This window comes from Lolium rigidum, chromosome 1, assembly GCF_022539505.1.
Source record: "Lolium rigidum isolate FL_2022 chromosome 1, APGP_CSIRO_Lrig_0.1, whole genome shotgun sequence".
Taxonomy (NCBI): Eukaryota; Viridiplantae; Streptophyta; class Magnoliopsida; order Poales; family Poaceae; genus Lolium; species Lolium rigidum.
Genome location: NC_061508.1, coordinates 340,368,175 through 340,440,263, shown reverse-complemented (window position 1 = coordinate 340,440,263; position 72,089 = coordinate 340,368,175). Strand labels below are relative to the sequence as shown.

At 42.7% G+C, this 72,089-nt stretch overlaps 3 protein-coding genes across 3 annotated transcripts; 2 read left to right on the top strand and 1 right to left on the bottom strand.

Moving 5' to 3' along the window:
- Positions 1 to 8,542: 8,542 nt before the first annotated feature.
- LOC124684469 (transcription factor MYB26-like) lies at positions 8,543 to 10,105 on the top strand. The gene is made up of 3 exons (XM_047218776.1): positions 8,543 to 8,672; positions 8,780 to 8,909; positions 9,017 to 10,105. The coding sequence occupies exons 1-3, from the start codon at positions 8,543 to 8,545 to the stop codon at positions 9,915 to 9,917; spliced, it is 1,161 nt and encodes a 386-aa protein (XP_047074732.1). The 3' UTR covers positions 9,918 to 10,105.
- Positions 10,106 to 51,095: 40,990 nt separating this feature from the next.
- Positions 51,096 to 52,220, top strand: LOC124684468 (BTB/POZ and MATH domain-containing protein 1-like). The gene has a single exon (XM_047218775.1). The coding sequence runs from the start codon at positions 51,096 to 51,098 to the stop codon at positions 52,218 to 52,220; it is 1,125 nt and encodes a 374-aa protein (XP_047074731.1).
- Positions 52,221 to 57,824: 5,604 nt separating this feature from the next.
- LOC124700898 (peptide-N(4)-(N-acetyl-beta-glucosaminyl)asparagine amidase) lies at positions 57,825 to 66,450 on the bottom strand. The gene is made up of 16 exons (XM_047232958.1): positions 66,283 to 66,450; positions 66,039 to 66,203; positions 64,730 to 64,831; positions 64,550 to 64,636; positions 64,183 to 64,265; positions 63,434 to 63,547; positions 62,353 to 62,407; positions 62,182 to 62,268; positions 60,893 to 60,948; positions 60,756 to 60,815; positions 60,557 to 60,644; positions 59,711 to 60,448; positions 59,563 to 59,623; positions 58,947 to 59,049; positions 58,157 to 58,288; positions 57,825 to 58,069 (listed from the first exon to the last, which is right to left on the bottom strand). The coding sequence occupies exons 1-16, from the start codon at positions 66,418 to 66,420 to the stop codon at positions 57,985 to 57,987; spliced, it is 2,154 nt and encodes a 717-aa protein (XP_047088914.1). The 5' UTR covers positions 66,421 to 66,450; the 3' UTR covers positions 57,825 to 57,984.
- Positions 66,451 to 72,089: the final 5,639 nt, after the last annotated feature.

Sequence of the window (72,089 nt, the reverse complement as noted above, 5' to 3'; positions counted from 1 at the left end):
AGTGGGGCCACGAGGGGCCGCCACTATAGGGCGGCGCGGCCTAGGTCTTGGCCGCGCCGACCCGTAGTGTGGGGCCCTCGTGTGGCCCCCCACGTTGCCCTTCCGCCTACTTAAAGCCTCCGTCGCGAAACCCCCGATGCGAAAAACCACGATACGGAAAACCTTGCCGAGACGCCACCGCCGCCGATCCCATCTCGGGGATTCCGGAGATCTCCTCCGGCACCCTGCCGGAGAGGGGATTCATCTCCCGGAGGACTCTACACCGCCATGGTCGCCTCCGGAGTGATGAGTGAGTAGTTCACCCCTGGACTATGGGTCCATAGCAGTAGCTAGATGGTTGTCTTCTCCTCATTGTGCTTCATTGTCGGATCTTGTGAGCTGCCTAACATGATCAAGATCATCTATCCGTAATTCTATATGTTGTGTTTGTCGGGATCCGATGGATAGAGAATACCATGTCATGTTAATTATCAAGTTATTACATATGTGTTGTTTATGATCTTGCATGCTCTCCGTTACTAGTAGAGGCTCTGGCCAAGTTTTTACTTTTAACTCCAAGAGGGAGTATTTATGCTCGATAGTGGGTTCATGCTCGCATTGACACCGGGACGAGTGACGAAAGTTCTAAGGTTGTGTTGTGTTGTTGCCACTAGGGATAAAACATTGGCGCTATGTCCGAGGATGTAGTTGTTGATTACATTACGCACCATACTTAATGCAATTGTCTGTTGCTTTGCAACTTAATACTGGAGGGGGTTCGGATGATAACCTGAAGGTGGACTTTTTAGGCATAGATGCGGTTGGATGGCGGTCTATGTACTTTGTCCTAATGCCCAATTAAATCTCACTATACTTATCATGTCATGTATGTGCATTGTTATGCCCTCTCTATTTGTCAATTGCCCGACTGTAATTTGTTCACCCAACATGCTTTTATCTTATGGGAGAGACACCTCTAGTGAACTCGTGGACCCCGGTCCATTCTTTAATACTGAAATACAAATCTGCTGCAATACTTGTTTCTACTGTTTTCTCTGCAAACAATCATCTTCCACACAATACGGTTAATCCTTTGTTACAGACAAGCCGGTGAGATTGACAACCTCACTGTTTCGTTGGGGCAAAGTACTTTGGTTGTGTTGTGCAGGTTCCACGTTGGCGCCGGAATCTCCGGTGTTGCGCCGCACTACATCCCGCCGCCATCAACCTTCAACGTGCTTCTTGGCTCCTCCTGGTTCGATAAACCTTGGTTTCTTTCTGAGGGAAAACTTGCTGTTGTGCGCATCATACCTTCCTCTTGGGGTTGCCCAACGAACGTGTGAAATACACGCCATCAAGGGCGCAGTTCCCCAACGATGTCGACAACACCGACGCGTTCTTTGCTAACCTTAGGGCACAACGCAGGTCCAACAGGCGCCACCGTCGGGCCGTCGCCGCCTTCGAGCTCGAGAACCCGAATACAACTTGGACCGAAAACGACCCTCGATGGGATGACATTTGGACGGAGACAACCTCCGACGACGAGTAGAGACTAGACTAGTAATTTATCTATTTTATTGTAATTTCAATAAAGTCGTTGTCGGTTCTATTAGTTTAAATTTAGTTTATAAAGTCGTTGTCGGTTGTTTTTGTTCAATAAAGTGGTTGACACGAAATTTATTACGATTGAACTGAAATTAAAGTACGAGTTCAACTGAAAAATAAGATACATGGCCGGATTCGAATGTTGGAGCCATTCAATCATAGTCGTGCCTAGCCCTATAATAGTCGCCACCGTAGTCATCATAGTCGCCGACGTCATCGTCGCTACCATCGGGGTCGCGGTTGTCGAACCTCGGCGGATGACCACGCGTGGGCTGGGATTGAGGGTAGCGCAGGCGGGGGCCGCGATAGGCCATGACGCTCTGGAGAGTCCGGCCGCGCCACCACATCCGACGGCCGGCCTCGTTGAAGTTCGAAGGAGGCGGGCCGTCCTCCTCGTACCTGGCAACCGCCCTCTCACGCCGATTGATGAAGAAGTTGTCCCATGTCGGGCTGTAGTCGGGATGCCACTGGGGATTCCTCCGCTGCTCAGGCGTGAGCTCGAAATAGTAGTGGTTCGTGATGGCCATCTCGCGTGGCACACCTAGAGGGATAGGAGGGACCGGTACGCCTCCGACGCTCAGCAACCAGCCGGTCGGGACGCGGTAGCCGGGTGGGCAGGGGTAGTTCGAGGCGCAAAGCGCCTCCGCCTCCCGGGGTGTTAGACATACGATGGAAGCCATGGGAGAGAGTGATGAGGTTCGTAGATATGAGTCCAAGCCTACATATATATAGTGGAAAAATGGCGGGAATGCGGGAAGAAAATAGGCGGGAACGAAGTGGCGCGCGAAACTTTCATCCCGGGTGGAGGCTCAAACCGGGACAAAAGACGGGGGGAGGCTTATCTAGGAGGGCCTTATCTGGGGGGATGATGTGCGGGTAACCTTTTGTCACGGTTGGTGGCTGCAACCGGGACTAAAGCTGTCGGCAGGATAAGGATGTGTCGGTAACCTTTTGTCACGGTTGGTGGCTGCAACCGGTACTAAAGCTGTCGGCAGGATAAGGACGCGTGGGTGGACGCACTGCTCGATGAGATAAAGCATGTAGCGCACGACCCCTATCGAAGTAACAAGACAAAGTAGAAGCGGTGCCGTGCCTATAAAAGGAGCATCGATACGCCTTGCCAAGCAGATCAACAAGCCAAGCACAGTTTCATTCCCATGGATGAAGGAAAGGGTTGGGAAATCTCCCGTGGCGCAGCTTCTCGAAGATGTCGTTGGTGCACACGCGCTACGGCATCTTCGGAAGCTGCTCCTCGGAAAAATTTCCCTGCAAGCCCGTGAAAGACTCCGTCTCCTCTAACAGTGTTGGGGAAAGGGTTCTCATTATTACAAAAATGTAGAGATTGTCTTGGGAACTATATATGAAGAATACATTATTACATCGCCATCTAGTGTTGTGATCTTCTACGCCGTAGCCATGGAGAATGTTCATCATTTAGTAAGATGATTGGGTCAATTTTCACCGTGAAGGGCGGAATTTCTTTAAACTTATTATAATCTTCTGACATGTCTGTCTTGTCATCCACTCCCACGATGTTTCTTTTCCCCGAAAGAACTATGTGGCGCTTTGGCTCCTTGGTTGATGTATTCTTTTGTTGATTTCTTTTTCTTGATTTGCTAGACATGTCCTTCACGTAGAAAACTTGAGCCACCTCGCTGGCTAGGACAAATGGCTCGTCCAGGTACGCAAGATTGTTGGGATCCACTGTTATCATACCGTACTTATCGTCAATATGTATACCGCTGAGCTTCACCCATTTGCACCGAAACAAAGGGACCTTAAAAGTGGGACCATAGTCAAGTTCCCATATCTCCTCTATGTGGTGGGAACAACAACTCGAAGCTGACAAGACATTCGACCACATCTTCCTGTAATCCTGACAAAGTTTCTGGATCCATTACCTTCTGAGAAATTGCGTTGAGGAATGCACATATCTTCACAATGGCTAGTCGAACATTTTCTGGTAGAAGTCCCCTCAATGCAACCGGAAGCACTTGTGTCATAAGCACGTGACAGTCATGGGACTTCAGGTTCTGGAATTTTTTCTCCTTCATATTTACTATCCTCTTTATATTCAACGAGAAACCAGATGGAACCTTGATACTGAATAGCGCTTCAAAAAAGATCTCCTTCTCTTGTTTGGTAAGAGCGTAGCTGGCAGGCCCTACAAACTGCCCTGGATGATTGCCGTTTCGTCCTTTATGACTTTCCTGGTCCTCCCGTGCTTCTGGTGTATCTTTTGTCTTTCCATACACGCCCAGAAAACCTAGAATATTCACACAAAGATTCTTGGTCAGGTGCATCACGTCGATTGCAGGGCGGACTTCCAGGACTTTCCAATATTCTAGCTCCCAAAAAATAGATTTCTTCTTCCACATGGGCGCGTGTCCGTCATCGTCTTTCGGAACAGGTCGACTGCCTGGACCCTTTCCAAAGATAACATTTAAATCCTTGACCATGTCAAATATATCAAGCACCACTACGGGGACAGGCTTCGGACGGCGGTCAGCCTCGCCATCGAAATGCTTGCCTTTTTTCCTTAAGGGATGCTTGCGCGGAAGGAAACGACGATTGAACGGGTACACAACTTTTCTGCTTTTTCCCAAATATTTACTTTCGAGTCTCATCTAAACAAGTGTGTGCATGCATTGTATCCTTTGTTCGTACTGTCCTGAAATGTTACTAAGAGCAGGCCAATTATTGATGGTTACGAATAGCAACGCTCGTAGGTCAAATTCTTGCTCGGTGTGCTCATCCCACACACGTACACCTGGTTTGGCCCACAACTCCAAAAGTTCATCGACTAATGGCCTTAGGTACACATCAATGTCGTTGTCTGGTTGCTTTGGGCCTTGGATAAGCACTGGCATCATAATGAACTTCCGCTTCATGCACAACCAAGGAGGAAGGTTGTAGATACATAGAGTCACGGGCCAGGTGTTGTGACTGCAGCTCTGCTCCCCAAAAGGATTCATGCCATCTGTACTTAGACCAAAGTATAAGTTCCTTGCCTCACCTGCAAAATCCGGGAACTCTCTCCCGATGTTTCTCCACTGCCGACCATCAGCGGGGTGCCTCAACATCGCGTCTTTCTTACGTTCTTCCATGTGCCATCGCAACAACTTGGCATGCTCTTTGTTTCTGAACAAACGTTTCAATCGTGGTATTATGGGAGCATACCACATCACCTTCGCAGGAACCCTCTTCTCGGGTGGCTCGCCCTCAACATCACCAGGGTCATCTTTTCCGATCTTATACCGCAATGCACCGCATATCGGGCATTTATTCAAATTCTCGTACTTCTCACCGCGGTAGAGGATACGATCATTAATGCATGCATGTATCTTCTTGCACATCTAATCCTAGAGGGCAGACAAGCTTCTTTGCTTCATATGTACTGACGGGCAATTCGTTATTTCTTGGAAACAGCTTCTTTAATATTATCATCAATTTCTCAAATCCCGAGTCAGTCACACCGACCTCTGCCTTCCATTTCAGCAATTCCAATATGCTACCCAGTTTTCTATGTCCATCTTCACAACCTGGGTACAACAATTTGTGGTGGTCCTCTAACATCTTGTCGAACTGCAACCTCTCCTTATCCGTGGCACAGTCTCTTCTTGCATCAGAAATGGCCCGACGAAGATCATCATCAACATGATCATCTGATGCCTGTTCTTCACCTCCTTCTTCTTCATTGTCGTCCATTGCGGTATCATCGCATTCAGAGAACATAGATCGGTACTGGTCATCGTTATCTTTTTCTTCATCGCCGTCTTCCATCATAACCCCTTCTTCTCCGTGCTTGGTCCAAACATTATAGCTGGACATGAATCCAAACCGAAGCAGGTGGCTCTTAATGTCTCTTGAGCAAGAGTAATCCTTCTCATTCTTACATTTCAGACATGGACAACACATAAAACCTTGCTTCGACTTGTTGGCCTCGGCCACAAGCAGGAAAGAATTCACGCCCTCTCTCGAAAGCGGGAGCACATCGGTTACCGTACATCCATGGATGACTCATCTGCATCATAAGTGTATCAGACGCAATCACCTTGCTAAAATTAGTATTGTACGGACTATGTATATACGAGAAAATAGTTGCTAACCTTTTAGGATCAAAAAGAGGAGAAATCTTATCAAATAAAATCAAGTGGATCCCTCACAAGCATTCCATCAAACACCTCTTGTGCACATGAAGAAAAAATAAGCTAGCATACACCTCCACCTTTCACCACCAAGGAAAAAAATGTGGGGAGGGGGGGGGGGGGGGGCTGGCTGCGTGTATATATAGGCATGGCCCTTTTGTCGCGGGTCGTGGTGCTGGCAGGAGGCGCCAGAGCTCAGACCCCTTTTGTCGCGGGTTGTGATTCGGCCCGCGACAAAAGGGCGCGATAAAAGGCCCGGCTCGCTCCAAATGGTTTCGGGGCGACGTGGCCAGGCCATTTGTCGCGGGTGCAGGCGCGCCCGCGACAAAAGGCTCACACGAAAGCCCTGTTTTCTACTAGTGTGTTTGGATAAAGTCCGACTCCACACCCTCCTAGTCCTATGATAGGGAATTTGGACTACATTCTAAATCAGACTCGGGTCACACACTGCACCCAAACAAAGTTAAACAGATGATGTATAAACAGGACACGCATAACAGATGCCCTATAAATTATACATCACCAAAAACTACAATATAGGTTATGTGTAGTTTTTTCCTGTACAAGATGGTACAAGATAGGGCACATCCACCACTGCCAACCCTTCTTCGACACTTCAAATTTGGAGTTCAACAATTCAAACTTCCATTTCAACACGTCTAAATCCGTTTCGACAGTTTGATACATTCAAACTCGACTCTGACAATACATAGAATGACTCCGACAATTCATAGTTTGACTGATGCAGAGGCGGCATGCATGGATCGATGCAGAGGCCAGTGCTATGTCTCCTTTTTTTTTTAAAAAAGGTTCAACCAAACTACCTTGAGTCTGATGCACTACATGGCCTATCTAGAGATCAACCCAATCGTCGTCTTCATCGGAGGCACTGAGGACATTCCAGAAGTACGAGTCCAACTCATCAGAGTCAGACTAGAAGATGGTAGTCAAGGGGCCGGCCTCCGACTCCGCAGCTTTTGTCTTCTTCGCTCCGTTTTTCGCAACGTAGTACTCCATCTCCAATTGCACAAGCTCCGGGTTCTCACTGCACAACCTCGCCATGGCCACCTCGTCGGACTTGTGGGCCGAAGCTGCAGGAAGGCCTGACGATTCTCCATGTCCTTCTTGCGGGCGACCATGCACACCTCCGGCGCTAGGAACTCGACTTTTACGAGGTGGACAGAAATTCAACTCCAACCACGGTTGGCCGAACCTCCACGTTGTCGTGTCGTCGCGTGCGCAACGATTTCTGGCGATGCAAAGGTGTCGAGCCACCAGCGCGTCTATCGACTGTATCTCGGCGGTGTATCGGCTGGATTACCGCAACCAAAAGCCACGGAAACCCGTGGAGCTCTTGGGGTGGCGACACAACGACACCCCAAACAGTGCAACATGATTCGGTCGCGATTCGCCCTAATTCTGCGGGTAACAACTAGCGAGACAGGGCTCGACAGCGGCGATCCGGTGGCATTTTGGTGGGACAGCTACAGAAATGCGAGGAATCGAAGAAGACACTGGAGGCGTTCAACATGGCGGTTCGGCTGCTCGGGGGAGAGGGATTTGTTTTACGTCAACCCAGTGAAGATGTATATTTACATCATATGGTGGAAAAATATACATTACATGCAAAAAAATATACATCATAATATAGCTATAGGTCACCTGTTAGAGCAGGTTTTTTTTTGTTGCCCCAGGTGATGCACAAGCTAGTTTTCACATCACCACCTCTATTTTAGCTTATTGATCTTCCTGTTGTTTAAAACGACATCTTCGAGAAAATGATGGTAGTATTAACTAACAAGTAAACATGATCAATTAACGAACCAAATGGTGCATACCCTACAATAGTGACTGTGCGGAGAGGATCACTATCGATGTCTGCACCGAAGGATAGGGAGCTGACGTGGCACGGGATGCGGTTAGAGATCTACATACACGAGCCACATGCGGGCCGGACTTCATGATGACACTTCCTCTTTTTGTTACTAGGCCTTTGTGTGTGGTGTTGTTACTATAGCTTTTTCTTAGCGTCCCTGTATCTATGAGTACATGATCCATGAGGGGTCGAGAAGGGTTTTGTAAAACTTATGTATGGCGATGATGTGATGGCTTTATATATAAAGGTGGACAAAGGGCCTTATGTTAAAGAAAAGCCGGTGAGAGTATTAACTAATAAGTAAACGTGATCGATTACAACTAATTGAATGGTGCATACCCTGCAATAGTGACCGTGCAGAGAGTATCACCATCGATGTCTGCACCGACAGAGAGGGCATGCGTGCGTTTCCATATAGGGCAATCGATCTCTCTTGTTCTTCAAGAGTCCCGGCCAGCAGGCAGCAGCTGCCTTCCATGTAAAGAATCCTTCTCACGGCAGCTAGCCTAGCTTCACAAGTTTTAGCAAGAAACACGTACATCCAGTTGATGATTAACAAAGTTGATTTCTGCTGGGCGTTCACTGTTTGCTGCTACTCATATCACTACGTATCAATCACCTGGTGAATTGAAACTTCCTCCTCCAACGTACAAGCCACCTTTTGCGATGGATGCGACAATGGACAAACTTTATTTGGTGTTCCCTTCCTCCACACACAGCGGCATAAAGCTCAATTGACTCGGACAAACGGCCGGGCAGCGCCGTGCCTTGCCTGAGTCTCTGCGTGCGTGTGTGTCCGCGTGAGAGTCTGAGAGAGAGAGAGAGAGGAGGAGGAGGAGGAGGAGGAGGAGGAGGAGGAGGAGGAGGAGGAGGAGGAGGAGGAGGAGGAGGAGGAGAAGGGCGAGTAGGCTAGCTAGGTCAGGCTCAGGCGGCTATGGGGCACCACTGCTGCAGCAAGCAGAAGGTCAAGCGGGGGCTCTGGTCGCCGGAGGAGGACGAGAAGCTCCTCAGGTACATCACGGCCAACGGACACAGCTGCTGGAGCGCCGTCCCCAAGAACGCCGGTACGTCGTCCGTGAACCTTGATTACCCAGCTTCGTCCTTCCATCTATCTCGATCGCGGAGATCTGACGAATCGACGCTTCTTCTCCTGACGGTCGTGGCGGTTCAGGGCTGCAGCGGTGCGGCAAGAGCTGCCGGCTCCGCTGGATCAACTACCTCCGCCCTGACCTCAAGCGCGGCACCTTCACGGAGCAGGAGGAGCGCACCATCCTCGACGTCCACCGCATCCTCGGCAACAGGTAATACTACATGTGTCTGCCTGAATTATTCAGCTTGGTGCTAGCTTGAAACGCGGAGACAATTGAATTGACCCGACTGGTCGATCGCATGATCCATGGCATGGCAGGTGGGCACAGATCGCCAAGCACCTTCCGGGGCGCACGGACAACGAGGTCAAGAACTTCTGGAACTCCTGCATCAAGAAGAAGCTCATCGCGCAGGGCCTCGACCCCAAGACACACAACCTGCTCCCGGCATCCAAGAACCTCCTCCATGCCCATGGCGGCAGCGGCAACACCAACAACCCTAGCAACAATCATGCCGCCTCCCAGTTTCACTCCTCCAACGGAAACGACACGCCTCCGTTCACCATCAGCTCCCCGACCAAAGCGCCTGCCACGGTTGCGGTGCCGCCATCCATGGTGCCGCCGCCGGGATTGTACGACGTCCCTAACCCTGGCATGGCGAATGGGCAGCATGACGAGCACGCTCACCACCATGCTGCAGTGGCGATGCAGCAGGGCTACCCGTACAACGACCACACCAACAACGGTGCTTTGCTCATGAGCTTTACGGATCAGAACAGCGCCGGCGTCCACGCCTCCATGGACTTCCTGAATGGCTCCTCTAATTCGTCTTCTTCCATGGAGCACGCCGCCGGCATGCCTAACGCTAGCAACGGCTTCAACCAGGGCATGGGAATGTCGGCATTCATGGACGAGACGGCAGCAATGTGGGCAACCGTCGTTGAGCCTGATGGAATGGGCGGAGGGATCGAAATGTCGCAACAGCACCTGCAGCAGCAAGGGTTGGGACAGGAGGAGGTGGTTGGGCCGCCGGCGCCAATGATGATGAACGGCGGTGCGGCAACTGCCAAGGGCGTGGATATTGTGGACGTCTCTTCAGCGATGTACGGATCCGCCGTTGCCACCACGGCCTTCGACCTGGAGCTGATGGAGTCGTGCGGGATGTTTTACAGCGGCGCCGGCCATGGCATCGGCATAGACCAGCTCCAATGGGATTGCTAAGTCAGCTAGCTCGTTATCCTCAGTTCCTCTCACCCCCTAATTCGTTCGATCATTTCCATGTTTTAATTCGAGGCGTTCTAAATTCCTTTTTTGATGTGCACTTCCTGTCTTTTTGATCCAGAATTTGGTATATCGTACTTATTTTCGAGCAAGAAATGCATGCTAAGCTAAATTTCGAATTTGACTCAGATTTAATTGCTATATCAACGAATGAATTAATTTATTTAAGTTTTTTCCTATCTACAATACACATCGTCAGTATGTTGCATAAGGTATGTTCATTGTTTCATCCCAAAGATGATTCCACGCGGTACAAATAACAGTACATGTCTTAGCAAAGTTAATCCATTTAATTAACCAGATCCTTTTGGCTTTTGCACACCCTTTTCTTGCAGTATTGCCAATCTTAATTCTCATGTGAACGAACAAGTTAGTCAGTTACTATAGCTTGCAGGCATGCAAAAGCCCATACGTTTCACTCTTTGTAGTGCAAGACAAGTATTCAGCTTTGTCAATTTATGCAGAAGTAGACAAGTTTCTCCAACAAACACTGCACCCTTGCATGCTTGCACAATATAACGCCTTTTGTCTATCTCAGAGAGGATAATCATGCCATCTGCAAAATAAAAGCTCTCAAGCAATCTCCAACATATACTTTGCACAAACTTGTAGCTAGTAATTACACCTTTTGTCTTTAAGTTTAGAAGAAAGAAAATCTTTCAGATCATGCACACGTGTATAGGGTAGTAGCAGGGCAATCAGTCCTATTTTGTGCCGAGAAGATATCCAATTTAGGAATTATTAAGCGGGGCAGAGTAAAAGTAGATTCTCATGCTAATTGCCCCCTCTGTCCGGAATTACCCTGCATTTTGGGTTTGATCAAAGTTAAACTTTGTAAAGTTTGACTAAGCATATAGAAAAATACATCAATATTTACGGTAGTGGATAAATGTAATCTGAAAATATATTTTATGATAATTCTAACAATATTTTTTAGATATTTTGGATATTGATTTTTCTTTCTAAATGTTTAGTTAAAGTTACCAAATTTGACTTCATCTAAACCCAGAATGAAGGGTAATTATTGACTGAGGGAGTAAGTCATTCTCATGATCTCATCTCTTCTACCACAATTTAAAAGACATTTATTTCAAGGGATCATATAAAGACCATAAAATAATGCATATTTAATCGCGTGTAAGTTAGTAATATGACTACTATTGGATTGATGCACTAACCAAGTTTTCTAAAAGTCCGTAACTATTGGAAAGGGCTAGGCTATATATTTTAACATTCCCCTTGGACAAGCGGGAAGACACTAGACATGGGTAATCACGGACCGCAACTATTTGGAGTAAATTAAATAGTACGTTGGGTAGGATTTGACCCCGAGACCTTGTGGCTCTAATACCATATTAGATTGATGCACTAATTAAGTTTTTCAAAAGTCCGAACTGTTGAAAAGGGTTATGCTATATATTTTAACAACTACTAGTAGTAGACTACTCACAGTGTGAGCAACTAAGGTAGTAACATGGAATAACTAGGTGCATTATCAGTTAGACATTTTAATGACATAACATATCATTAAATGAAGAGAGATGATTCTGGTAACTAGCTACTACTTTGTACACTTTTTCATGGAGGGAGGGAATATACATTCCACTTTGTTAACTTAATGCATATGACTATATGTAATCCTATATAATTTATTCCCATATATTAGAATTCCTTGTGCATAAATATATGTCCATGCGAACATATATACATGCATACGACATACACATATTGCAATGTTGGAGAATATACATGGACAAAAAATTATTTCCTGTAATTCATAGTAAGTGTTGTGGTTTTTGTATTTGAGCGATTGGAGGGAGTATTTCAAACGATAACCTAGACGTGGAGGCTGAACGACTTACAAGAGAGCACACATGATTATCTTATCACAAGAAAACATCAATCCAACACATACATACAAGAGAGCACATATGCTTCTAGTCAAACATTGTCAACAAAGATAAGGGGTCAGAATCACTTTAGAATCATTTTCAGAGAAAGTCATTCTAACTCAGGGGGTGACGTTCGTCAGATGATCATAGAGATGATCAAACAGGTAGAGGGTGGATATGGAATCTTCAAATAGATTTGGAGGTTGAGTTGCTCACACAAATAAATAGACCAGATCTTGTTTTTGTCCTTGAGCATTGAAAAGTTGATTATAGCCAAGTGGGTTTTTGAATTAAAGATGTTGCAATGGCATATATAAACCTTGGGTAATATACCCATAATTTCTGAAGACAAGAAAAACAACAAAAAGGTATTTTCCCAATTTCTGGTGTTTTTTAAAAGAAGGAAAACATTTATGAAAATACTTTTATAAAGTCATTTGTGAAATAAAATAGTGCACACATAGAGTGACTTCATTTCTGGTATTTGACCTTGTGCTTTGAAAATAAATATGCCTTGGATAAGAGATAGAGTTTTGGGGATTACAAAGGGAAAAACATTTAGCGGAAATTTTTATTAGTAGGAGTAGACAAAAAAACACTTTTGTAAACATGTCCCCAGTGACCATAATATAAAGTGTTCGGTTTCAGTAGATTGGGACCATATGTCCACTTGTAGTCAATCAACTCAATCATAGTCAAATAGAGTCACTTAAAGTCAACTCGTCATATAGGGTCAATCAAGTCAATACCAACAGCTATCCAACATTTCAAGAAGCAACTGCGGAACAAGTGCTCAAAGTTGATCATGCGAGTAAGTTTTAACAAGGCCTTTAAATAAGGAAGTAAAGCTTTTGTAGGTTTTCTAGGAAATAGCTGAGATAGGAGCCTCTCTTTTTTCTTAAAGTCTTTATTAGGGGTTTGAAATCTAGTTATAAATGTTTTGTAAAATGATAGTTTTGCAAAATAGTGGGATCATACCAACTTATAGATCCATATATATTTTATAGATACTTAGTTTGGAGAAATCCTTTTTCAAAAATAAATCTTGGCCCTATAGTTTTTTGGGGAAAAGCCAAAATCAGTTGAATTAAGAGAGGTTTCCAAGATAATAGTTTTGGAAAATAGATAGTAGTGTTTTTAATGGCATGATCACATGGGCACAAGGCTTGTATTGGTTTACAATCTCGTTCAATAATCAACTCAAACAGACATGCATATAAAAAAAACTCAAACAGACATGATTACCCAATAGTCAAGACAAACATGCATTAAACACTATCCCATGAGGTTAACACAAAAAATGGTGGCCCTCATTTTCGCACAATTAAACTCTGCTTAAACAAGGTTAAAAAATTTGGGGGTGTTACAATGTTTCAGTAATACATTGAAATAATATTTAGGGTAAAGGGTCTGAGCTAGCATCACCATGACTACTACCATCACCACCGCATAGATTGCAGGGGATGTTAGTGGTGTAAACCCTAGCCATTGCTTCGGCAAGGTCCGAGGTCACGGTGCGCTAGATCCTTCTCGATGCAGTGGGTAATGATAGCGGTGCAGCGATATATGAGGTTTGGCCTACTCATGATATGATGTCGGCTTCAGTGGCGGTGGACTAGGATCAAGAGCTCGAGGATTATCCTCCTTTCAAATAATAATAAATATTTAGATGTGTGCATCAAACGATATAGGGATCTAGCATTATCCTCAATTTTAAAAAAAGAGCATCAACACGACATTTTCCTAGGTTAATGAGTTTTCCTCCTATATCCTACTTGAGGTACCATGAAAAAAAATGGAAAATCCCGAACAACTATTGTTGGTTGATGAGTTTTCTTCCTAGAGCCTACAATAGTAGAAACCAGGGCATTAGCACCGGTTTGTAAGTCCCATTTGCATGGGTTGCCCAACCGATGGAAAGAAATCGGGACTAGAGCTTCTCCTTTTAGCACCGGTTGTGTTGCGAACCGGTGCTAAAGTGGTTCCACGTGGCCCGGGTCATGCGCTACGCCTGGAGGATCCTTTAGCATCGGTTTGAGCCACGAACTGGTGCTAAAGGTCCGGTAGAATTTCCGCTATAAATTTTGAAAAAAATGAATTTATTTTTTGAAATTTTTTAATTTCTCTATTTTCGGATATTTGAATTGTTTGACAGTTTCCTCTCTAATCTCTAATCACCCTATTCTCATGTCAAAGAACATACTCATGGTCAAACTTCCCGATCATCCTCACACTCACCGCGCTTAACTTCTCCATTCATTCCCTACACGCTTCCAAGACTGTGCTCGCAACTCCTTGATAATAGTATGATATGAATTGTATTAACCCTTAGACTTTGATAACACGTGATTTTATTTTTTGAATTTCAAATAATTTTAAAAATAAGCAACAATGATTAAGTAATAATAAGCAACAATGAATTTCAAATAATCTTTATGCATGATTCAATTATTAATTAAAAACTCAAAATATTTCATAGGGAAATATGAAAGCAAGAAGATTTTAGATTTTGTCAAAAAAATAAGAAAATTTGTTTTTTATATATTACACTTTTTCACGAGTCTGTACGCAAAAGTTATAGCCTTTTTAATTCGGAACAACCTTTTTTGCAAAAAAATATCAAAATTTAAATTTTCCCTAAAAGTTGGGTTGTGTGAGTACATGCATGTCAACGGATTTTGAATGTTGATTTTTTTATCATTTTTGTTTATTTTTTTAGACGTATTTTCTGCGCGTGAGGGAGGGGGAAGCGTCAACCCTTACGAACCGGTGCTAAAGGCCTACGGGTTCGTGCGATGTCCTAGCCACTCCAAACATAAGCCATGATTTCTACTACTGTACTTGAGGTTCCAATGAGCAACGATGAAGGCAGCTAGAGGAGGGTGAGGTTGTGAAAAATAATCCGTACACCTCGCCAGCTAGCTAAAATTAGCTGTTCTGGTTACCCTCTTCCCTTTAGCTAGGTTAGGCGAGTTAATTATTTAAACCGCAGTTTACTGGAGGCCGATCACAGAGCCAGAGCTGAGAGCGACTCGAGATGTAAATAACCAAGAGCTAATCAGTAATTTGTAAGGGTATTGCCGAACACAGCTTAACATATACTCTCAATCCAAATGTTATAACCGGAGATGCCCAGCTAGCTGGAGATTGCCATCCATGCATTGCATGCAAGTGAAAATAAAAGTGTCAGTTGTAACTTATTAGAAATGTGCATAAGAGTAGCTTGTGGAAGGCGATCAACACAGACATCTTAACAACCTTGAAGTGAAACGTCTCGCCGTCGTTAGTTACCGACCGATTGCGAAAAGGGTGACGACTGCATCAAGGCCTAAAAAAGGAACGAAGAATCATGGATGCGATGCACCGACGATATTTTTCTTTCTCAGGAGGAAAAAGAAGATGGCTAGTAATCGTTTGGAAACTGCACTGTGTGACCTAGCTTGTTATTATGTTTCAAGTCCTGCTCTTATGGGATTTTATCCCCTGCTTCATGAGTATGTATTTTGTGAATTATTGCTCAGTTCCATGAGTATGTGTACATTAGTTGCTGGTTAAATAATTAATTATTGAGAGCTGTTCATTGTTGTTTTCCGATACTTTCCCAAGTGAGTACGTGCAAAAGCATACCTTCCTGCCCCAAAATATACAAGGTCCATGTACTTCTAGGTCCTCAATTTGACCAACCAAATAAGTGTTACATGTGAAAAATTGATATCGATCATTGGATTCATATTTTAAAAAAAAGTTCATAATAGTATTCTTTTTGGCATATAACCCAATTTTCTTGGCCAAATTTCAGACCTAGAAAATAACGTAGGGGCATTTTATCTTGGGATAGATTGAGTACTAATCCATATAAGACCATAAAGTTGTTTATAAAGTGTGCTTATACCCAAATAACATCAACTCTACGATTGTCTGCATCTACCTCTTCAGCACAACCCTTCATCCTCTAAATTCGACGCTCCAGATTCACCTGGTGATGTATCAACTAAAAAAACGTGTCACCCTCTCATTGCCTGCTTCGAAGATCTTGCTCGCAAACCACTCTAAAAACTGTTGCTCGCAAAGCGTTATGAAAAAATCATATCGGGTAAAACAAAAGGCTTAAAAGCACTACCTCTAACCTGTGTCGCCTCTGGAGCAAACTAATCTAGCCAGTGCCCACACCCTGTCCTTCACACCTTTGGCCTCATCGACACGTGAGAAATCTCGTGAGATCCCACTGAGCAACTAAGGATGGCAATGACAAGGCATTTCTCCTATATGGTGTGTCCTGGGGGTGATAGCATGTCTTTGCACCTTTGGTTATGACTAATTAAGCAGCGACTATAGGTGATGTGTGGTGGCCTCAACGCTAAACTTCAGTGTAGCACGGTGCTCCGTGGAGGCATAGGTTGTGTGACCTAGCCACTTCCCATCCCCCACCTCCTCTCCTCACTAGCCTCGTTGACACATGAGAAAACTTGTGAGATCCCACTACACTATTAAGGGCAGCGATGACGAGGCATTGCTCATGCGGTGTGATGAGCGCAGATTGCACACCGTTGGGAACCCCAAGAGGAAGGTATGATGAGCACAGTAGCATGTTTTTCCTCAGTAAAAACCAAGGTTTAAGCGACCAGTAGGAGAAAGGCGTGACTTCTAAAGGTGTTGCTAACTGACTAGTGGCAGGGCGCACTACCGGCGTCAGCAACAACGTGGAACCTGCACACAACACAACCAAAATACTTTGCCCCAACTTAAAGTGAGGTTGTCAATCTCACCGCTTTTGCTGAACACAAAGGATTAAATGTATCGAGTGGAAAGAGATGTTTGCAGTAATTAAAGAGAACGGAGCTTATAGTAAGTAAACATAGCAGGATTGCAGTGGTTGAATTTATCAGTGTAAAGGAAAGGACCGGGGTCCACAGTTCACTAGAGGTGTCTCTCCATAAAGATAAATAACATGCTGGGTGAACAAATTACAGTTGGGCAATTGACAGAATACCGACCATACATGACAAGATGATTACTATGAGATCTGTTTGGGCATTACAACATAATACATAGACCGTAATCCAACTGCGTCGATGACTAATAATCCACCTTCCGGTTATCGTCTGAACCCCTTTCAGTATTAAGTTGCAAGCAACAGATTACCACATTAAGCAATGTGTGTAAAGTAAACAATAGAATTACCTCAGATAAAACATTGTTGTTTTCTCCCTAGTACCAACAGCACATCTACAATCTTAGAAATTATTGTCACACTTTCAGAAAACTAGAGGCATGAACCTACTATCGAGCATAAATACACCCTCTTGGAGTCACAAGCATCTACTTGGCCAAGGTATCTACTAGCAACGGAGAGCATGCAAGATCACAAATAACATATGACGATAATATATAATCGATCTCAACATAGTATTCAATATTCATTGGATCCCAGCAAACACAACATGTAGCATTACCTAAGGATGATCTTGATCATGTAGGGCAGCTCACAAGATCTAAACATGAGACACAAATTAGAGAAGAAAACTGATATGTTGCAAACGTATCTATAATTTTTGATGCTCCACACTTGTTTTACAATTGCTATATGTTTTGTTCACACTTCATTGCACTTTTATAGATTTTTCGGCACTAACCTATTGACAAGATGCCATAGTGTTAGTTCCCTGTTTTCTGTTGTTTTGTATTTTAGAAAAGTTGTACAGGACATATTCTCGGAATTGTACGAAACAAAAGCCAAAGATCTTATTTTTCCGTAACGAAGATGAAGTTCGGAGAAGAGACAAAGGGGGGCCACAGGGTGGCCAGGCCATGCCTAGGCGCGGCCTAGCCCTGGCCCGCACCTAGGGGTGGTCTGGGGCCACTAGGCCTCCACCGACCTCGCCCTTCCGCGTATATAAATCTCCTGACGCAAAAAGCCTAAATCAATCGGCCTCCATCGACGAAATTTTTTTTAGCTCCGCCGCCGCTGAAGACAAGTTCCGGGGGACAGAAGTCTCTGTTTCGGCACCCTGCCGAGAAGGGGAATTTCCCCCAGAGCCATCTCCATCGACTCCACCGCTATCTTCATCGCCGTTGCTGACTCCCATGATGAGGAGTGAGTAGTTCTCCCCCGAGGCTAGGGCTTTACTGTAACTATGTGGTCTATCTATCTCTCCATGTATGATCTTTATGTGATCATGAGCTTTGTAATCTAGTTGAATAAGTAGATGTTATGATTTCACTATTGTGCTACTCAAGTGGTTTTATTATGTGATCTACGGCGACACCTTGTCCAATGGTGTGAAGGTGATAGTGTGCACACCGTGTTTGTTTCTTATGGTTAATTTATAGAAAATACTTATGAATTATGGTGACTAGTTAGTACCATCTTTGTATGCTCAAAGTGACAACATGGGGTGTCCACAGATTGGGAATGTGAACTTTAAGGAATGCTTATGCAGACCTACGCAATGAATTTGTGTTTATTATCAAATCGGAGAATAGTTCAGAGTAGCATAGTGAAGTGATAATATCTAGGGATTTCTATTTTCGTGCCCCTGCTTCGTTAGTTGTACTCAGTTTTCCCCAGCTCGTTAGTTTTTCCTCAGTTTTCCCCTCCCTCTAGTTTGAAACCCCTCGAAGACGCGGGTTGCCGTCGAGTCGGAGGCCTTACCGTTACCGTGAGGTCAGTTCCTCGCTGACCGTCTCGTGCCGACGGGTGGATCCATCTATCGGCCGACGCGTGGGCCGTTTTATTTCCTCGATTGTATACGCGGTGCTGCCAATGACAAATGGGGCCGCTCTATGGGGCTGCCGCAGCCAATGACCAGATGGGTCGTCTATTTATTTATAGAAAATTATATATTGCCGCTCCGTGGGGCCTCCGCAGCCAATGACCGTTGTGGTCGTCTATTTATTTAGAGAATATAATATAGAGCCGCTCTGTAAGGGCCGCCTCGGCCCATGGCACGTGACTATTTTCGCAGCTTAATCTAAAGTGACTCTTATGCTAAACATTGTGCATCCCGACGTTGACCTAGCGGTGGTGGCGAGCATCGCCGTTCGACCATGCCGATATCGGCATCGGCATCGGCATCGTTTGGAGGATGTGGTGCTCGAATAATAGTGGAAATGGGATGTTATTTTTTACATGCATAATATATAGAAAATAGCTAGATCTCTAAATCGATGCATATGAAGCTACATATATATTCTTGGTCATAATCCCCTTAATTATCTAAAGGGGATGGATGCATGGCTTCACGTCGTCGTCGCTTTCATCGTCAGTATCTTCGTCGTATGAGTAGTAGTACCTCCTGCACATTGTTCGTCGAACACCTTCAACGTGAGCACATCATCGCCTTCATATTTGAAGTGTACGAACCGCGAAATCCACACCGCGTGCGCGATGGCGAATTTCTCCCAGCCCTTGTCGAGGTACATCCAGGCCTTGTCCGTCAAATAGGACCTCCACGGTCCGGAAGCGAGGACATGTGATCAGCCTGCTCGCGAGATACACCTTAGGCCGGCTCCTTGCCTAGTCAAGATAGTCCGTAAAATTTTTTGGGAGTTCACTGCAAAGATCGCGCCGATCGTTTGAAATTAGGGAACCCTTGAAATTAAGAGGTTTTTAGAACATGCCCATAATTAATCACATGCATCATATATGTGGGAACGCGTACGTACCTTCTTGACCAAAGGGTCTTCATAGACGACGATGAAGAACTCCTCTACGAAATGGGTGATGGTGTATCATTTTTGTGCGTGAAAAGTAATGGCTACAACAAATCGGTGATGGTTTATCATTTTTGTGCGTGAAAAGTAATGGCTACAACAAAATCGGTGATGGTTTATCATTTTTTGCGTGAAAAGTAATGGGTACACGAAATGGGTGATGGTGTATCATTTTTGTGCGTGAAAAGTAATGGCTACAAGAAATCGGTGATGGTTTATCATTTTTGCGTGAAAAGTAATGGGCACTAAGAAATGGGTGATGGTGTATCATTTAGTCTGCGTGAAAAGTAATGGCTACACGAAATGGGTGATGGTGTATACTTTTTGCGTGAAAAGCTAATGGCTACGACGACATGAGATGGTGTATCATTTTGTGCGTGAAAAGTGGTGGCCACAACAAATCGGTGATGAGTTTATCATTTTTGTGCGTGAAAAGTAATGGCTACAACAAATCGGTGATGGTTTATCATTTTACGTGAAAAGTCAATGGGTACACGAAATGGGTGATGGTGTACGCTGTGCGTGACAGTATGGCTACAAATCGGTGATGGTTTATCATTTTGCGTGAAAAGTAATGCCTAAAGAGTTTATAATTTGCTCGTGAAAATAATGAACCAAACTTTGCGTGAAGCTAGCAGACGACGGAGAGAGGGTGGTGGGGCCGGAGAGAGATAGGGTATCGCGTTAGATCATACGATCAACGTAGTGGCACGATCCGCGTGACATGGGCTAGACCAATCGGGCAATGTTGGCGTGGAAGTTTGTGAAGGAGGGGCAAGCGAGTAGTATCAAGAACCAGGGCGTGAGTAGTAAACGATAAGGGATTCAAATATGAGATTTAAAAAATGGAAAATGCGTGTTTTGTACAATGAAACCCATCTTGGCCTACCTCAAACTATTTGCAATACAAATCTACATGAGTGTGAAAATTATGGTCTCATTCGGACAAAGTATGTTTTGGGGAAAGTCTGTTTTGGGTAGGGCTTATTATGGAAAACCATGCACCTTCATAGCTACTAGGTGATTTGAGAAGTGGCAATTTGTGGTGAAACTTGATTTATCTACGATTTATCTATGATTTGAGAAGTGGAAATTTGTGGTAAAGACTCCATGAGTAAGTGCCACTCCTTTTCGGAATTTTTTGCACATTAAATAACTCATTTAACTAGTTAATCCCATTTGTTGACTCTCGTTGACCAGCCACTTGAGGGTAAAACTGAGTATATTGCACTAGCCAGTATTAGCACTCAAGGTGAAAACTGAGCATACAAAAAATGCTAGTATATGACTCGAGGGTATACATGAGTATATCTAAATTTCCGTAGGTTAGACTCGAGGACGCGTGTTGCGGTGCGAAGTGGAAGAAGTGCCATTGTTGACGCGTGTCGCGGTGCGGACGTGGAAGACGTGCCATTGTTGACTCGGGTCGCATTTAGGACGCGTAAGCCCCTCTCTCCCTCCCTGCGCACACGAGACGTCCTCATTATCGCTCACGCACGAAACCACCCCTCTCACGTCCCATCAACTTCTCCAAAAAACCCCAACCGCCGTACGAGCCCTCCCCGCCGGCGATGGAGAAGAAGAATGCGCCGGCGGCCATCGCCCCGAGCCCGTCGCCTCCGAGCCCGTCGCCTCCGAGCCCGTCGCCGCCGAGCCCGTCGCCGCCGAGCCCGTCGCCGCCGAGCCCGTCGCCTCCGAGGGCGGCGCATCCGAGGGCGGCGCATCCAAGCGCGGCGCCTCCGTGAACCCGGGCCGGTCTCACCGCCGACGGACCACTTCACAAGATCGGCGAATGCTTATTGGCCAAAGAGGAGTACGTGGACAGCTACTCGCTATGAGGCAAGTCTCGTAGAAATTGGCGCTCGAGTTTACCGATCCCGACGTGCACCGCACGAATGGATCATGCTACACCACGCCCTTCCACGCGCCGCTGAGTTCACCTTCCTCCATCTCGGCACATCCCGCTACGTCACCATAGATCTATCTGCAGTTCGTGCAAGGTTCAAATTCCTCGGCTTTTCCGTGGCGTCACCATAGATCTTATTTTCAATCTTAGTGTTGAATGTTATCTTTTCAATATATTTTAGATTCTACTTCCTCGGCTTTTCCCGTGGCGTCATCGTGCTTGCCCAGAAGAACCCACCGCACAAGATACGGCTGCTGAACCCACTCACAAAGAAATCGAACACGATGTTTGAGGCGCAGATGCCATCTGTTTTTCGAAATCGATCGCTTGTTATCAAATCCCCGACTATGGTCTTCGTTGCCACACATTACCCGCCGGAAATTGGTTGGGTCGATGAGAGCACTCCAACTAAGGATATAAATGAAGATGGGGATTGGGGAGAAGGAAGATTTTCGATCAAGAACCATGGTTTCCGTTCCATTACCCCGTTCAATGGTGAACTGTATGCGGTAGGCTGCGGACAATTTTGAGATCGGAAGAATAGTGTGCACCAATATACAGTTGCAGCAGCGCGCGAGCACTTGTCAAGATGGAGACACTAATTTCATTTCCAGAACTTGGACGTCGAAGTTCTACCTTGTGGAGTCGGATGGTGAGCTGCTGCTTGTGTTGTTGGTCGGCGCGGCTTTGGCGGGCAAACCATTGGTGTACCGTGTGGACACTCGGAGCCGCTCTCTCCATCCGGTCACTAACATTGGCAGTAATGCCTTCTTCGTGAATTATATCCGGTGTATCTCCGTCGACACCAGAGTGTACCCGACACTTCAACCTGGCAGCATCTACTACACGGATTTGGGTTATATCAGAGCGTACTCTCATGATACAAATGCACGGGATGAGTGGCCACTACGTGTGGATAGAATAGGATTCTACGGTTTGAGAAATAAACACGAGGCCATACCGTTTGGAGGATGTATTGGCCTCACACTGCAGGACGGAAGGAGTTCAATGAATATTTCCTTGGGGAATTGCACGAATGGAGCGACGGAGAAATATATGAGGAGGAATGAAGAACAAATTCATTCATCCTAATCTTCTTGTTGTCCATACATTGCGTGCGTGATCTTGTATATTTTTGCAGCTTAGTTTGTCGTGAACATTAACAATGTTATTGGCTGCTTTTGGCTGCTGTATGCAGTTTACCTATGTATTATACTTAGTTTTCCGATTATGCTGCTGTGAATTTATCATATAATAGCTTCTAGATTTGCTACTAGATTTGCTGCCATATTGGGCAAAAAACGAGGGCCAAAAGGCATAAATAACCCCGAGAGATTTGCTACTAGATTTGCTTGCCATATTGAAGAAAGACAGAAATAGAAGCTTCTCTAGATTTGATACTAATTTGGTGAAAAAGACAGAGAGAGAAAGAGGGGAAAAGGTGCTCTTAAAAATGCCAATTTGGGCCGAGAGAGACAAAACCCAGCTCCTGCTCACGTGCAACCAAACGCTTCTCGTCCCGTCCCACGCGGTCCCTTTCTACCAGCCCCACGCGACGCGGCCCCACACGACGCGGCCCCACGGACGACGCGGCGCAACACGTCGGCACAGAACGTCCAAATAAACGGATTCCTTCCGTCTGAGCTCCTTCTGCGGGTCTTCAGACAAAGGCTAGGGTAAAACTGAGGAAAAACTAAGGGGCTGGGGAAAACTGAGCACAACTAAGGAACCGAGGGCACGAAAATAGAAATCCCTAATATCTATGTATTCAATTATGGTATCATTGTTGAGAGTTTCCACTAGTGAAAGTATGATCCCTAGGCCTTGTTTCCAAGACTTGAAACACCGTTTACAACCAGTTCTGCTACATGTTTGTTTGCTGCCATTTTTATTTCAGATTGCAATTACTACTCATAATCATCCATATTACTTGTATTTTACTATCTCTTCACCGAACTAGTGCACCTATGCACCTGACAAGTGTATTGGGTGCATTGGGGACACAAGGGACTTCTTGTATCGTAATTGCAGGGTTGCTTGAGAGGGATATCTTTGACCTCTACCTCCCTGAGTTCGATAAACCTTGGGTGATCCACTTAAGGAAACTTGCTACTATTGTACAAACCTCTGCACTTGGAGGCCCAACATTGTCTACAAGAATAGAAGCGTGCGATACATCAAGCTCTTTTCTGGTGCTGTTGCCGAGGAGGTAAGGTAAAAGGTACTCACATCCTCTGGCTACTAAGTTTACTAGTTGCTGGTGAGTGCTCGAAGTTATTTCCTTTAGATTATGCAATTATATCTTTTTGTTTCTTGTTTTTATTTTCACTAGTTAGGCTTAATGAAAAACAACAACAAAATTAGAGAGCTTTATAGTATTTATCTTGATTTAGGACATGAGGTGTTTGAAGAGAAAATTAAAAACATATGGAACTTTACTTGCATGTTGGTAGCAATTTTATTAGTATGAATTCTTTTAACACCATTATTGCTAAGAGAGTGGATTTGGTGATCAGGGGGATACGTGAGCACCCGGTTATCACCGTTGGATTTGGTCCACCACCGTTGAATTCTGCTACTCACTAACGTCCATACCGCGTCGGCCTCCACCTCGTGTATCTGAGGTCGTGCCAGTGTCTCCCCGGCCAAGCACGTCGCCATGCACCTTCCCCGCGTCTCTCCGCCCTTCCACTCGATGCGCTGGACCGCGTCGTTGTGTGTACAGTGCTAACGTTGTTAGACACATGTCGAGCAGAGAAGGGGTGCTCACGTATCCCCCTGATCACCAGGCTTCATCCGTTATTGGTAATCCAATGGAAAAGTCTAAGCTTGGGGAAGCTAGTTTTTATGAAAATGATCTTTTTATTTCCCCAGCTTTTGAGGAGGAAATTTGCTATGATGATACTATGCCTCCAATATATGATGATTACAATGATGATTATGTTATTTTCATTCCACCTACTATTGAGGAGAAAATTAATTATGATTACAACATGCCTCCTATATTATGGTATTACCCATGTTTTGCTACTTCATAAAGGACATGTTGAGTACCAGTTTGATATGTTTTCTCTATGCTCATAAACAAACTGTTGCTTTCAATGCATAATTATTCATTATCATTTGTTTGAGTTACTTTTCATCTTATAACATAGCTGCTAAGTTCTATTGTTAGAATTATATCTATCATGCCTATGTTTAGAGTACTTTGATCCCAGCTCACAATGCTTTTACAATAACTTGATCAAGATTGTGTTGGCTTCATGTCACCTCAAAAATTATTTTTGTTATCACTTACCTACTCGAGGACGAGCAGGAGTTAAGCTTGGGGATGCTGATACGTTGACGTATCTATAATTTTTGATGATCCATGCTTGTTTTACACCAATTGATATATACTTTGTTAACACTTCATTGCACTTTTATACATTTTACGGCACTAACCTATTGACAAGATGCCACAGTGACAGTTCCCTGTTTTCTGTTGTTTTCTATTTTAGAAAAGTTGCGCTGGAAATATTCTCGGAATTGGACGAAACAAAAGCCGAAGATCTTATTTTTCCGTAACGAAGATGAAGTCCGAAGGAGAGAAGAAGGGGGTCACCGGGTTACCAGACCATGCCTAGGCGTGGCCTGGCCCTGGCCCGCGGCTAGGGGTGGTCTGGGGCCATCAGGCCTCCACCGACCACGCCCTTCCGCCTATATAAAGCTCCTGATGCAAAAACCCTAAATCAATCGGCCTCCATCCACGAAAAGTTCCGTAGCTCCGCCGCCGCTGAAGACAAGATCCGGGGGACAAAAGTCTCTGTTCCGGCACCCTGCCGGGACGGGGAATTGGCCCCGGAGCCATCTCCATAGACTCCACCGCTATTTTCATCGCCGTTGATGACTCCCATGATGAGGAGTGAGTAGTTCTCCCCGGAGGCTGAGGGCTTTACCGGTAGCTACGTGGTCTATCTATCTCTCCATGTATGATCTTTATGTGATCATGAGCTTTGTAATCTAGTTGAATAAGTAGATGTTATGCTTCAACTATTGTGCTACTCAAGTGGTTTTATTATGTCATCTACGGGGACACCTTGTCCAACGGTGTGAAGGTAACAGTGTGCACACGGTATTTGTTTCTTATGCTAATTTATAGAAATACTTATGAATTGTGGTGACTAGTTAGTACCATCTTTGTATGCACAAAGTGACAGTGTGGGGTGTCCATAGATTGGGACTGTGAACTTTAAGTAATTGTGGTGAATCTTTCATTGGAGTCATGCGAGCTCGGAAAGTAGAAGCTGCGGCATGAATGACTGGACCGAATTGTCAGAAGTCGAATGCGTTACTCAACAAAGTGAAATCCATCAGAAGACCTACGCAATGAATTTGTGTTTATTATCAAACCGGAGAATGGTTCAGAGTAGCATAGTGAACTAATAATATCTATGTATTCAAGTATGGTATCATTGTTGAGAGTGTCCACTAGTGAACGTATGATACCTAGGCCTTGATTCTAAGCATTGAAACACCGTTTACAACCAGTTCTGCTACATGTTTGCTTGCTGCCATTTTTATTTCAGATTGCAATTACTACTCATAATCATCCATATTACTTGTATTTCACTATCTCTTCACCGAACTAGTGCACCTATACACCTGACAAGTATATTGGGTGTGTGATACGTCCATTTTGCATCACTATTTTATATCATAATTTACTGTTATTCATTGATATATTTCATATTTAGGGATGATACTTATGTTATTTCATCTATTTTGCATGTTTCATGATTATTGAAGAATCGCGCACCGGAGTCGGGATTCCGCTGGAAAAAGCACCGTCGAATGCAATATTTTGGAAGATCAACAATTGACGGGAATTATACTGAAAATCCTATTTTTCCGGAAGACGGAGGTAGCCAAAAGGGGGAGCCGAGGAGGGCCGCCATGGGCCCCCTCATAGGCCGGCGCGGGCCCCGCCCTGGCCGCGCCACCTTGTGGGGAGGGGCCCACAGCCCCTCTCGGCCTCCTCTCCTTCGCGTACTTCTTCGTCCCGAAAACCTAAGCTCGGGGGGATAGTCGCGAAGAGTCACGGCCGCCTCGCGGGGCGGAAAACAACAGAGAGAAAAGAGCTCTCCGGCAGGCTGAGATCCGCCGGGGAAATTCCCTCCCGGAGGGGGAAATCGACGCCATCGTCACCGTCATCGAGTTGGACATCATCTCCATCACCATCATCTTCATCATCATCACCGCCATCTCCACCGCTGCACCTCGTCACCGCTGTAACAATTAGGGTTGGATCTTGATTGTTTGATAGGGGAAACTCTCCCGGTATTGATTTCTACTTGTTATTGATGCTATTGAGTGAAACCATTGAACCAAGGTTTATGTTCAGATTGTTATTCATCATCATATCACCTCTGATCATGTTCCATATGATGTCTCGTGAGTAGTTCGTTTAGTTCTTGAGGACATGGGTGAAGTCTAAATGTTAGTAGTGAATTATGTTGGTTAGTATTCAATGTTATGATATTTAAGTTGTGGTGTTATTCTTCTAGTGGTGTCATGTGAACGTCGACTACATGATACTTCACCATTTATAGGCCTAGGGGAATACATCTTGTATTCGTTTGCTAATTGCGGGGTTGCCGGAGTGATAGAAACCTAAACCCCCGTTGGTATATCGATGCAGGAGGGATAGCAGGATCTCAGAGTTTAAGGCTGTGGTTAGATTTATCTTAATTACTTTCTTGTATTTGCGGATGCTTGCAAGGGGTATAATCACAAGTATGTATTAGTCCTAGGAAGGGCGTTGCATTAGCATAGGTTTACCCACACAACACTTATCAAAACAATGAAGATTAATCAGCTATATGAAGCGAAAGCACTAGACTAAATTCCCGTGTGTCCTCAAGAACGTTTGGTCATTATAAGTAAACAAACCGGCTTGTCCTTTGTGCTAAAAAGGATTGGGCCACTCGCTGCAATTATTTCTCTCGCACTTTACTTACTTGTACTTTATTCATCTGCTATATTAAAACCCCCTGAATACTTGTCTGTGAGCATTTACAGTGAATCCTTCATCGAAACTGCTTGTCAACACCTTCTGCTCCTCGTTGGGTTCGACACTCTTATTTATCGAAAGTACTGCCTATACTTGTGGGTCATCAAGACTATTTTCTGGCGCCGTTGTCGGGGAGTGAAGCGCTATTGGTAAGTGGAATTGGTAAGGGAAACTTTTACTGTACGTGCTGTTTTTATTTCTGCCTGCTGCTATAATTCATTATGGAGGGGTCTTCTCTTGAATTCCTCTTTAGAAAATCTACTACTACTGCAAAGGTAGTGGATGCGGCGCCAGGTGAGAAAGAGGTTCCATACAAGATACCTATGAAAATTATTGAACGTGTTGTGGATAACCGCTATGAAGGAGATGGAACTATCCATCCTGGTGATCATTTACTGTTTTTACATGAATTATGCGGATTATTCAAATGTGCAGGTATTGCTATGGATGAAGTTAGGAAGAAACTATTCTCTATATCGTTGTCTAGTAAAGCAGCGCATTGGTATAAATTGCTGAAGAATAGGGATTCTCTTGATTGGGAGGACATTGTGCCTTTATTTTATTCCAAATTCTATCCTCCAAGTGAAATTCACAAAGATCGGAACCGCATATATAATTTCTGGCCTCATGATGCAGAAAGTATTGCCCAAGCTTGGGGGAGATTGAAGTCTTTAATGCTAAAATGCCCCATTCATGAGCTTCCTGGTAATATTATTATTGATAATTTCTATGCAAGATTGTCTTTTCAAGATAAGACTTTGCTGGATACTTCTTGTTACGGATCATTTACACACAACAAAGAAGAGTTTAAAAGGGACCTTCTTGATCGGATCCGGAAGAATACTCGAAGGATGGGAGAACGACAAAGATAGAGAGTCAGGTATAAACTATGATTATAAATGCATTGAAGTTTTTATGGATACTGATAAATTTCATAATATGAGTGCTACTTATGGTCTTGATTCTCAAGTCGTTGCAAATTTTTATAAAGCTTTTGCCTCTCACTTTGAATTGCCTAGGAAGAATTTTCATAAGTATCATGAACCGTATAAAGATAAAACTGATCCATCTATAAATAAATGTGCTATAATTGAAACTGTTGATCATATTCTTCCTGAAGCTTATATTGAAAAAACTCCTTTCCCTGCTAAAATGAAGGAGTACTCTGTTATATCTAGTGCGGTTAATAAAAGTGCAAAGAAACCTATAGAACCTGAAGAACAAATAAAGGTTGAACCTGCTGTTTGATACGTCCCAAACGTATCTACAATTTCTTATGTTCCATGCTACTTTTATGATGATACTCACATGTTTTATACACATTATATGTCATTATTATGCATTTTCCGGAACTAACCTATTGACGAGATGCCGAAGGGCCGATTCGTCGTTTTCTGCTGTTTTTGGTTTAGAAATCCTAGTAAGGAAATATTCTCGGAATCGGACGAAATCAACGCCCAGCATCTTAGAATTCCACGAAGCTTCCAGAACACCCGAGAGCCACCAGAGGGGGGCCACAGGGCCACCAGATGATAGGGTGGCGCGGCCAGGGCCTGGGCCGCGCCCCCCTATTGTGTGGAGCCCCCGTCAGCCCTCCGACTCCGCCTCTTCGCCTATTTAAAGGTCCCTGACCTAAAACCTCGATACGGAAAAGCCACGGTACGAGAAACCTTCCGGAGCCGCCGCCATCGCGAAGCCAAGATCCGGGGACGAGAGTCTCCGTTCCGGCACGCCGCCGGGACGGGGAAGTGCCCCCGGAAGGCATCTCCATCGACACCACCGCCATCTTCATCACCGCTGCTGTCTCCCATGAGGAGGGAGTAGTTCTCCATCGAGGCTCGGGGCTGTACCGGTAGCTATGTGGTTAATCTCTCTCCTAAGTACTTCAATACAATGATCTCATGAGTTTCCTTACATGATTGAGATTCATATGAGTTTTGTATCACAATTCATCTATGTGTTACTCTAGTGATGTTATTAAAGTACTCTATTCCTCCTCCACGGTGTAATGGTGACAGTGTGTGCATCGTGTAGTACTTGGCGTAGGTTATGATTGTAATCTCTTGTAGATTATGAAGTTAATTATTGCTATGATAGTATTGATGTGATCTATTCCTCCTTCATAGTGTGATGGTGACAGTGTGCATGCTATGTTAGTACTTGGTGTAATTGCAATGATCTATCATGCACTCTAAGGTTATTTAAATATGAACATTGAATGTTGTGGAGCTTGTTAACTCCGGCATTGAGGTGCTCTCGTAGCCCTACGCAATTAGTGGTGTTCATCATCCAACAAGAGAGTGTAGAGTGGTTTTATTATGTGATCAATGTTGAGAGTGTCCACTAGTGAAAGTATGATCCCTAGGCCTTGTTTCTAAGCATCGAAACTCCGTTTATTTACTGTTCTGTTGCATGTTTACTCGCTGCCATATTTTATTCAGATTGTTATTACCACTCATATACATCCATACTACTTGTATTTCACTATCTCTTCGCCGAACTAGTGCACTTATACATCTGACAAGTGTATTAGGTGTGTTGGGGACACAAGAGACTTCTTGTATCGTGATTGCAGGGTTGCTTGAGAGGGATATCTTTGACCTCTTCCTCCCTGAGTTCGATAAACCTTGGGTGATCCACTTAAGGGAAACTTGATGTTCGTTCTACAAACCTCTGCTCTTGGAGGCCCAACACTCGTCTACAAGAATAGAAGCACCCGTAGACATCAAGCACTTTTCCGGCGCCGTTGCCGGGGAGGAAAGGTAAAAGGCACTCATACTCCGGTCCCGTGTAACTAAGTACTTTTCTCGTTGCCGTTGTGTGTGTGCTCGAAGCTATTTCCTTTAGATCCTGCAATTGCATCTTTTTGTTTCTTGTTTACACTAGTAAGGCATAATGGAAAACATCTCGTGAGCTTTTTGTACTATTTCCCGAGTCAAGACATGAATGGTTTAATGCGAAAATTAAAAAACCTATGGAACCTTGTTTGCATGCTCGGTAGTAATATTAGTATGAACGCTTTGAACACCATTGTTGATAATGATATAGAAAATGCTAAGCTTGGGGAAGCTGGTTTTGATGAAAATGATCTCTTTAGCCCTCCGGGTATTGAGGAGAAAGTTTATGTTGATTATGATATGCCTCCCATATATGATGATTATAATTATAGTGGTCTTTTGTTGCCGCCTACTATGGAGGATAAATTTAATTATGATTATACTATGCCTCCTACACTTGATGAGAATAATAATGATAGCTACTTTGTTGAATTTGCTCCCACTACAACTAATGAAATTGATTATGCTTATATGGAGAGTAATAATTTTATGCATGAGACTCATGATAAGAATGCTTTATGTGATAGTTATATTGTTGAGTTTGCTCATGATGCTACTGGATATTATTATGAGAGAGGAAAATATGGTTGTAGAAATTTTCATGTTACTAAAACACCTCTCTTTTTGCTGAAAATCTTGAAGTTACACTTGTTTTATCTTTCTATGCTTGTTGCATTATGCTTCATGAATTTGTTTATTTACAAGATTCCTATGCATAGGAAGTGGGTTAGACTTAAATGTGTTTTGAATTTGCTTCTTGATGCTCTCTTTTGCTTCAACTCTTATGTCTTGCGAGTGCATCATTAAAACTGCTGAGCCCATCTTAATGGCTATAAAGAAAGCACTTCTTGGGAGATAACCCATGTGTTTATTTTACTACATTACTTTTGTTTTATATTTGAGTCTTGGAAGTTGTTACTACTGTAGCAACCTCTCCTTATCTTATTTTATTGCATTTGTTGTGCCAAGTAAAGTCTTTGATAGTAAGGTTCATACTAGATTTGGATTACTGCGCAGAAACAGATTTCTTGCTGTCACGAATTTGGGTATGATTCTCTGTAGGTAACTCAGAAAAATCTGCCAATTTACGTGCATGATCCTCAGATATGTACGCAACTTTCATTCAATTTGAGCATTTTCATCTAAGCAAGTCTGGTGCCTCTATAAAATTCGTCTTTACGGACTGTTCTGTTTTGACATATTCTGCCTTTTATTTCGCATTGCCTCTTTTGCTGTGTTGGATGGATTTCTTTGTTCCATTACCTTCCAGTAGCTTTGAGCAATGTCCATAAGTGTTAAGAATGATTGTGTCACCTCTGAACATGTGAATTTTTGATTATGCACTAACCCTCTAATGAGTTTGTTTCGAGTTTGGTGTGGAGGAAGTTTTCAAGGGTCAAGAGAGGAGGATGATACAATATGATCAAGAAGAGTGAAAAGTCTAAGCTTGGGGATGCCCCCGTGGTTTATCCCTGCATATTTTAAGAGGACCCAAGCGTCTAAGCTTGGGGATGCCCAAGGCATCCCTTCTTCATCGACAACTTATCAGGTTCCTCTAGTGAAACTATATTTTTATTCCGTCACATCTTATGTGCTTTACTTGGAGCGTCTGTTTGTTTTTATTTTTGTTTTTGTTTGAATAAATCGAATCCTAGAATTCTTTGTTTGGGAGAGAGACACGCTTCGCTGTTTCGTATGAACACATGTGTTCTTAGCTTTATCTTTAATGTTCATTGCGAAATTTGAACTATTTCATTCATTGCTATATGGTTGGAAACAGAAAATGCTGCATGTGGTAAATGGTATAATGTCTTGAATAATTTGATACTTGGCAATTGTTGTGCTCATATAGATCATGTTTAAGCTCTTGCATCATGTACCTTGTACCCATTAATGAATAACTACATAGAGTTTGTTAAAATTTGGTTTGCATGATTAGTTTCTCTAGAGTCTAGATATTTTCTGGTTGAGGTGTTTGAACAACAAGGAGACAATGTAAAGTCTTATAATAGTTACAATATGTTCATATGTGAGCTTTGCTGCACCTTTTATACTTGAGTTTGCTTCAAACAACCTTGCTAGCCTAGCCTTGTATAGAGGAATTCTTCTCGTGCATCCAAATCCTTGAGCCAATAACCATGCCATTTGTGTCCACCATACCTACCTACCACATGGTATTTCTCTGCCATTCCAAAGTAAATTACTTGAGTGCTACCTTTAAAATTCTATTCTTTGCCTTTGCAATATATAGCTCATGGGACAAGTAGCCTTAAAAACTATTGTGGTGAAGAATATGTACTTATGTGTCTTATTTCTTAATAAGTTGCTTGTTGAGCGGTAACCATGTTTCTGGGGACGCCATCAACTCTTTTACCTTTGTTGAATATCATGTGAGTTGCTATGCATGTTCGTATTGTCTGAAGTAAGGGCGATTTTCATGATCAAATGGTTTGAGTATGCATACTGTTAGAGAAGAACATTGGGCCGCTAACTAAAGCCATGATTCATGGTGGAAGTTTCAGTTTGGACAATCAATCCTCAATCTCTTATGAGAATATTGATTGTTGTTGAATGCTTATGCATTAAAGAGGAGTCCATTATCTGTTGTCTATGTTGTCCCGGTATGGATGTCTAAGTTGAGAATAATCAAAAGCGAGAAATCCAATGCGAGCTTTCTCCTTAGACCTTTGTACGAGCGGCATAGAGGTACCCATTTGTGACACTTGGTTGAAACATATGCTATGCAATGATAATCCATGTTAATCCAAGCTAATTAGGACAAGGTGCGAGCACTATTGGTATACTATGCATGAGGCTTGCAACTTATAGGATATCTTATACATAACACATATGCTTTATTACTACCGTTGACAAAATTGTTTCTTGTTTTCAAAATGAAAAGCTCTAGCACAAATATAGTAATCAATGCTTCCCTCTGCGAAGGACCTATCTTTTACTTTATTGTTGAGTTAGTTTGCCTATTCTTTCTATCCCAGAAGCAAACACTTGTATCAATTGTGTGCATTGGTTCTTACATGTTTACTTATTGCACTTGTTATATTGCTTTGTGTTGACAATTATCCATGAGATATATATGTTGAAGTTGAAAGCAACCGCTGAAACTTATATCTTCCTTTGTGTTGCTTCAATGCCTTTACTTTGAATCTATTGCTTTATGAGTAACTCTTATGCAAGTCTTATTGATGCTTGTCTTGAAAGTACTATTCATGAAAAGTCTTTGCTATATGATTCATTTGTTTACTCATTGTCTTCATCATTGCTTCGAATCGCTGCATTCATCTCATATGCTTTACAATAGTATTGATCAAGATTATGATAGCATGTCACTTCAGAAATTATCCTTGTTATCGTTTACCTACTCGAGGGCGAGTAGGAACTAAGCTTGGGGATGCTTGATACGTCCCAAACGTATCTATAATTTCTTATGTTCCATGCTACTTTTATGATGATACTCACATGTTTTATACACATTATATGTCATTATTATGCACTTTCCGGAACTAACCTATTGACGAGATGCCGAAGGGCCGCTTGTTTCGCTGTTTTTGGTTTCAGAAATCCTAGTAAGGAAATATTCTCGGAATCGGACAAAATCAACGCCCAGCATCTTAGAATTCCACGAAGCTTCGAAAACACCCGAGAGCCACCAGAGGGGGGCCACAGGGCCACCAGATGATAGGGTGGCGTGGCCAGGGCCTGGGCCGCGCCCCCCTATTGTGTGGAGCCCCCGTCAGCCCTCCGACTCCGCCTCTTCGCCTATTTAAAGGTCCCTGACCTAAAACCTCGATACGGAAAAGCCACGGTACGAGAAACCTTCCAGAGCCGCCGCCATCACGAAGCCAAGATCTGGGGGACAGGAGTCTCTGTTCCGGCACGCCGCCAGGACGGGGAAGTGCCCCCGGAAGGCATATCTCCATCGACACCACCGCCATCTTCATCACCGCTGCTGTCTCCCATGAGGAGGGAGTAGTTCTCCATCGAGGCTCGGGGCAGTACCGGTAGCTATGTGGTTAATCTCTCTCCTATGTACTTCAATACAATGATCTCATGAGCTGCCTTACATGATTGAGATTCATATGAGTTTTGTATCACAATTCATCTATGTGTTACTCTAGTGATGTTATTAAAGTACTCTATTCCTCCTCCACGGTGTAATGGTGACAAGTGTGTGCATCGTGTAGTACTTGGCGTAGGTTATGATTGTAATCTCTTGTAGATTATGAAGTTAATTATTGCTATGATAGTATTGATGTGATCTATTCCTCCTTCATAGTGTGATGGTGACAGTGTGCATGCTATGTTAGTACTTGGTGTAATTGCAATGATCTATCATGCACTCTAAGGTTATCTAAATATGAACATTGAATGTTGTGGAGCTTGTTAACTCCGGCATTGAGGTGCTCTCGTAGCCCTACGCAATTAGTGGTGTTCATCATCCAACAAGAGAGTGTAGAGTGGTTTTATTATGTGATCAATGTTGAGAGTGTCCACTAGTGAAAGTATGATCCCTAGGCCTTGTTTCTAAGCATCGAAACTCCGTTTATTTACTGTTCTGTTGCATGTTTACTCACTGCCATATTTTATTCAGATTGTTATTACCACTCATATACATCCATACTACTTGTATTTCACTATCTCTTCGCCGAACTAGTGCACCTATACATCTGACAAGTGTATTAGGTGTGTTGGGGACACAAGAGACTTCTTGTATCGTGATTGCAGGGTTGCTTGAGAGGGATATCTTTGACCTCGTCCTCCCTGAGTTTGATAAACCTTGGGTGATCCACTTAAGGGAAACTTGCTGCTGTTCTACAAACCTCTGCTCTTGGAGGCCCAACACTGTCTACAAGAATAGAAGCACCCGTAGACATCACTGTTGTTATAGTTAAAGATCTTGTGACTGAAAATGTAGAAGATGGTCATATTATTTTCTGTGAAGATGCTTCTAATATTGTTTCGCATCCTAATAAGTCTAGGAAAGCCAGTGTTCCTATGCTCTCTGTTAGAATTGGTGATCATTGTTATTATGGTTTATGCGACATTGGTGCAACTATTAGCGCCATTCCTTATGAGCTTTATACGGAGATCATGCATGAAATTGGTTCTTGTGAACTTGAAGATATTGATGTGGTTATTCGGCTAGCTAATAGAGAAACTATCTCTCCTATTGGTATTGTTCGAGATGTGGAAGTTCTATGTGGTAAGATTAAATATCATGCTGACTTTTTGGTACTTGGTTCTGCTGCTAGTAAGTATTGTCCTATTATTTTTGGTAGACCTTTCCTAAATACTTGTGGAGCTGTTATAGATTGCAAGAAGGAAAAATTTATGACTAAATTTGCTGGTGAATCTTATGAGTTTAATTTCTCTAAATTTGCCAAAACTCCTTCTAAAGCTGATTTGCTTAATAATGATTTTAGAGTTGAACAGTGTGCGTCTATTGCTCTTGCTCCTAATAATCCTTTGCAGCAACATTTGGAGAATAGTGAGAGTGAAGTCTTTAGGGAAGAAAGAAATGAGCTTGATGAAATTTTCCTTCGTCAACCTATTCTTAAACATGACTTGCCGGTTGAAGATTTAGGTACAACACCACCACCAAAGGAAGATCATGTTTTTGATTTAAAACCGTTGCCTGATAATCTTAAGTAAGCTCATATTGATGATAAGAAAATATATCCTGTTATTATTAGTTCTAAGCTTTCAGATATTGAGGAAGAAAGGTTATTGGAAATATTGAAGAAACACCGAGGAGCTATTGGCTATACTCTTGATGACTTGAAGGGGATTTCTCCCTCTATTTTCCAACATGCTATCAATATGGAAGATGATGCAAAGCTTGTTGTTGAACATCAACGTCGTCTAATTCCGAAGATGAAGGATGTGGTAAGGAATGAGGTATTAAAACTTCTTGAAGCTGGTATTATATATCCTATTGCCGATAGTAGATGGGTTAGTCCTGTGCATTGTGTTCCTAAGAAAGGAGGAATGACTGTTGTGCCTAATGATAATGATGAGCTCATCCCTCAAAGAGTAGTTGTACGGTATAGAATGTGCATTGATTATCGAAAAGTTAATAAAGTTACTAAGAAAGATCATTACCCTTTACCTTTTATTGATCAAATGTTAGAAAGGTTGTCTAAAAATACTCATTTTTGTTTTCTTGATGGTTATTCTGGGTTTTCACAAATTGTTGTTAAAACTAAAGATCAAGAGAAAACCACTTTCACTTGTCCCTATGGAACTTATGCTTATAGGCGTATGCCTTTTGGTTTATGTAATGCTCCTGCTACTTTTCAAAGATGCATGTCTGCTATTTTTCATGGCTTTTGTTAGAATATTGTAGAGGTATTCATGGATGATTTTTTTGTCTATGGGAATTCTTTTGATAATTGCTTGCGAAACCTTGATAAACTATTGCAGAGATGTGAAGAAACTAACCTTGTTCTTAATTGGGAGAAGTGCCATTTTATGGTTAATGAAGGAATTGTATTGGGACATAAAATTTCCGAGAGAGGTATTGAAGTTGATAGAGCTAAAGTTGAAGCAATTGAGAAGATGCCCTATCCTAGGGATGTTAAAGGTATTCGTAGTGTTCTTGGTCATGTTGGGTTTTATAGGAGATTTATTAAAGACTTTTCTAAGATTTCAAAGCCTCTTACTAATCTTCTTCAAAAAGATGTACCTTTTGTTTTTGATGATGATTGTAAGGAAGCTTTTGAAACTCTAAAGAAAGCCTTAACAACTGCTCCCGTAGTTGAACCTCCTGATTGGAATTTACCTTTTGAAATTATGTGTGATGCTAGTGATTTTGTTGTAGGCGTTGTTCTTGGACAGCGAGTAGATAAAAAGTTGAATGTTATTCATTATGCTAGCAAAACTCTTGATGCTGCTCAAAGAAATTATGCTACAACTGAAAAAGAATTATTAGCCGTAGTCTTTGCTTGTGACAAGTTTAGATCTTATATTGTTGATTCAAAAGTTACAATTCATACTGATCATGCTGCAATTAGATACCTTATTGCAAAGAAAGATGCTAAGCCAAGGCTTATTAGATGGGTGCTTCTCTTGCAAGAATTTGATTTACATATTATAGATAGGAAAGGTGCTGATAATCATGTTGCTGATAATTTGTCTAGATTGGAAAATATTACTTATGATCCTGTTCCTGTTAATGATAGTTTTCCAAATGAACAATTGGCTGTAATAAAGGTGAACTCGCGAGATAGTCCTTGGTACGCTGATTATGCTAACTTTATTGTTTCCAAGTACTTGCCTCCAACCTTTTCAGCTCAGCAAAGGAGGAAATTCTTTTATGACTTGAGGCACTATTTTTGGGATGACCCACACTTATATAAAGAAGGAGTGGATGGTATTCTGCGAAGATGTGTTCCCGAATATGAACAACACGAGATATTGAGTAAGTGTCATGGTAGTGTTTATGGAGGACATCACGCCGGAGATAGAACCGCGCAAAAGGTTCTACAATCAGGTTTTTATTGGCCAACTCTCTTCAAGGATGCAAGAAAGTTTATTTTATCTTGTGATGAATGTCAAAGGGTTGGTAATATCTCCAGACGCAATGAAATGCCTATGAATTATACTCTTGTTATTGAACCATTCGATTGTTGGGGATTTGACTTCATGGGTCCTTTCCCTTCTTCAGAAGGTAACACTCATATACTTGTTGATGTTGATTATGTTACTAAATGGGTGGAAGCCATACCTACAAAAAGTGTTGATGGTGAGACATCTTTAAGAATGCTTTTAGATATTATTTTTCCTAGATTTGGAGTTCCTAGATATATTATGACTGATGGAGGTTCTCATTTTATTCATGGTGGTTTTAGAAAAACTCTTGCTAAATATGGTATTAATCATAGAATTGCTTCCGCTTATCATCTTCAAACTAGTGGGCAAGTAGAATTATCAAATAGAGAGATTAAATCTATCTTGCAAAAGACTGTTAATAAATCTAGAAAGAACTGGGCTATTAAATTGAAGGAAGCACTATGGGCTTATAGAACTGCTTATAAAATTCCCATGGGTATGTCACCGTATAAAATGGTTTATGGGAAAGCTTGCCATTTACCTTTAGAACTAGAGCACAAAGCTTATTGGGTTGTAAGAGAACTAAATAAAGATCCTAAACTTGCTGGTAAGAAGAGATTGCTACAATTGAGTTCTCTAGATGAATGGAGAAGTGAAGCATATGAAAATGCTAAACTCTTTAAAGAGAAAGTTAAGAAATGGCATGATAGAAGAATTATCAAAAGAGAATTTAATGTTGGAGATAAAGTCCTATTGTATCGGTCTCGTCTCAGATTTTTTGCAGGGAAATTACTCTCAAAATGGGAAGGACCATATGTCATTGATGAGGTGTATCGATCAGGAGCAATTAAAATTAGCTCTCCGCAAGGTAATGCCACACAAGTGGTGAATGGACAAAGACTCAAGCATTATATCTCTGGTGATTCTTATAATGAAGATGTTGATGTTATTCAAGTGGTAACTCCGGAGGCCTTCATCAAAGGCCAAGTTGACAGTCCTGCAGAGTTCGACTTTGAATAGGTAACAGTTTTGTCCGCGTTTAACTTTCCGAACAATGTTTTTGCAACTTTTGGAAAATATGAAAAATTACGAGATCGAAACGGAGTGGAGGAGACGCACGAGGGCGTGCCCCCATAGGCCGGCGCGGGCCCCATCCTGGCCGCGCCGCCCTGTGAGGAGGCCACCTCGTTGCCCCTCTCCGACTCTAGTTCGACCTGGTACTTTCCTTTTGTCGTGAAAATTTTTGCTATACAATCCCCCGGACCCCTGGATGTTCGTATATCGTTTTCTCGTCGTGTTTTGTTTCGAGCTGTTTCTGCCAGGATCTGTCTTTGATCTAGAAGCACCATGGTCTCCAACAACAAAGGCAAGGGGCTTTCGGATGAAGATATTCAAGATCCCGAGTGGAAAGAGGTGGATGAAAGTGTCAAGGAAGAAGATGAAGAAGAAGTGGAGGAAGACTCGCGTGCATATCCGCGTGCCACCATCGCAAGCATCGAGGTGGTGGAAAACTCTTTCAATACCAAGAAGAGCGCAAGAATTCGCACCGGAGGAAAGGTTCCACGTCACTACCTAGCTCCAAAGACATCTCCTCCAGGCACCTACAACCCCTTCCACATTCTAATTCATAATAGTCAAACTGAAAGGGTTCCCAAGGCAGTATTGCCCGACGAATTGGGATATAGATCTTTCTAACACTGCAGGAAGGATGAAGCCTGAAGCTGAAGAGTGGGGAAACAACTCTAAGAGTTGGGACTCGCCGTCGGACATACTTCTTAACCGCGTCGAGCACAATTCGGAGATGATTCGCAATCTCACATACAGGATTGATGAGCTAAAGGAGCTTGTTGAGAAGCTTATCAGGAATTCATCATCACCACCATCGAAGGAGTAATTCATCATCGGTATTGGCACCCCCTTGGTTTGTTCCAAGCTTGGGGGAGTGCCGCGGTATCACATCATCACTATCTTTTACCTTTTTATTATCAAGTAGTGTCATATCATGAGTAGGGAAGTTATCATATAAGATGTGTTGCGGTATGGAAGTACCTCTCTTTAGTTGGTTATCTATGTATCCCTTGGTGTGAGTTATCGTTATGGAATATTAATGAGAAGTCTTATCATTTACATATTGCACATCTTATTTTAGTTTGCAATTTCTATTATATGATTGATCTTGTTGTTAGTATTGGTGTCACTTTGGGAGCATTGAGTAAATCTATTTGGTTTTGGCAAACTTAGCATTGGTCAATAGCAACAACACTTTGAGTTTAAGTAGAAAAGAGGAAATACATGTAGATATGTTATTATCTTTCTTGCTAGTTCCTAGCTTAGTATTCTGAAGTTAAAATTGTTTGTGCTTACAAGGAAGATGCATGATTGTTTCTATCACATGTATATTTGTTTGTTTCCCTCAACTCTTATGCTTGCTAATCAACCTTGCTAGCCAAAAACCTGTACTGAGAGGAATACTTCTCGTGCATCCAAACCCTTAAACCAAACCTATGCCACCAGTGTCCACCATAACTACCTATTATGTGGTATTTCCCTGCCATTCCAAGAAAATACTTCATGTGCTACCTTTAAACAATTCAAAAATTATTACCTCTTATTTGTGTCAATGTTTTATAGCTCATGAGGAAGTATGTGGTGTTTTATCTTTCAATCTTGTTGGGCAGCTTTCACTAATGGACTAGTGGCTTCATCCACTTATCCTATAATTTTGCAAAAGAGCTGGCAACGGGGTTCCCAGCCCCAATTAATTAACTTTCATTAATATTCTCTTCACATGTTTTGCCCTGATTCATCAGTAAGCAACTTAATTTTGCAATAGACACTCCTCCATGGTATGTGAAATGTTGGAAGGCACCCGAGGATTCGGTTAGCCATGGCTTGAGAAAGCAAAGGATGGGAGGAGTGTCATCCTTAAATGAACTAAAGTACATGTGTAAACAAAAGAGAAGGGGGATGATCTACCTTGCTGGTGGAAATAACGTCCTTCATGGGAGCCGCTCTTTGGAAGTATGTTTGGCAAGGGGGTTAGCGTACCCACTACCCTTCGTTGACAACAACAAACACCTCTCAAAACTTTACTTTCATGCTCTTTATATGATTTCAAAACTTAAAAAGCTCTAGCACATGATTTAATCCCTGCTTCCCTCTGCGAAGGGCCTGTCTTTTATTTTATGTTGAGTCAGTAAACCTATTTCCCTCCATCTTAAGCAAGCAATCGAGTTGTTGTGATCCAACCATCTATAATGTGATCTACTTAATCATGCCTTTTACTCTTCCTTGTTTAAGTACAAGTTTTATCTGAATGAATATAGCTTTGAAAGTTATCAATGATTATGAGGAGATTACTATGATTGAGTATGCAAGTTTATTATAAGCTTTAATATGAGAGCGTTGCTCAATAGATAAGTATAATCTGTTAACCGTTCTCTGACCAAGAACGAAGTCTGCCATCACCAATTATGATTTCTTATGCACCTTTATTTGTGATTACCTTCTACTTGTTTCAAGCTGAATTATATGAGGAAGTTGTCTACTAGAATGTCTTGTGTGAATTAATATGATGCTTCTTGTCCGTATTTTATTTATCGACTCTTCACTCCATAAACATGTGGTCTTGTTTACCGAGTTCAGTTTCGCTTGGGGACAAGCGAAGTCTAAGCTTGGGGGGAGTTGATACGTCCATTTTGCATCACTATTTTATATCATGATTTACTGTTATTCATTGATATATTTCATATTTAGGGATGATACTTATGTTATTTCATCTATTTTGCATGTTTCATGATTATTGGAGAATCGCGCACCGGAGTCAGGATTCTGCTGGAAAAAGCACCGTCAGAATGCAATATTTCGGAAGATCAACAATTGACGGGAATTATACTGAAAATCCTTTTTTTCAGAAGACGGAGGTAGCCAAAAGGGGGATCCGAGGAGGGCCGCCATGGGCCCCCCTCATAGGCCGGCGAGGGCCCTGCCCTGGCCGCGCCGCCATGTGGGGAGGGGGCCCACAGCCCCCTCTGGCCTCCTCTCCTTCGCGTACTTCTTCGTCCCGAAAACCTAAGCTCGGGAGGATAGTCGCGAAGAGTCACAGCCGCCTCTGCGGGGCGGAAAACACCAGAGAGAAAAGAGCTCTCCGGCAGGCTGAAATCCGCCGGGGAAATTCCCTCCCGGAGGGGGAAATCGACGCCATCGTCACCGTCATCGAGCTGGACATCATCTCCATCAGCATCACCATCATCTTCATCATCATCACCGCCATCTCCACCGCTGCACCTCGTCACCGCTGTAACAATTAGGGTTGGATCTTGATTGTTTGATAGGGGAAACTCTCCCGGTATTGATTTCTACTTGTTATTGATGCTATTGAGTGAAACCATTGAACCAAGGTTTATGTTCAGATTGTTATTCATCATCATATCACCTCTGATCATGTTCCATATGATGTCTCGTGAGTAGTTCGTTTAGTTCTTGAGGACATGGGTGAAGTCTAAATGTTAGTAGTGAATTATGTTGGTTAGTATTCAATGTTATGATATTTAAGTTGTGGTGTTATTCTTCTAGTGGTGTCATGTGAACGTCGACTGCATGATACTTCACCATTTATGGGCCTAGGGGAATACATCTTGTATTCGTTTGCTGATTGCGGGGTTTCCGGAGTGACAGAAACCTAAACCCCCGTTGGTATATCGATGCATGAGGGATAGCAGGATCTCAGAGTTTAAGGCTGTGGTTAGATTTATCTTAATTACTTTCTTGTATTTGCGGATGCTTGCAAGGGGTATAATCACAAGTATGTATTAGTCATAGGAAGGGCGGTGCATTAGCATAGGTTCACCCACACAACACTTATCAAAACAATGAAGATTAATCAGCTATATGAAGCGAAAGCACTAGACTAAATTCCCGTGTGTCCTCAAGAACGTTTGGTCATTATAAGTAAACAAACCGGCTTGTCCTTTGTGCTAAAAAGGATTGGGCCACTCACTGCAATTATTTCTCTCGCACTTTACTTACTTGTACTTTATTCATCTGCTATATTAAAACCCCCTGAATACTTGTCTGTGAGCATTTACAGTGAATCCTTCATCGAAACTGCTTGTCAACACCTTCTGCTCCTCGTTGGGTTCGACACTCTTATTTATCGAAAGTACTGCGATACACCCCCTATACTTGTGGGTCATCAGTGTGTTGGGGACATAAGAGACTTCTTGTATCGTAATTGCAGGGTTGCTTGAGAGGGATATCTTTGACCTCTACCTCCCTGAGTTCGATAAACCTTGGGTGATCCACTTAAGGGAAATTTGTTGCTGTTCTACAAACCTCTGCACTTGGAGGCCCAACACTATCTACAAGAATAGAAACATGCGTAGACATCAACAACCACCTAGCTACTGCTATGGACCCATAGTCCAGGGATGAACTACTCACGCATCACTTGGGAGGCGGGCATGGCGATGTAGATGCCTCCGGTGATGATTTCCCCCTCCGGAAGGGTGCCGGGAAGAGCTTCAGAACCCTCCCGAGCTAGGGTTTGCAATGGCGGCCGCGACAGAACTTTTCGTGGATGGAGGCTCGGGTGTTCAGGGTTTTCCTGAGATCGTGAATAAATAGGCAGAGGGGCGATGTCGGTGGAGGCCAGGGGGCCAACACCACCCCTAGGCGCGGGCCAGGGCTAGGCTGCGCCTAGGGCTGGTCTGGCCGCACTGCTGCCTTTCTTCGACCTCCCTCTAGACTCCGTCTTCGTTACGACAAAATATTGACATCGGCTTTTGTTTTGTCCAATTTCGAAAATATTTCCTGTACAACTTTTCTGAAATACAAAACAACAGAAAACATGGAACTGGCACTGTGGCATCTTGTTAATAGGTTAGTGCCAAAAAAATTATAAAAGTCCAACGAAGTATGAGCAAATCATATATAAATTGGTGTAAAATAAGCATGGAGCATCAAAAATTATACATACGTTTGCGACGTATCAAGCATCCCCAAGCTTAACTCCTGCTCGTCCTCGAGTAGGTAAGTGATAACAAAATAATTTTTAAGGTGACATGCAGCCAACACAATCTTGATCAAGTTAATGTAAAGCATTGTGAGATGGGATCAAAGTACTGTAAACATAGGCATGATAGATATAATTCTAACAATAGAACTTAGCAACTATGTTATAACATGAAGAGTAACTCAAACAAAGGATCATGAATAATAGTGCATTGAAAGCAACTGTTTGTTTATGAGCATAGATAAAAGATAGCAAAGTGGTACTCAAAATATCCTTTATGAAGTAGCAAAACATAAATGCTAGGACACCTTTAAAGTTCAAAGGGTGACTAGATACAAGTAATTTAAGAACAAGCTATAGTCATAATCATGAATCAATCAATAATAATTTTGGGACTATGCACATTGCACTAAGAATATCAACTATGCTCTCTTAATTGGTGTATAAAGCAGAAGATGAGGACTCAACATAAAATTAAAAGAAAGAATATTTGCAGAGTAAGCAAGATAAACAAGTTTATAAACCTTTCAAAGAGTATGGTACTCATTAGCTTTGAGCTCACATTTCCTCTATCATAAGCATCTTGAATGGTTAAAGTTAATGTGATGGCAAATATGAGTTATATATGCTTGACAAATCACAAGTTGAAAATCTCATGCCCCTTGAATACGAGTACCTAAACCTCATGCTACTCAATTTACGTCCCAAATAAGTTCTTGTCATTGTAAGTATACATGTATCATCGAGAACCACCAACAGGGTACCTCTTGCCCCATGATATGGAAGTACTCTTGTAGGAGCAATTCCATGCCAAAATGACAAGACAAACAGACAATGAGCATATCATCAATCTTTTTATTTACTATGGGTATAGCTTTTTATTGAAAATGCTTCATAGAATGCTCACTATGTTTCGCTGTAAATTTCCACCATGAATGATGCATGGCTTAGATTAGCGGCCCAGGCGTTTCCCTAACTCATATACAAACTCCATGGACTTACAAGTTTCCATTTTATTTGCACCGCTAGGCATCCATAAACAAAAGAACATGACATCAACTAAATATGAATAAGTGCAATGTTGAAAGAGTTCCCCACGAAAGCATGGTTATGCTAACTCCCAACTCGCAATTTCCAAACATATAAACTTCATAAGATAGTCAAAATGATCAAGTTTATTAAGTGCAACAAAGTAAATGTGCCATCAAGTTCGTGAGAGCTTTACTAATCAAATTTTTCATGCCAAAATTTAATTTGGAAGATAAATAAAAACATGATGAATATACTTGGAATAGCAATAATGCTAGTAGGTAGATATGGTGGACACAATTGGAAAACTTTGGTTATTGGTGGTTGGATGCACGAGTAGATTTTATACTCAGTACATGCAAAGGTTAGCAAAAGATTGGGAGCAACCAACTAAGAGAGCAGTAATGGCCATAATCATGCATAGGGACAAAACATTATCAATCAAAGCATAAAGTGATATTATAAGTCAATAAGTAAATGATCATAGAGGCTTTAGTTGACTGGTTATAGTCATAACATGGTATAAGCATGTGCCAAGTCAACCCAATAAAGCATCAAAGGAGAATACCACAATATTATGCTTTTTATGATGGAAACAACACATGATTCTTTGAATGACACATTATGCACTCTCAGCTAGTTGAGACAAGTCATGCTAAAACAATAAATACTAAGCATATGACAAGAATAACATCCAACATGACATACCAAAGTCTATGCCACAGTCTAGACAAGCTTCCTTTTGTATCACTGTAGACATGAAACATTTTACTCGTCTCGAACACCAATCAATTTATTGAAATAGCTCTCAAATATGAAAAACAATATGGACCAGAGAGATAATCATAAAAAAAATACTAACGAGCTATAAAAAATAGAATCGAAAACCAAGAGCTAAACGTGATACTAGAAAACTAGAACACTCGCAGAACAATAATAGCGAAAACTAGAGCATTCTATGCAATTAAAACGAAGTGTGTCTCTCTACAAAACAAATGTGCCGGGATCCAACATATGCTACATCAAAAAAACTAAACTAAACTAAAAGCAAAAATAAAGATGCTCCAAGAACAACACATAGCATATGAAGCAATAAAAATATAACGCATAGAGAGATGATATGTTGCTTTGTTGATGAAGAGGGGATGCCTTGGACATCTCCAAGCTTTGACGCTTGTACCTATTGAATATTTCTTGGGGTGAAGGGGCATCCCCAATCTTGAGATTTTGTTCATTCTTCATCTCATCACATCATTCTTCTCTCCCTACACTTGAAAACTTCATGCATACAAAACTTCACACAATTCTTTATTAGCAACATTAGTACAATTAAAATAAATAAATCCAGTTGGGTTCAGTTATAATATATATTAAACATATATTAAAGCATTAGATACTGTAGCAACTCTTCAAAAATCTCTTTGATCCAAAGAACTCAAAAGGAAAGAGATTAAGAGGCAAATGTAAATAGTGGCAGAAATCTGTCAAAACAGAACAACATGTAAAGATTAATTTTTTCGAAAATCTTATGTTGCTCATCTCAAAAAGTGGTCAACTAAATAAAATTAGATAATAACCTGGGGCATATGCATAAAAATTGCCATATCAAAATTCCGCCCTGGATATTTACACGAAATTTTATGATGGCACTACAGAATCTGTTTTCAGGACCGCAACTTCCCTGAATCTTACTTCCTTCCTATTATAGGCTATTCTTGGCACAAAAACGAAATAAAAATGATAAGAAGAGGTTATTACAGCGGTAATAACTTCCAAGACTCAACAAAAGAAAAATTACAGAAATAAAACATGGGTTATCTCCCAAGAGTTCTTTTCTTTAACGTCTTTCAGCTGGACGCAGAAAAAGAGCTAGCATCAAGTATTATCTTGTGAAGAAGCATCAATATCATAGATGGCGGGAGCCTTGCGCCTACCCCCCTACCTTTACGCTTTTTCTTAGGAAAAGAGTGAGAATTACCTGGTGGGGAGGTGAAAGTCATGATACCTCTCCCAATATCAATCCTTGCTCACAGGAGTTTTAGCAGAGATCGCCCAAGCGTGATTTATCTTTTTCCTACACATTCAATGACAAGATAATCAGTAGATACCATTCTTCCTAGGATTTTTGTATGCACTCCTTCAGCAATTCCAATGGGTAATATAACAACATTATTGGTAAGAGATATTTGATCTCCTCCCTCGGAAAGTCCCCAAAGATTTAAAGACTTGTAAATATCTTTAGGCATAAGACAAAACTCAGACATAATATCGCAACGAGAATAAAAAATTCACCACCTATATCAACTTTCACTAAAGGGAGCCAACTTGAGGGTTCAGAATTTATCGGAACATGATCATACTTCGCCCGAAGCATACTATAACATTCTTTCAAGCTAGTTGTACTTGTCTCAAGAGTATTTAATCTAGGAAAAATGCTCACAAGGGATGAATCAAAATTACTAGGTGAGCTATATGTTGCAATCAACTTTTTTTTATGGCATTAAAAGCTTGATCTCAATCACAATGGAGGAAATCTCATCCTGCTACGGTGTCCAAAGCATATCTATAACGAAGAATAAGACCAAAATAAAAGCTACTAAGAAGCAAGCCTAGAGTCATTATAGGTTCAGTTTTATTATAAGAATTATTAATTCTAGACCAAGCTTCTTTAAAACTCTCCTCACTCCCTTGTTTGAAAGTGAAGATCATTTTCTCACGCGACATGGTAACATGAATAGACATAAAAACAACTTAAAATAGGAACTCATTTTTTTGTGTTTTTGATATAATGAAGCAAACAAGATAAAATAAAGTAAACTAAGCAAAACAATAACAAAGTAAAGAGATTGGAGATGAGAGACTCCCTTTGCAGAAATCCTCTTTCTCCACGGCAACGGCGCCAGAAAATTAGCTTGACGAGCGCAAATTGCACACCATTTTGGGAACCCCAAGAGGAGGTATGAAGAGCACAACAGAAAGTTTTCCCTCAGTAAGAAATCAAGGTTTAATCGACTAGTAGGAGAAAGGCTTGACTTCTGAAGGTGTTTCTAGCTTACTAGTGGCAGGGCGTACTACCAGCGTCAGCAACAACATGGAACCTGCACACAACACAACCAAAGTATTTTTCCCCAACTTACAGTGAGGTTGTCAATCTCACTGGTTTTGCTGAACACAAAGGATTAAATGTATCGAGTGGAAAGAGATGTTTGTAGTAATTAAAGAGAATAGAGCTTACAGTAAGTAAACAGAGCAGGATTGCATTGGTTGAATTTATCAGTGTAAAGGAAAGGACCGGGGTCCATAGTTCACTAGAGGTGTCTCTCCATAAAGATAAATAACATGCTGGGTGAATAAATTACAGCTGGGCAATTGACAGAATACCGACCATACATGACAAGATGATTACTATGAGATTTGTTTGGGAATTACAACATAATACATAGACCGTAATCCAACTGCGTCTATGACTAATAATCCACCTTCCGGTTATCGTCTGAACCCCTTCCAGTATTAAGTTGCAAGCAATAGATTATCGTATTAAGCAATGTGTGTAAAGTAAACAATAGAATTACCCTCGGATAAAACATTGTTTTTTTCTCCCTAGTACCAACATCACATCTACAATCTTAGAAGTTATTGTCACTCTTCCAGAAAACTAGAGGCATGAACCTACTATCGAGCATAAATACCCCCTCTTGGAGTCACAAGCATCTACTTGGCCAGAGTATCTACTAGCAACGGAGAGCATGCAAGATCACAAATAACATATGACAAGAATATATATAATCGATCTCAACATAGTATTCAGTATTCATCGGATCCCAGCAAACACAACATGTAGCATTACATAAGGATGATCTTGATCATGTAGGGCAGCTCACAAGATCTAAACATGAGGCAGAAATTGGAGAAGACAACCATCTAGCTACTGTTATGGACCCATAGTCCAGGGATGAACTACTCATGCATCACTTCGGAGGCGGGCATGGCGATGTATATGACTCCGGGGATGATTTCCCCCTCCGGCAGGGTGCCGGGAAGAGCTTCAGAAGCCTCCCGAGCTAGGATCTGCAATTGCGGCCGCGACGGAACTTTTCGTGGATGGAGGCTCGGGTGTTCAAGGTTTTCCCGAGATCGTGAATAAATAGGCGGAGGGGCGATGTCGGTGGAGGCCAGGGGGCCCACACCACCCCTAGGCGTGGGCTAGGGCCAGGCCACGCCTAGGGATGGTCTGGCTGCCCTGCTGCCTTTCTTCGACCTCCCTCTGGACTCCGTCTTCGTTACGGTAAAATATTGACTTCGGCTTTTTTTCGTCCAATTCCGAGAATATTTCCTGTACAACTTTTCTGAAATGCAAAACAGAGAAAACAGGGAACTGGCACTGTGGCATCTTATTAATAGGTTAGTGCCGGAAAATGTATAAAAGTGCAATGAAGTATCAGCAAATCATATAAAAATTGGTGTAAAACAAGCATGGAGCATAAAAAATTATAGATATGTTTGCGACGTATCACGGTGCATTTTGGAGGGGGAGGGGTGTCAGCAGGCCCCTGTGGCTTTGGTTCTGACTAGCAGCGACTACGGTCGGTGTGTTGTGGCCGTAGCTCTAAGATTTTGTGTGGGGAGATGGCACATCGTTGTAGGGGTAGGGGATTGAGGGAGGGAAAATCCGGGCCTACAGAGGGACGACCCCATGCAAGAGCACATGTGGTGTCTCGGAGGAGGGAGAGGGTTGGTCGGATGCTAGAACGGCGACTCCATGATAATAGGCTCACATAATAGTCCAAGTCCCATCAAAAAGAAATATCTGGAACTTTTCCCAAGATGGAAAAAGCCCCTATGTGCCTCTTATTATGGAAAACAAGGGAGGATTTACAAAATAACTAATCAGTTTGGTAACTAGGAAAATGCTCATTGTCGTGGTTTTAACCACGACAAATGCTACAGGGTGTACCACTTCGTTGGTACGAGGCAAGGAGGACGAAGCCATCTGCGGAGCGAGATTGTGCGAGAGCATAATTTTACCCACGTTCAGCCCCCCTACGTCCTGCTAGTTTGTATTGATCTTGAGGTTTATAGTGGGGGCGCTCGGTGAGTCGGCTGAGGGCGACTGCGAGGTATTAGGGTATTACAATGATGGCAGAATTGGATCCCTTCTAGGGTTTTGCCCGAGGGTTTATATGAGCACCCTTGGTTACCGTTTTACAAGGATAAGCATCGGGATTGGCACAAGCTAATAGGCCGGATGGGCCCTAACCTACTCTCCAAGGAAACTAACACCATGGATCCTAGGCCAGTCGGTCGAGTGAACTCCTCCTGGACTTTGTCTCTTGAGCGAGTGAGCTTGGTGATGGGCCCCCAAGGGCATATCCCCATCACTCATGTGTTGAAAAAGAGTTCAATAAATAATCACACATTCCAAAAATATGTTTGCATGTATCAAAAATATTGTCATGTAACTTTTTAAAAAAAATCATTGTATGTAAAAAAATTGTAGAAACAAAAATATCTTCACATACAACAACAAAAAATCTTGAATTATTACACAAAAAATTCTGGTGTTTTTATTATAAAAATATGTTAATATTTTGAAAAAAAAATGTTGTCAAGTTCCCAAAAATAAGTTTTCATATGATTCTCATAAAAGTGTCCATATATTTACAATTCACATGTTTCAAAAAAAGTTCCATGATTCTCATAAATGTGTCCATATATTTACCAAGAAAGAATAAAATAAAAAATATGATCATCTAAATATCTTCATGTGCCGAAAAAAATATATATGGTCATGTATTTATCTTAAAAAACCAGAGAATGAAATAGAAGCAGAAAAATAGTGAAGACTAAAAATAAAAACGAAAACGAAAAGGAGAAATATGAATGGGCCGGCCCAGCCTAGCACGCACGCAGGCGACCCTGACGGACTGCTGCTCGCAATAAGCGAGTACCCTCGGCTTCGTGTCCCTTCTGGCTTTCCGTATTTGGCCTCGTCGATCTCCCAATTCCCCATTCCAGGCTGCACCTCTGCGCTAAAACCCTACACGGGCACTACCAATCAGGCCTCGCCGGAGCTCCCTCCCTTCCCCCGCCGCAAGGCTAGGCTCGCCATGTCGCCCACCGCCACGGCCTCCGCCTCCGCCTCCGCCTCCGCCATCATCGCCCAGACGTCCAGCGGGTACCACCACCTCAAGATCCACGGCTACTCAAGCCTCACGGCCCTCCCCGTCGGCCATCGCCTCAGCTCCTGCCCTTTCACCGTCGGGGGCCATCTCTGGAGGATCGACTACTACCCCAACGGCGACCGCGAGGAGAGCGCGGGCCACATCTCCGTCTACCTCGTCCTCCACGACAACGTCACCAACAATGTCACGGCGCAGTTCCGATTTGGTTTCGAGAACAACAAGAAGCGCGCGCTCTTCTTCCTCAACAACAACAACAACAAGGTCAAGCCACCGCCGCCCGCAACACCTGCGTACAGCTTCGCCAGCCAGGGTGCTCTGGGCTACCCAAAGTTCGTGCACCTCGGCGCCTTGGAGAATTCCAAGTTTCTCAAGAACGATTCCTTCACGATCAGGTGCGACGTCGTCGTCATCCACAGGGTCCGCGTCGAGGGCAAGGGGAGCGCCGACAAAAAAGAGGCTCCCGAGTTCGTCAAGGTGCCCCCGCCCGACCTGAACCGCCACCTCGCCGGCCTCCTCCTCGCCGAAAGGGGCGCCGACGTCGTGTTCGAGGCCGGCGGCGAGACCTTCGCCGCGCACCGCTGCGTGCTCGCGGCACGGTCACCGGTCTTCAGCGCGGAGCTCTTCGGCTCGATGAAGGAGGGCAACACCGCCAACGGCTCCGGCTCGGTCGTCCGCGTACACGACATGGAGGCGCAGGTATTCAAGGCCCTGCTCTGCTTCGTCTACACCGACTCGTTGCCGGAGATGGAAAAGGAGGAGGAAGATGTCATGTGCCAGCACCTGCTTGTCGCGGCGGACAAGTACGCCATGGAGAGGATGAAGCTGGTTTGTGAAGACAGGCTCTGCAAGTACATCAATGTCAGCACCGTGGCCAACATCCTCGCATTGGCTGAACTGCACAACTGCGCTGGGCTCAAGAGTGCGTGCCTCCATTTTCTCACCTCTCCAGGGAATCTCAGGGCAGCCATGGACAGCGATGGCTTCCACCATCTAGCCACAACCTGCCCCTCGCTCCTCAAAGAGCTCATCACCATGTCAGCTCCAAACTAGTGTGCACCACCATGGTGCTATCCTCTGCTTCCTCCTACACGTATATGGCATCGCTTATTTCTCATGGTATATATATGACTACTACATCTATCCTAAATTTCCAAGGACTCATCGCACATTAGCTTATTACTCAATCTTGCCAAGAATCAGGAACGATACTATTCATGTTACAGTTTGCTGGTTAACTCTACTATTAGACCTGCAATTTATCTGTCTCATGAGTAATGCAAAGCACCTGTATCTCACCTGTTCCATCAGGAGATCATATATTTCTTTTCAGCTTGTTCATGGCATATCTACATGTATGCATCTTACTTCCAAGAAATGATTTGTTTGGAGATAGATACTCCTGATATAGGGTAGTCCCAGTGTTCAAGATGCTGCTTCATTTAGGGTAGCCCCCTCTGTCAAAACCCTGCAAAATGAGTAGTTTATATTTGTTCTTTAAACCTCGTTAGGCTTTCTCTTGATTCTTTGCCCCTTGTGTCGAAACCCAGAATTTGCATATCACAGCTGAAGAAACTGAGATATCTTATTGAGATTGCTTCTTAAGAGGGTCTTGGTGGAGGATGTGCTGATTTAAAAATGGGGAGTATCATATCCCTTGTGCTGTTCATTACAACCTGACCCTCCGTCGTGAAAGAGTTGATCACCATGTTCTCAACTCCGTAGTTCAGTAATGTGCAGCAATGGTATCCTAGACGTCGCTTATTTTATCCTAAATTTCAGAGGAGTCGAAAATTAGTTTTACTTTCCGTCTCCATCATTGCATATGTGTGATCTTGCCAAGAATCAGGAATGATGCTGTTCAGGTTATTAGTTTGCTGCTTAAAACTCTATTAGACCTACAATTTATCTCTCTGGTGAGTATTGCAAAGCAGTTGCGCGTGCATTAACTGTTTCACTAGGAGATCCTATTTGCTTTCATGTTGTTCATAGCATATCTACATGTATGCATGTTAATTCCAAGAAATTCTTTGTTGGCGGCTAGTTTATATTTGTTCTTTACACCTCGTTAGACTTTTTCTTGATTCTTTGTCCCCTGTGTTGAAACCTAGAATTCACATATTACAGCTGGAGAAAACTGAGATATCTTATTGCCATTACTTATTGAGAGGGTTTGGAGGAGGATGTGGTGATTTTAAATGGGAAGTGTCAGGGAAACACCCCGTTAAAGAACTGCGCTTCTAGGATCATCCCTTGGGGTGTTCATATCCACTTAACTTCCGCAGGTTAACTTGATACGCGATCAGACAAGACATGGGGCAAGTTTAGCCAAATTAGTATATCTTTACTATTAAATTGCAATAGGTGGCTGCCTGGTGTCACAACAGGCCAAAGTTTTTTTTCTGACTCCTAAAAATCCTAGGCCCAATATCTATGAATACGGATCTATTACGTCGCACCTTATACCTACGTAATTCTGTGTGGAGCGCAGCCTACCGAACTCTTTCTGCAGCGTCGGGTCGCCGGTTTCCTACCATGCAAAAAAAAAAGGGTCGCCGGTTTCCTGGCGCATGAGGAGTCCAATCCGGATCAAACCATCCTACCTAGCTACGGCTTGCGCATCATATTTCTATATATAATGGCCCAGATGTAGATCGATAAATTACCGGTTAAACTCGTGGCAGCGGCCGGGTCGGCCTCGCTACAGCGGAAGACAAGGTGGCGGCGACGGGTCCCTGCACTACGACGTGTAAGGGAAAGGTCAATCGATTAGTTCAGTTCAACAGCCGGCGTGAGGCTTGGCCAACACAGAAGTTAATGACCAAAAATAGCAGCGATGTGTGCTGCAGCCCGTCAGGGTTGTCTTTGTTCAGGATCCATGCAAATTTTTGATTAAGACGAGGCGGCCGCGGGGCGGGAACAGCAGGCGGCAGCCCTCGGCCTCGACGGTCCTCCTCCAGCCCGACCACGACCAAAGTGCGGACGAGAACGATGACAGCCACCAGCCAGCGTTGTGCGGGATTCCCAGCACCGTCGAGAACTCGAGGTCCAGAGCCAGAACGGGCACGTCTAGCATGCAGCGTTCGTCCCACGTCCGCTCGGGACGGAGAGAACCGAATCCATCAGAAAATCATCCTGGGCCCTCCCAATAAAAACCGGACACGTACGTTTTGTTTTGTCTGATCGTCTGTTCGTAGCCGGAGAGCTCTGCTTAGATACGTCAATCGCCCGATATTACTGCAACGAGGAGCTCGACTACTTGTGGCGGAAGAGGCGACCGGGAGGTCTGGCCAGCATCGTTACCGTGTCTCGTGATGATCGACCTCTTGCTCAGATGAATCGTTGCTGCTGTACGCAACGAGATAAGTGAAAATTCTTGATGGAGTATCTGAATATCGATAGCTCTTAATGATCCTTCCTCAGGAAGTATGTGGCTTGCAAAGAACATGCGTCTTTACAGTTTTCTTTCTCTTGTCTCCCTGGCCTAGAACCAAATCAGAGCGGATGATCCTATCCGAGACTTTTTTTTGCTCCTTAGTCTGAGCACCTAGCAACGTTGGGCTGCATATCTTGGTTGTTGGAGTTCGCGCTACACAACCGTCTATGGACCCATTGGCGGACGCAGCGGGGGGGGCCGGGGGGGCCGTGGCCCACCCAGAAATTCGCTGGCCCAACTTGTACCCATGAAAAAAAAATGAAAAAAAAAGCCCGATTGAGCAAGCCCACCCTGGAGCCTGGAGCCCTGGAGGAGTCCTTCGATTCCTCACTCCACCACCAGTCTCCACGCGCGTCCCGAGCCTGACCGCAGCCGCCACCCGCCGGCCGCCGCCCCGGCCCCGGCCCCGCCGCCGCCCGCCGCCCCAGCCCCGCCGCTGCTGCTGCCCATCGGCTCCGCCCAATCTGGCGCTCGCCCGCGGCCCGCCCAGCTGCGTCCGCCGCCCCGCCTCTGACTCTCTGAGGCCCTCGCTGTCGCTGCTGCCGTGCCGGCCGCCCGGCCGCAGCACTAGCTGACTGGCACCGACGGAAGCCCGCCCCGGCCAAGATACACTGCTGCCTGCGAGCCTGCGACCAGAAGTGAGAGGCTAATTTTGCTATTCACTATCCAATTTGCTATTTGCATATGATTCTCTGTTTGTATGAAAAATTGTTATTTTCATGTGTCTATGTATCAAATTATCAATGTATGTTAAGTCTTATATGATGAAGAACACATAAAATTGTTAAATTAGTAATGTTTGAATGTTTCAATTGTGTAGAAATGAAGAGAAATAGCCAAATTGCGCTACTTTTTCAGAAACAAGCATCAAAGAAGATTGCATCTCCGGTCCAATCTTATATTGTTCACGATGAAGAAGTTGAATCCGATGTTGAGAGTGAGATTGATATTGAAGATACAACACCACACCCACCCTCACCCCAACAACCAAATGCAAGGTCATATGATGCTCACTTTTGTCCATATGATCCGGGGGACAGGATTCCTATTTCAAGTTATGATGTTAATATTCAAGATGATGTTTGGAGAGGATATATCCTAAAAGGTCCATGCCGACCATATGAGCATGCTTTCCCGCCAACAAAAAAGAAGGGCAAAAATCGACACTTTAGTATATGTATTGAACTCCAATGCAATGAATTTATCTTGTATATTGTTCATTACTTCATTATGCAAAGGTTTTTCACAATTTGGGGGTGCGCAAAAAAAAAATTGAGGTGTGCCCCCCCTCCAATTCTTTCCTGCGTCCGCCACTGTATGGACCATGGCCGATTCAAAAACTTTCTACAGGAAAAGACTTATGAACAGACACACAGAGCAACAATAATAAAGAGAAGTAGCAACAGTGAGGGTGCTAAGCTCAAAGAAAAGGCTGAATGCCATATAAAGTTCTCGGTAAATAATTCAGGGTGATACAGCTGAAGGAAAGATCAGAGAGCATCACTTAGCTAAACAATTCAGTGATGAAACTGGATTGGCTTCATGGAAAGCTAGGTGCCTTTTAGTTTCTCTCCATGTTCTTATGGTCTGGATTAATTTTCTAATATTTCAGAAATTGATAATAACAAGCTCTAGCTATTTTAGTGAGTAAATCGCAATCAATTTCTCCAAATACATATTTGTGATAAGCGTTCTTAGGATTAGATTGTCATACGAATTTTAAACATATGAATATCGCTGATTTTATTTAAGGCGGCCGTAGCAACGCACGGGTTTTGTGCTAGTACTTAAAAACTGGGAAAGTTATGCTCCCTCCCTCCGTTAAACTTATCTGAAATTTGTATAAATTTAGATGTATCTAGACGGCTATTTAATTTGTATAAATTTAGATGTATCTAGACACTAACTAGTATCTAATACATCCGAATTTTGAAAAAAAAAATCAACATTGTTTCATGAGAAGGAGGGGATATTTAAGTAATATCTATCAAGGAATATGATGAGGGACTTTGTTTCATGGAATTTCAATAAGAATTAGATTTTTACGGTCAAATCTGCCTATCATAGAGAGTGGGATCACCAACATGGCCGAAAACTAAGGACAAATTTGTTTGGTTCCTCGTTTACGTGGCCGGTGTGGGAAATAATTTGGTTATTGAGGACTCAAGTGAAAATAAAGATCCGGTCACGCCTTGACGCTATACCTCGCAATGGGGTTTTGGTAAATAGATGCATTGTGTATGTTTCAATATGTTCTTTATGGATGCTAGACTCTGAGAGTATCAGACATGCATATTTTCAATGCTCGCGGGTAAAAGAAATCTTGGAGCATCTCGATATTTCGATGGTGATTCAAAATGCATGCACTATGGACTCGAAGGCTCCTTTTCGGTACTAGTTGACCTTCTTCTTACGCAGACGGGGACTGCTACCATCTGGTATGTTTGGTGGGAACAAAGAACACATGGTGAAATGATCCGTCAAAAGGTTCGTACAGCTCAAGGTATTACCGCACTAGTGACTAACTACGCCAGGTGCAACTAGGTCGGTCCTTAGAGACGATCACGGTTTCTTCAATGCAGGTAGGTTTTGCATCATTCAATAGATGCAACACCTCTTCATGATGGCACGACGCTAGCTGAATCTTTGAGTTGCAATAAATTGATTATAAATTCTGATTGCTCTGAAGTGATTGAGGTGATGACAGATCGAGGCAATACCTACGTGGCTACGTCCCTATGCTGCTGGATATGAGAAGTGCGTTGCTTTATGTAGGGATTTTGTAGATGTTGTTTTTGAACACTATCCTAGGGAGGCCAATATGGTGGCTCATACTTTAGCTAGCAAAAGCTAAGGATTGTTTAGAAGGAAGATTCTCCTGGGTTTTTTGGTTGATGCAACTTAAAACTATGTATCCATGTTTCCAAAATTAATTAATGTAAACCGCCATGATGGCTTTCCCTCAAAAAAATGTATATCTAATTATCTCCTGCATGTGATAGCACGGGTAGTGTTACTAGTCGCCTAGTGACTAGTGTGTCTATCTAGTCCGACACAGTTCATGAACCCATGAACTTTCTTTTTTTGGGGGAAATGGAGAACCCAGGAACTTGAATTCTCCATATGAACCCATCGTGGCAGCATACATTGGGCGATACCAAACCAGTGGAATTGGTGGGAGCAAGAGGCCACAATCGAAGAGAAAAAAACGAGTGAAGGTATAAGGTAAATAAATGCCACTTTGCTGGGTTTTTTGCTTGTACGTACAAGCCATTGGTTCAGTGAAACAACAATTAAAACTGATAGAAACAGATTGCTTTGAAAGGTTTAAATGTCATTTGTTGTGTTTCAACACAAGTTAAGCACGCTTCCTGTGACAGGTCATGTGTTTTTCCCGTAAAGGTCAATGGATCCTATTTGAAACCTTGGATTGCCACTGGATTCTCTTGCACGTAGAAACCGAAACCTGCCAGAGGTGAGCAAAACCTTTTTAGGTGCAAGGAAAAAAAATATAACGCACCACATCTATACCAGCCAATATTATAGAGCCTACCGAAATGCATTTGCCGTGTATCTCTTGTCAACAGCAAATGATTTCCTACAGAAACGGCTTTCAAACATGACAGAACTCCGAGGATCAATAGTGCTCCAGGTAGATCCTCCATCTGCGCTCCCTTCGAGAACCCTGCAACATAACATTTTAAGTCACTTAGAGAATATTTTCGACAATCCAAAATCCTCAGAATATCACCAGTTCGAAAATTAAAAGCTGGCACAGTTTGTAACATATCTGACATCGACTTCAATTAACAATGTGAAAATCTTAAGTAGCAAGCAACACTTTTTTCTTAACAACTTAAATTAACAATCTTGTCAGTTAAACAGCAATTAAAAATGATAGAAACAGATTGGATTATTCTCTGATTAATTGAGAACGGATATGTGCTCTCTTTTTTTATAAGGGATGGCAAGGGGTCATTATCTTATATAAGCAGGCTATCTCTAACTTATGGTGTTTAATATGATTTAAATATAATCTAATCCTCGCAAATCCTAAGGATATGTGTCTGTAGTTGAGATGGGACCCCAACTTGGCCTGGTGACCCCTACAGGGCTATGGGCCGACAGGAAATCATGAGTTATTTTGCATGCATAACATAAAGGATAAAGCTTGATTATCATCAGACAAAAAAAATCACATCAGACAACCAAGCAAATTTAACTTGGAAGTTCACATGCAATGCTAGATAAAGCATGTGTACAAATGTCAAACTTTAATACAAACTGTATTTGTATCCTGCAAGGTACCAAAGTATCAAGAACAGGTGTTTTTGTTATCATACCAGTCCATTGGATCCCTCCCTGGAACATCATTAGCTGACATCAAATCATATGACTCCAACTCGCAAGTTTGGCCATCATCCAATTTATATATTAGCCAACATCCTGCATAATGATTTTGTTAGCCAATATAGCAAATCAATAAAATTTCACATTTGTAAGCATTTGAAACAATTCCACTGACGTTCTTTAATACAGCATGAAAATTCTGCGGAACATCAGCACAACAATCGACCAGAGTACCAGACACTACTACCAAAAGTTGATAATATTGGTGGTGAGACTTAGGAGCAAAAGGTTTTGCCATCTAGAACTTGTTGATGGAGATTGATGAAATTCCGCAACGGTTTTTTAGAATAAACTCGAGACATGTACATTCTAACTGACCCCATAAGATCAGTTCCAAAGTTCCAAATGGATATATCCATCTGGGACACGAATAGGTTTGGAAGTAATGGAAATCATTCAGATGTCAAACTTCTTTAGTTATCATGATTGACAAAAAATATATGGCTCCACCTAGGTAATAAGGCCCCACGTGGTTGCGCACTACCGTTTTCATCAGATCATGTTAAGATTGATTGTGCACAAAAAGTAATGTTGCTAGAACTAAATTACCTTTGGCTCCGTCAGGTTCTTCCCATTTGGACAGGCGAATTCCGTCAAATGCCGCTGTTGCCTGAAATGATTTTACTATTTTAGGGAAAATCATGAGAAGATATACATATATATAGAAATGAACAATTAGCAGATTTGCAAGACATACAATTCCAGCTGGGAGTTGCTCACTACTTGCAAGGACTGAACCTGAGCAGAGCCTATTGCCTCTTGGGAATTGATGACCTTTTGTGTAAAAGATATTGTTCTTATAGTTACTCAGTATCTCATCAACTGCATCTAGTGCTACTGGTAATGCTAAGGATGCGTGTATTAGATTTCCATCTGTAGCCACAGATCGATCTCCATCAGTGCCTAATTCCATTTTCAAAGAAATAGCAGAAAGCAATCTTTCAGCAAAGGGAAGTATATCCTCAAAAAGTTGTTGTGATTTTTGGTCCAATGTAACTCTCCTGCTTCTGAAGTTGGCATCTTTAAGATTTTGCATCAAGCTCCTCAGTGTGTCAAAAACTTCAATAATTCTTCCTTTAGGGATGTTTGTATCACAAAAATGAGAAAGAACCGCTGAAAGAGCATCATATATTTTTGAAACATGAGCATCCACGCATTTCCGAACAGGACACGATGAGCAACTGAGTGAGTCTCCTTGGCCCAATTCTAACCTTGCTGTTCTCCATTCCACAGAACCACTTTGCCTTCCAGGTAAAGATATGTTGTTGTTGACTTCAAGATATGCAGCTTTGGTAAGCTCCTCGGACTCTTTAATGTCACGGTTTTCTATGGCTGAGAGTTCATCAGTTGACAGTCCACTACGACACTTCCCAGTTATATTCAGTAGAACAGCTGAAACTGTATCCTCTGAAGTAATTGTTCGCCTAGAGAGAACCTGAAATGTAAATGTGTGTGACACGAGATAAATAATGAAAACAATTTATAACAAACAACAAAGGTTACCCACCCCCAACACAGGCCCTAACCAAGCGAAAAACTATACCTCGTGCCACTTTCTGGTGTAGCGTTTTGTTACATCGCGTACTCCATCTTTTGAAATAGCAATGGCATAATCTAACTTCTTGCTCCACCTAGAAAATCCATGCAACACCAAATCAGTATGCAGTAAAAATTAGACAAATTATCAGATTAATTGTATGGCAAATTGATATGCAGAAATCACTTGGGCAGAATTATAGTACCCTTTCTCATACAACAATGGATTATCATAGACTCCTTCGCATGGATCTAGGTGCATCCATCTAAACATTCCAGAGGTGTGGCATTAATAAAAGGATAACAGAATACTGCAATAGAAGGAGCAGAAGGTTAAACTAACCTCCCATACAAGTTTGAATAACATTCTGTCCACACATGATCAGTGAAATCCAGAATCTGTAAAGTAAACAGTAAGCATGCTCAATTTATTGGCCACAGTAGAAATAAACAGTTACAGGTTCGTTGTTGCTCTACACAGAACTGTAGCAGAACTTAAATTGCCTTAAAAAAAAAGCATATTTGGTTGAACTTGACTAAGAGGAAGGACTAGTCACCAGTGGACCATATAAACTCAGGACTAGTAACACACATACAAGAGTGGCAGCAATACAGAGATAGGACGAGCACTCGAATAAATGCTTTTTGGAGAAACCTAAAGCAACTGTGTTATGTGCATGACTATAATAGGCAGTATTTAAACAAATAAAGCATATTATTTAAGTAGAAAATTCAAGAGAGTTAAAGATAAATTTCTTTCTTGAGGGTCATGTTATTTCCCTTTCTATAAGGGGCACCCCCATATACAAATCAATCTGCCAAGTTAAACAATAAGAACAGTTATCAATTTCTCCTCCCTTGTTTGTCATCCCTAATCTATGTTCTACTGCCAAGGATGCTTACAAACTGAATGATGAAACAGAACTCACAAGAAGCAGAGACTGGAACCATTTTCACGAGACATAAATCAGTCACGAGTCTAGCCTGGTGTTAAGTATTTCAGTGGCACATATCATGATAAAAAAGAAATTAGCTCCATACTCCATCATCATGGTCCTATGATGAAGAACACAGATTGTAGTAGTGGGAATACTAGAAAGATACCTACCCGATTTTTTTAGTTTAATATTATCAATAGTGTATTAGCTGGAGAGTCCAAAACAGTCCTCATGTGGAGAAGTCTAGTTCTTAATGAAACAGGTTTGATCCTCTAAAATAAAACCGTTTTTATCTTCTAACATGATTCAGGTCCTATTAATCAAACATGCTGCAGAAAATACATATCTTGATTTATCATATTCAAATCTGTAATCTGGAATTTAGGGTAGAAAATCTAAAATAATGGCATCCATATTTTATTAATAGGATCCGCATAAGATTCAAAGGATTGCAGAAACAGTTGTTTGGACAGGGAATCTGAGCCATACTTTTCGTGCTGACAAATTTAGTGAACAAATAGTGTGTACAATTTGATATTCAATGTCACCCTCAAATATGGATGAATATGTAAGATGTGAAAGGCAGAGACAGGGAAAGACAAAAGGGTGGACCCATTTGACAAATATGGAATCACTATGCTGAAACTATAATCCTTTATAGCTAAGATGAATTTATGAGCTTCATGAAACTAACCAAACGAGCTTCATATCCAAAAGCTCGACAGTAGAATGTGAAGCAATTTGCCCACTCTCCACAACGCCCTTTCCTAGTTTGTATAAGCTTCAAAGCAAGAAATATCAATTCCCAGTTTGGTTAAAAAAAACACTCTACCTGGATCAAGAGACTGGGTCAGCTCACTCATACCTTATATGGATCATTGTACCTTGGGAAACGGGTGATGCTAGAACAATGGTTGCACCTAAAAATAGAATATGTCAGTATATGCAAATGAAGTTCTAAGAATATTGATCGTGTAGCATCAGCTGAGAAAGGAGATAGAGTTAGAATACAAGTACATTTATTCTGGTATTATAGTTATAGGATCTTATGATATCTTAATCCTATGGGGCCATTTCAGTCCAGATACTAAGTAGGATCTAACTCAGGAGTCAGGACCATACGGAAGTGATCTAGTAGAGCCAATGATCTTTATAATCACATTTTTCTAATAAGCACGCTATCATACTCATAAATCCTGACTATATCATCTTGAAAACTATCCTCCCTAGGATCCTGATCCTGACAGCCTTTATTTGTTCAGATACAGATGGCATTTGGAAGTGCATCAAGGATTTGTCTTATGCTGCAGTTACAGTCCCAGGGTAAAGAAATATCCGGAATGATGCTTGACAAAGGCCAAACTGAAGCAGATGAAGTTCCACCTTATAAATAATAACATAGACATGGAATGGGAAAATGGTAGCAACATAACCAGGGGTCAACTTGGGCACTACCACCCATTTAAATTAGATCTAGCAGGATGGAGGTCCAAAACAATACAACATTGACACAAGATGCATCTGCCATGGAACAAAATTCCAGATCTGCATGGTCCGCACATCAAGAGAACAAAGAAGACAGATCCTGGCGTGAATAGTGACGGATTCTAATGACAAGCTTCCAATCATATTAAAAAGCAGATTTTGTTTTGTTTTTCGTTTCTCGGCATGTGTGACAAATTTGGATCTGAAATCATGGTTAATGCATACTATGTGAATGTTGTTAGAGAATATTGGAAATTTCCATTACTTCTTGTTCCTGTAACATAAGTTGTCTCACAGATTACACCTAAAGGGATAATCTTGCCAGAGTTGCTCCAACAGTAAACAAGTTTCAGTTACTAGAATTATGATTTACTTGTATATCTAATTGCATGCTATTGAAGGAAACATGAACCTTCTAAATTAAATTCGAATTAAGATATGAAATAAAATTCAACTGCTACCTATAGATCTCGACACGTGAGGCACCAAATTCAATCTCCGAGGGAAGTGGGTTGCCCATTCCAACCATAGATGTCTCACGATCACAGCTGTCACAAGGTGCGGCATTAACCCATCTGCAAAGATAAGCATCACTGTTAGATAATGAAACGTATGAGCTCCACTGTAGGCTATTCCATCACATGCACAGACTGTGCACTGTGTACGGAGAATCATGAAAGTGTAGAAATCCAAGTACAGACACTCAGAAAGATAGCTCCAATTTTATCTTTGCTTGAAGATTAGATAAGGATAAGGCAATATTTTGGTTTGTCGGTGTTGGTTTTTGTTCTGGTTTAGCCTCTGTTTTGATCTTATCTTCTATTTATTGGTCATCCCACTGTTAGTGAGTTGTAAGTTGTTCTTTCTCGGCATTCTTCTACTGATAAGAAATGACAGGTATTTTACAACGTGTTCAGGAAAAAAAAAAACTATCTTCCATAGGCTAAAGTGGAGCCATGCAAATACCACCAGAGTTATTCATTAGGGGCGTAGTGATCATTCAGTCATGTTCTTCTTTGATTGACTCCTTTGACGGCACTGTTTAATATTTCAAATAGCTAATTTTCAGAAAATAAATTCAAGGTCCCTCTTTATATGTTTCAAAACGGAGAAAGTAGTGCCAAAGAGTATACATGATAGCAGATACACAACACTCATCATTTGAAGAAAGCAATGACTGAAAGCTGGGGCATGAGAGTGTTTCAGTAACCTGAATGATTGCTTAAACCAGAAAAGCAATTGCAACAGAAAGGCATGATCCTCTTCATTTTTCGAAGGACTGAAGGTCCCTTCCTACTAAAAAATCTTGTGTAAGAATTTCTGTCAACACATCTATTCAAACATAGAATGTAACATAGCAATCAACATAATTACAACAACAAAATATCAAGACGCAGCCATGGTGTTAATCTGCAAGATAGCAGTAAAATACAACAACCTTAGAGCCAAACTTGTAACCAACAAAGATATTCTTTATCAATAAATTCAACAAAACATGACCATGTTGAAAATATTGAGAAAATCAAGCTGAAAACATAAGAGTAAACTAACAGAAGGTCAGAAGCAGAAATGGAAACCTTGGCCAGTGAGATCAGCGCCTTCTCCTTAAGTTCATCTACTGGAACAGTTTTCAGTGCTGCTTCCTGACGCATTGGATCCTCATACTACATCCAAAAAAAAGTGTCAAGAGACAAGAACCAGAAACAGCCAGAATATAATGAAATGCTTTGCAAACGAAACAAAATCCTGTTACATACCTTCAGAACCTGGCGCAGGTATGGCTCAACTCTTTCTCTGAACATCTCTCCTCCGTCATTTTGTATGCTGTACTGCTGTAGTAGAAGTGCCTCTTCTTCCGCCTAAGAAATTTTCAAGAAATAAGCATAGTTGGAATGTTGAAACTGGTTACGACATTTTGGATTGAAGGATTTTCAAAAGAGTTCTGCATATCTAACCCGTAATGAATTTTTCCTATAGATGCCTTTTGGTTCAAAGCAGTGAAACCTTCAAAATCCATAAGGCATTGTTTAGTGTTTTTATAGGGATCGGTCGCCCACTCCCCCAGCGGTTTAACCCCATCCCATGAAATCCCCATTACACAAGGGAGCGTTGGTGTATATTGGGTCTTGAGGAAAATACACTAGGGTCTGAGGATAAGTGGGGATAGCACCGACCTAATACACGAGAGACAAACAGGCTTTTGGGGACACGTCGGGATTTGGGATTAGACCGGGATAATCCACATAAATTCCTAAAAATACACTAGTACCAAACAAGGCCCAAGGGTTTATTTCCTACACCCAAATCCATAAAGCTCCTCACAAGAGGTTAGACCTCTTGGAAATTTCTCTTTGTATATCTGGCATGCACTCGGTCTCTATAGAAAAAAATTCATGTGCTATCCTGTTGTGCAACCAGATAACTATTAGCAATTCCCGTGGCATGTCATGACATTCCATTCCTACGTTCCAAAATGCCCTAGTTGGACTTATCTCTCGTTTCCCCTAGGCAAAGTAGTTGAACAAGGAATTACTTGATTTCATTGTCATCCGCGTAATACAGCTATTCAAGTTTGAACATGCGCAGCTAGACTCCACCAAAATCAAGCATGCCTCTGCTCATTTCCAATGGCCAATCAAACAAAACCGATCTCGAACAACTGTAAACAGTACAAAATCCATTAAGGCCATCCAAACCGCAGTGTCCATATTTCACCAAACTTTTGTTGCTCCACCTCAGTATCTCACCTGCTCTTTCCCCAGTAGGATAACAACACTTAAACGTCCCATTTCCACCTAACAACCTAGATCGGGGCAAGTTACTCGACAGATGAATTCCCACCTGGTTTAAAGTAAACCTGAGCTAAATCTAAGCAAATTATGAACACCAACAATCCTGTAACAGCTAAACCAGAATGTAACCAAATGCAGCTAATTTGGCACCCGTTTCATCCAGTGAAATTCCAACAAAACCAAGTCACCCTACCCCCAAATTATCACTGGTCAACTCCTAGTCCAATTCTGAATCGCACAAAACAATCAGCTACTGCAAAGGATGTCAACTAACCTGAAACATCCTCGCGAGCTCCTCGTCGGACTTCTCCTGCGCCCTTGCCGCCGCCGCGGCGTCGGCGTCGTTCCCCTCGTCGATGGACACGAGGCGGAGACCTTCGGAAATGGACTCCAAGTCGGTGCCGTCGTCCACCACGGACCCATCCGCCTCCACCACGATCTGCACGGGCATACACCGCATCAGAGAAGAGCGGCAGGATGATCGCGGGGTGTGTGTGTGGTCGGGGCGGCGAACAAACCTTCTGGAGGTCGGGCGGGACGGAGGTGAGCGAGAAGATCTGGAAGCGGAGGACGTCGAGGCCGTCCTCCGTGTCGTACTCGACCGCGTGCTCCTCGCCGGCGGGGGCCTGCCGGACCAGGAACCTGCGAGACACCATGTCCTTCTCTCTCCGTGGACCACGTTGAGGTGGAGTCCAACTCTCAAACGGGTTTGCGTGACAGGTGGGAGGCACTAAGGGCATGTCCGCGCTTCCGGATGGGTCCAACCGGACAAAAACGCGGCCCAACACGCGGATCCATCCCTAAAACGGATGGCCGCGGCGTTCGGGACGACCCAAACCCGGTCCAAATCTGGGACGAGTTTGCGTGGCCGCGGACGCCGAAGGCTGGTCGCTCGCGTCCTCCCCTTGTCCGCCCCTGGCCCGCCTATCTTTCTCAAAAAACACAAACCCCTCGCACACATCTCCCGCCGCTCCGCCACCAGCCAAGGACCGGCGATTTGGGAGCGGCGTCGACGCCGGCCACCGTCGTCGAGACGCCGGCAAGCGGGGCGGAAGCATAGGTCGCGGCCCCGCGCTGCTTTTGTCGCGTCGTAGCAGAGTCGGAGGACGCCGTCGCCGTCGATGTTGTCCTCTAACCGTCGCGAGACCTCCCGCCGTTCGCAGGTGCGCCGTTGCCGCCGGAGGTGAGCTCTCGTGCACCGTGTTTCCAGACCGCAAGTCGGCCGAGACGACCATGGCCTGCAGGTCCCTACGGACGCATTGGATGGCCTCCGCCTGCGAGGTGTTCGATGAAATGGGCGTACTGAAATTTGTCCCTTTTCATCTGTAGATCATGGTGGACAGCGACGACGACTACTTCTTCAAGAACTTCATCGACACGTCGTCAGACGAGGAGTCTGACGACGAATTTTTCACGGAGGTTGCGCTGATCATCCACGAGCACATTGTCTCGCAGATCCCCGTGCACCGGGGGTCCTTGCCGGGGCGCGCGGCCGCCTTGGACCGCAAAAGAGAACGCGGCCACGACCAGCTCTTCACCGACTACTTCCAACCCAAGGCATTGTTCACGCCGGCCATGTTTCGCCGTCGTTTTCGGATTTCCAGACCGTTGTTCCGCCGGATAATGGATGGCGTCTGATACGTCTCCGACGTATCGATAATTTCTTATGTTCTATGCCATATTATTGATGATACCTACATGTTTTATGCACACTTTATGTCATATTCGTGCATTTTCTGGAACTAACCTATTAACAAGATGCCGAAGTGCCGTTGCTGTTTTCTCGCTGTTTTTGGTTTCGAAATCCTAGTAACGAAATATTCTCGGAATTGGACGAAATCAAAGCCCGGGGGCCTATTTTTCCACGAAGCTTCCGGAAGTCCGAAGACGAGACGAAGAGGGGCCACGGGGTGGCCAAACCCTAGGGCGGCGCGGCCCCACCCCTGGCCGCGCCGGCCTATGGTGCGGGCCCCCCGTGCCGCCTCTTGACTTGCCCTTCCGCCTACTTAAAGCCTCCGTGACGAAACCCCCAGTACCGAGAGCCACGATACGGAAAACCTTACTGAGACGCCGTCGCCGCCGATCCCATCTCGGGGGATCCAGGAGATCGCCTCCGGCACCCTCGCCGGAGAGGGGAATCATCTCCCGGGAGGACTCTACACCGCCATGGTCGCCTCCGGAGTGATGAGTGAGTAGTCTACCCCTGGACTATGGGTCCATAGCAGTAGCTAGATGGTTGTCTTCTCCTCATTGTGCTTCATTGTTGGATCTTGTGAGCTGCCTAACATGATCAAGATCATCTATCTGTAATACTCTATGTTGTGTTTGTCGGGATCCGATGGATAGAGAATACTATGTCATGTTAATTATCAAGTTATTATACATGTGTTGTTTATGATCTTGCATGCTCTCCGTTACTAGTAGAGGCTCTGGCCAAGTTTTTATTTTTAACTCCAAGAGGGAGTATTTATGCTCGATAGTGGGTTCATGCCTGCATTGACACCTGGGACAAGTGACGAAAGTTCTAAGGTTGTGTTGTGCTCGTTGCCACTAGGGATAAAACATTGGCGCTATGTCCGAGGATGTAGTTGTTGATTACATTACGCACCATACTTAATGCAATTGTCTCGTTGTTTAGCAACTTAATACTGGAGGGGGTTCGGATGATAACCTCGAAGGTGGACTTTTTAGGCATAGATGCAGTTGGATGGCGGTCTATGTACTTTGTCGTAATGCCCAATTAAATCTCACTATACTTATCATGTCATGTATGTGCATTGTTATGCTCTCTCTATTTGTCAATTGCCCGACTGTAATTTGTTCACCCAACATGCTTTTATCTTATGGGAGAGACACCTCTAGTGAACTGTGGACCCCGGTCCATTCTTTAATACTTGAAATACAAATCTGCTTGCAATACTTGTTCTTTACCGTTTTCTTGCAAACAATCATCTTCCACACAATACGGTTAATCCTTTGTTACAGCAAGCCGGTGAGATTGACAACCTCACTGTTTCGTTGGGGCAAAGTACTTTGGTTGTGTTGTGCGGGTTCCACGTTGGCGCCGGAATCTCCGGTGTTGCGCCGCACTACATCCCGCCGCCATCAACCTTCAACGTGCTTCTTGGCTCCTCCTCGGTTCGATAAACCTTGGTTTCTTTCTCGAGGGAAAACTTGCTGCTGTGCGCATCATACCTTCCTCTTGGGGTTGCCCAACGAACGTGTGAAATACACGCCATCAAGCATATTTTCCGGCGCCGTTGCCGGGGAGATCAAGACACGCCTGCAAGGGGAGTCTCCACTTCTCAATCTCTTTACTTTGTTTTTGTCTTGCTTTATTTTATTTACTACTTTGTTTGCTGCATTATATCAAAACACAAAAAAATTAGTTGCTAGCTTTACTTTATTTACTGTCTTGTTTGCTATATCGAAAACACAAAAAAATTAGTTTACTTGCATTTACTTTATCTAGTTTGCTTTATTTACTGTTTTGCACTCTATATTAAAAATACAAAAAAAAAATTTAGTTACTTCTGTTACCATGTCTAGCTCTGAACTTGTTACTTCTTCGCCTGAAGAATTAGTCTTCACTTTTAAACAAGGGGATGAGGAGAGTTTTAAGGATGCTTGGTCTAGAATTTTTACTTCTTATCGTGAAACTGAACCTCAAATGACTCTAAGTTTGCTCCTTAGTAATTTTTATTTTGGTCTTATGGTTCGCTATAGATATGCTTTGGATACTTTAGTGGGAGGAGATTTCCTCCATTGCAATGGGGATCAAGCTTTTAATGCTATAAAGAAGTTGGTTGCATCACATGATTCAGCTAATAATTTTGATTCAGCCCTTATCAGCATTCATAATAGATTAAATACTCTTGAGACAAGTGCATCTCGCTTAAATGAAAATTATGGATACATTCGTAACCGTCTTGATCAAGTTTTAGTGAACTCGAACTTTCATTATGGGATCCTGTCTGTTAAAATTGTTATCGGTGATCGAACTCTTCATGCCTACTCGTGATATTATGTATGAATTTTGCCTTATGCCCGAAAGCATTTATAAATCTTTGAAACTTTGGGGAGTCGATGAAGGAGGAGAAGAGATAACTCTCATTGATAACTCTATTATAATTCCTAAGGGAGTAGCTGCAGGTGTGCATACAACCATTCTTGGAAGAACAATATCCATTGATTATCTTGTTATTGAAACAGGAAAAATCATACTTGGGAGATCCCTGTTGAAACTATTGGGAGCAGTCATTGATGTGGGAAAAGGTACTCTGAAATTCACCTCTATGCCAGGGGGAAATCATATATTCCCTAAACCAAAGGGAAGGAAAAACAATAAGAAAGGTAAGGGTAAAGCCCAAGGTAAGGTTGACGCACCACCCTTCGATAATACTTGAGTTACACTTTCTGCGCCTAGCTGAAAGGCGTTAAAGAAAAGCGCTTATGGGAGACAACCCATGTTTTTACCTACAGTATTTTGTTTTATATTTGTGTCTTGGAAGTTGTTTACTACTGTAGCAACCTCTCCTTATCTTAGTTTTATGTTTTGTTGTGCCAAGTAAAGTCTTTGATAGAAAAGTAAGTACTAGATTTGGATTACTGCGCAGAAACAGATTTCTTTGCTGTCACGAATCTGGGTCTAATTCTCTGTAGGTAACTCAGAAAATTATGCCAATTTACGTGAGTGATCCTCAGATATGTACGCAACTTTCATTCAATTTGAGCATTTTCGTTTGAGCAAGTCTGGTGGCCTAATAAAATCCATCTTTACGGACTGTTCTGTTTTGACAGATTCTGTCTTTTATTTCGCATTGCCTCTTTTGCTATGTTGGATGAATTTCTTTGATCCACTAATGTCCAGTAGCTTTATGCAATGTCAAGAAGTGTTAAGAATGATTGTGTCACCTCTGAACATGTGAATTTTTATTATGCACTAACCCTCTAATGAGTTGTTTCGAGTTTGGTGTGGAGGAAGTTTTCAAGGATCAAGAGAGGAGTATGATGCAATACGATCAAGGAGAGTGAAAGCTCTAAGCTTGGGGATGCACCCGGTGGTTCACCCCTGCATATATTAAGAAGACTCAAGCGTCTAAGCTTGGGGATGCCCAAGGCATCCCCTTCTTCATCGACAACATTATCAGGTTCCTCCCCGAAACTATATTTTTATTCGGCCACATCTTATGTACTTTGCTTGGAGCGTCGGTTTGTTTTTGTTTTTTGTTTTGTTTGAATAAAATGGATCCTAGCATTCACTTTATGGGAGAGAGACACGCTCCGTTGTTGCATATGGACAAATATGTCCTTAGGTTCTACTCATAGTATTCATGGCGAAGTTTCTGCTTCGTTAAATTGTTATATGGTTGGAATTGGAAAATGCTACATGTAGTAACTCTAAAATGTCTTGGATAATTTTATACTTGGCAATTGTTGTGCTCATGATTAAGCTCTTGCATCATATACTTTGCACCCATTAATGAAGAAATACTTAGAGCTTGCTAATTTGGTTTGCATATTTGGTTTCTCTAGAGTCTAGATAACATCTAGTATCGAGTTTTGAACAACAAGGAAGACGGTATGGAGTCTTATAATGTTTACCATATGTCTTTTATGTGAGTTTTGCTGTACCGTTCATCCTTGTGTTTGTTTCAAATAACCTTGCTAGCCTAAACCTTGTATCGAGAGGGAATACTTCTCATGCATCCAAAATACTTGAGCCAACCACTATGCCATTTGTGTCCACCATACCTACCTACTACATGGTATTTATCCGCCATTCCAAAGTAAATTGCTTGAGTGCTACCTTTAAAACTCCATCATTCACCTTTGCAATATATAGCTCATGGGACAAATAGCTTAAAAACTATTGTAGTATTGAATATGTACTTATGCACTTTATCTCTTATTAAGTTGCTTGTTGAGCGGTAACCATGTTTCGGGGACGCCATCAACTATTCTTTGTTGGATATCATGTGAGTTGCTATGCATGTCCGTCTTGTCCGAAGCAAGAGAGATCTACCACCTTCATGGTTGGAGCATGCATGTTGTTAGAGAAGAACTTTGGGCCGCTAACTAAAGCCATGATTCATGGTGGAAGTTTCAGTTTGGACACATATCCTCAATCTCATATGAGAATAATAATTGTTGCCACATGCTTATGCATAAAAGAGGAGTCCATTATCTCGTTGTCCATGTTGTCCCGGTATGGATGTCTAAGTTGAGAATAATCAAAAGCGAGAAATCCAAAATGCGAGCTTTCTCCTTAGACCTTTGTACAGAGCGGCATGGAGGTACCCCATTGTGACACTTGGTCAAAACA

Coding starts and splice junctions, on each gene's coding strand:
- LOC124684469 (XM_047218776.1), top strand. CDS start 8,543: ATGGGGCACCACTGCTGCAGCAAGCAGAAGGTCAAGCGGGGGCTCTGG. Junction 8,673..8,779: donor CGCCGTCCCCAAGAACGCCG/GTACGTCGTCCG, acceptor GTGGCGGTTCAG/GGCTGCAGCGGTGCGGCAAG. Junction 8,910..9,016: donor CACCGCATCCTCGGCAACAG/GTAATACTACAT, acceptor ATGGCATGGCAG/GTGGGCACAGATCGCCAAGC.
- LOC124684468 (XM_047218775.1), top strand. CDS start 51,096: ATGTCGCCCACCGCCACGGCCTCCGCCTCCGCCTCCGCCTCCGCCATC.
- LOC124700898 (XM_047232958.1), bottom strand. CDS start 66,420: ATGGTGTCTCGCAGGTTCCTGGTCCGGCAGGCCCCCGCCGGCGAGGAG. Junction 60,949..62,181: donor TTGGATATGAAGCTCGTTTG/GTTAGTTTCATG, acceptor TTTACTTTACAG/ATTCTGGATTTCACTGATCA. Junction 59,624..59,710: donor AGCAACTCCCAGCTGGAATT/GTATGTCTTGCA, acceptor AAATCATTTCAG/GCAACAGCGGCATTTGACGG.